At 47.4% G+C, this 71,765-nt stretch overlaps 1 long non-coding RNA gene across 1 annotated transcript; it reads right to left on the reverse strand.

The window, feature by feature from the left end:
* Positions 1-34,807: 34,807 nt before the first annotated feature.
* On the reverse strand, positions 34,808-39,990 carry LOC110339254. Its single transcript, XR_005870439.1, has 3 exons — positions 39,019-39,990; positions 36,526-36,777; positions 34,808-36,094 (listed from the first exon to the last, which is right to left on the reverse strand). It is a non-coding gene; the product is annotated as an uncharacterized LOC110339254 (long non-coding RNA).
* Positions 39,991-71,765: the final 31,775 nt, after the last annotated feature.

Genomic DNA, 71,765 nt, shown 5'->3' on the forward strand with positions numbered 1-71,765 from the left:
TCCAAAGCAATACAGAGAAACCCTGCCTCGAAAAACGAACAAACTAACAAAAAAAAGAGGGAGTCAGGGCAGGTGAGAAAAAAATGACCCAATGTGTCCTCATTTATCCTGTTGGTGTCTCCTCAATGGGGACCTCACCCTTTAACTTGTTAAGCTGAATAATTAGTAGGCTGAAAGTACCTGGGACTGTTTACAGTTCTCAGGAACTTTCTCAAGAAGCCGGGAAAACGTGATTAGCTTCAAACAAGGGAGGACCAGGAAGATTGTCCCCTAGGCTAGCACAACCTCAGAGCTGAACTGAGAACTAGCTACAGTGTCTATCCTGCTCAGTATCACCACGAAATGCCACACTGCTGAACTCCAAGATGCTCCCCACAGAGGGCTGTCTTGTTCTCTGTTGCCTGAGTCACAGGGGTGCCTTAACAACCAGAGACCCTGAACAACCTAGTGGCAGTGTGGCTTTTGAGTGGAAGGTCAACAAAGACCATGTGATTTTTAAAAAATTTTTATTTATTTTTATCTTATATGCATTGTTGCTATTGCCTGTATGTATGTATGTGAGGGTGTCAGATTTTGGAGTTAGACAGTTGTGAGCTGCCATGTGGGTGCTGGGAATTGAACCCGGGTCCTCTGAAAGAGCAACCAATGTTCTTAACCACTGAGCCATCTCTCTAACCATGTGATTTTTATCTACTGTGTCATTTAGTCAGCTGTAAAAAGCATGGCTCTCTCTCTCTCTCTCTCTCTCTCTCTCTCTCTCTTTCTCTCTCTCACTCTCTCCCCCTCTCCTTCTCTCTCCCTCTCTCTCTCTCTCTCCCTCTCCCTCTCCCTCTCTACAGGGTTTCTCTACAGGTGTAATAGTCCCGGCTGTCCTGGAATTCAATTCTGTAGACCAAGCTGGCCTTGAACCCACTGAGCTGCCTCTGTCTCTGCCTCTTCTGCCTCTGCCTATGCCGTGCTGAATTCAAAGGCATGTGCCACCATCATCCAGCAAAAGCATGGATTTTAAAAGCAGTTATTTTTAAGATGTGTCTTATAATATTTAAGACATAATATTAAGATATGTCTGTAAGCATTTTGACAGATCAGATGTGATGCACAGGGATAGATTATGGCACTTGGGAGCCAAAGAATACTGAGTGTTACAGCTTGGATAGAAAGGCATTCTGATACTCAGGAGTCACAGAATACTGAGTGTTACAGCTCGAATGGAAAGATTCTGCCACTTGGGAGCCAAGGAATACCACAAGATCAGTAAGCATAGCAGCTTACGGCCCTGCTTCAGGGAAAAGCTTCCCCAATGTATGGGCTCTGCTCTGGCAGGAGAGGGTTTTCCAGCTGGGGATGTTTTCCCAGTGTAGCAGTTTTGCTCCAGCAGAAGGTTTCTCGGGTGAAGTTGCTACAGTTCAACTCTGCTCCTGGGAGAGTGGAGAGAGGAGTTTTTGAGAGCCGTTCTGCCAGGGGAAGGTTTCCCCAGCAAAAGTGTTACAGCCCTGCTGGCTCTGCTCTGCCACAAACGAAGGTCTTCACAGTTTATTGGGAGGGAAGAATCCAGATGAGTGGCTGTCCTCTGCCACAGCCACAAGCTGAACAGACACAGGGTTTATATAGGGCTTCTTAGGGGGTGGAGTTTTCCAAGGTGGGGATTGGTCAAATTTCAATCTCCTGCTCAGGAACTGGCTAGTTTTCTGCACAGGGTTAGGGTCAGATTTGGCTCTGGTTTCAGGGCCAAAGTGCGTTTCTTTCACCGGTCCTTTTTAGTCTTTTGCTTTAGTTTTAGGGCCAGGGTGCATTTCTTTCACTGACTCTGATTCCAGGGACAAAGTGTGTTTCTTCAGCACTGGTTTCAGGGTCAGAGTACATTTCTTTGGTTCTGGTTGCAAAGCCAAAGTGTGTTTCTTTGGCTGGACCCTTTTCCCTACAATGGATTTGGAACCTGGTGGAGTAGTTTGAAGCAACCACTGGGTGCCAAATGCTGCAAGTTGACAAAGTGAAATACTAGGAGTCCGCAGACATTCTCTGCAAATGACCAGGTAGCAAATGCTTTAGACTTGGCAGGTCATACAAATCCTTGTCAAGGAAACCAACACCAGACAAAATGTAATTAAATGGGTGAGGCTGTGCTCTAATAAAATTTTATTAGTGAACTCTGGAATATGAAAGGTATATGATTTTCATGTTTCCATAAGTTTACTAGCTCAACCTGCCTTCCCAAAATGCCACAGGTGGGTGGATTCAATAGTCCACATCTAATGCTCACAGCTCTAGAGGCTACAAGTCCAAGATCCAGGTATGGAGAGGTCTGGTTTCCCTTTGGCCTTCTCTCCTTGCCTTACAGACGGCTGTTTGTCCATGTATGTCCCTGATATGGTTTTCTTTTTCTTTTTAGAGGTTTATTTATTAATTATATATACAGTATTCTGCCTGCATGTATGCCTGCAGGCTAGAAGAGGGGAACAGATCTCATTACAGAAGGTTGTGAGCCACCATGTGGTTGCTGGGAATTGAACTCAGGACCTCTGGAAGAGCATCCAGCGCTCTTAACCTCTGAGCCATCTCTCCAGCCCCCGTATCTCTTTCTTTTCTTTTTTTCTGGTTTTTCGAGACAGGGTTTCTCTGTATTGTTTTGGAGCCTGTCCTGGAACTCACTCGGTAGACCAGGCTGGTCTCGAACTCACAATGATCCGCCTCTCTCTGCCTCCCAAGTGCTGGGATTAAAGGTGTGCGCCACCAACGCCCAGCCCCGTATGTCTTTCTATACAAACTCCAATCACATTAATCAAAGTGCCGCCCTTATGATGGCATCTTTGACCATAATTATCCCTTTAAAGAGTCTTTCTACAAATACAGTTACATTTGGGCTTAAGGCTTGTATTAGTTACTTTTCTGTTGCTGGGATAAAACACCACCAACAAAAGCAGCCCACGGAAGGAAGGTTTTATTTGGCTTACTGTCTCAGAGGGTTAGAGTTCACAATTGTATAAACTGATGACATGACTACTCTATGGTAGGGCTGAGGCAAAAGTTTTTATTGAAGGAATGAGGGAGAGAACTGAAAGAGGCATCTGGAAGAGTCCGAGAGAAAGAAAAGTAACAGACTCTACGTGGTCAGCAGACTGGGCCTGGCCAGAAGAGAAACAGGAACAGAATAGAAGAGATGAAGACAAGAAGAGTACAGGAAAGAGAGAAGGAGAGGACCGAGAGAAGGTATAAGAAAGAGCCGAGGGTGAGCACAGTGGAAAGCAGGCTACAAGGAAAATGAACAGCTAGAGGAGGGAGGGGAGGCGGGGAGGTGAGAACAGCCAGGGTGCCAGCAGGGACTCTGAACCGTGAAACAGGCACCCGGCACTGAGGGAGCTGGGGGCCAGCAGGTGCGTTGGTATGCTGATAGGTACCCCCTTTTTAGCCATTTGTCCTTTCTGCCAGTGACAAGGGAGACAGTTCCTTCGGCAAAGGCAACCAGCCTCACAGGATCCCGAGGAATGCTGGCTTCAGTCTGACCGCCAGACTCTGGGGGAATGCAGTTTCCCTCCGATCTGACAATACCGCAGGGACAGCACAGCAGCAGGCAGCTGGAGCAGGAAGCTGAAGGATCACATCTTTAACCGCGAGTACAAAGCAGAGAAAGGACGTAGGAGTGGGGTGAGGCTGTGAACACTCAAAATATGCTCCCAAAGATGCACTTTCCTACAACAAGGCTGCACTGCCTCCCCTAACTGTAAAGAGAGGCTTTTCCTTGCTAGCCGCTTTGGTTTATCACCTGCCGGTTGCCTGGGCTCTGCCATGTTGTAGTCCCCAAATAACACACAAGACGCTGTATTAATTATGAAGTTGTTGGCCTTGCTTGTTTCTTACTGGCTAGCTCTGACTTAAGTAATTACCCCATAATTGTTAATCTAAGTATGTTTCTTACCGGAGAATAGTTCCGGGCTTCTTACCCCATGGAGTTACATCTTGACTCTCCTTGTGTTTCTCCTACCCAGAGTCCTCCTGGACTCCTAGTCCCACCTATCTAGATTCCCTATTGGCCAGACTGCTTTATTGACAAATGCACAGGACTTCCCCAACATCTCCTCTTTTCTGTTTAAACAAAAAGAAAGGTCTTAACTTTAGCATAGTCAAATTATATATAACAGAACAGTTATCAAGTAAGAACACAGTTACAACATTTTGTCTATTAACATTTACCAAGATTTAAAGAAAATATCATCCATCCCATCCTTGTGAGTCCAAAGTTCTATATGTAGCCTATCTTTTATCATAACTAAGGAAAACTATAACTATAACTATCTGTCTTCAACTCCATCAAAGACCACAGAAGGATAATATGTAAACACTAGGATTGACAGAGATATCTTACTGCCTGGACAGTCACCCGAAGTTCCTCTGTAACGTTGGGGCATCCATCTTTAGCCCATAGGCCACAATGTATCTGGAACACTTCTCAGCAAAGCAGGAAATTTCAAACTGTCCATCTGCATTGGCAGTCTGTCAGTCATTTCTCTGTGTCCTGCAGAATGTCTCGTAGACTCTTCCATGAAGCAGGAACCCTGTAAGACTGAGTTCAGCAGTCACTTTCCTGTGGGTCCTGCATGTCCAGATTATACAATATCAGTCAAGTAGTACAGGCAAGAGCAGTTTCTTACCCAAATGGCTAATCTTGCCATGTTGAAAGCCAACTCCATAACAAGTTTCTTCGATGCCCATCTTCCTCTCAGACGTAATTGGTGCTGCCAGGAGCAGACATTTCTCATTGTCAAGAAAAACCCTAAACCTTTTTAAATGCCATTTTCTGAAGGTCTTTGAAAGGTTTGAAGACTATCTATCACAAACATATTTCTGTATATCTAGAAAACCTAATTTACCTAACTATAAATTCTATTATCATTAACTATCTATAGTCTGTATTCAATTATGCATTACGTTTTAAAAGATCAGTATAAGCACAATACTTAATCAAGAGGAGAAATGTACACATCACAAAGTTGACCTTGAATTTGTATCAATAAATGGAAAACCATACCCATACCATAATTCCCCTTTTTACCATTAAAAAAGAGATTGGCTGTTATCATTAGCCAATGATAAACAACCCCATTTAAATGAAAACAAAGGTTTATAAACAAGATGGGAATTAGGATGTCGCTCATTCCAAACTGCTTCATGCTGGAAGAGGGCACTGTTCATACCATGGGGATCATGACAAAACTCAGAAACCTGTATAAGTCCTTATTTTCGTGGTCTGTAGAGCTGCATCATCTTAGCTGTTTCAATTGTTGAAACACCTGGTCCACTGCTTCTGGGGGTCTTGGTTCGTCAAACCACAGAAGCCTGGAAGGAATCCTCAGCTTTTCATTTTCTGTAGAAACATAAGCAAAATCTCCTTTCCCAAGTAACATGTTCTTATACTTAACTTTTGAAGTTAAGGCATTTTTAAAAGATATAAGTTGAATTAATTCAGCAGCATTTATAATCAAGTGTACTTTAGCAGCTGTTCCTTCCTGAGCAATCAAAAAACTGGAAAACACAATAGCATACAGTATCCAGACCCTCTGTGTATTTTCCATCTTTATGTGGCTTATTTATTTATTATTATTACTCTATTTCTTTTACTTTGATTTATTTATTTTTCTCTGAGACAGGGTTTCTCTTTGGAAATCCGCCTGCCTCTGCCTCTGCAGCAAATCCTACTGGCGTGCACCACCACAGCCAGGGCGTTGCTTTTTCTCTCAGTCTTACATATATTTTTAAACACACTGTAAACCTTTAGAGGTTTTTCTTCATACAAGTCTGACTTTACTGTAAATCTTTATGTTTTTCTGACCGCATGTCTTATCCGTTAAAACCGTGGCTGTTTTAAACTGCCGTTTTTTTTTCAAGATGGCGGGCGTAAGTGTGATTCCAGCTGCCGGCTTGGAGACATGGTCACTGCCACTTCCAGCTGTACATACAACTTTTAAATTGTTACCAACGCCTCTTAAAAGAACCTTGCTGTTTTTTTTTTTAATGCCGAGTCAGGGAGACTCCCGTAAGCGAGCCTCGTGAATCTCGGCTTGTCGCTAGCAAAACAGAGCACACCTGAGAAAAATGCTGCTACCAAAAATCTGTGCTTCTCTCCGTGCTTCTGTTTCTAAAATTCCTTTAAAGCTTTTGTTATTTTGCGTGGAAATTCAATCCTGCTTCTGACAACCATCCTGTTAAGAGAAGCTTTTTTTCTTTGAGAGAAGCCTTCCTGCCAGCCTGGTTCTAGAGCCGCATCAGTCCCAAATAAACACACAAGACGCTGTATTAATTATGAAGCTGTTGGCCTTGCTTGTTTCTTACTGGCTAGCTCTGACTTAAGTAATTACCCCATAACTGTTAATCTAAGTATGTTTCTTACCGGAGAATGGTTCCGGGCTTCCTACCCCATGGTGTTACATCTTGACTCTCCTTGTGTTTCTCCTTCCCAGAGTTCTCCTGGACTCCTAGTCCCACCTATCTAGATTCCCTATTGGCCAGACAGTGCTTTATTGACAAATGCACAGGACCTCCCCAACACCTAACGGTGCCATCAACTGGGAAGCAAGCGTTTAGAGACGCAAACCTATCTTACTGGGAACGTTTCTCATTTGGACCACCACAGGGTTTCAACACATGAATCTGGAGGCAGAGAGCATGACTCTGCTGTAACAAGAATTATTCTTTTATTTTAAAAAATTATTTTGTTTTGCAATCCCAGGGGTGGTTTCCTTTTCTTTTCTTTTTAATAAATTTATTTTTATTTTATGTCCGTTGGTGTTTTGCCATGGGTATTGGGTCTCCAAGAACTGGGGTTACAGATAGTTATGAGCTGTCATATGGTGCTGGGAATTCCTTTGGAAGAGTAGTCAGTGCTCTTAATAGCTGAGCTGTCTCTCTGGCTCCTCTAGTTTGCCTTTTGTTGTTATGATAAACACCGTGACCAAAAGCAAGTTGCTTCGTTGAGGGAAGCTAATGTAGGAACCTGGAGCCAGAGACTGAAGCAGAGAAGTGATTCTTTTTTTTTTAAATTATTTATTATGTGCTCAGTGTTCTGTCTGCATGTCCGCCTAAAGACAGGTCTCATTGTAGATGGTTGTGTGAGCCACCATGTGGTTGCTGGGAATTGAACTCAAGAAATCTTGAAGAGCAATCAGTGCTCTTAACTTTTGAGCCCTCTCTCCAGCCCCGAGAAGTGGGGCTTAGAGGCTTCCTTTCCATGGCCTGCTCATCTTGCTTTCTTGTGCAATCCAGGACCATTTGCCCAGGGGTGACATAGCCTACAGTGGGCTGAGCCCTCCCACATCAATCATTAATCAAGATGCCCCTCAGACTTGCTTTTAGTTGATTGTAAACATCAGTAAGTTAGGTGGTCACATAGCTGAGCAGTATGTTGTTAGCCTCCCACAGCCTAGATATAGGTGTCAGATTACTGTGGGTTATGATGACAATGGTTGCCTAAGTAAGTTACCTTTCAAGGATTGTTATGGTGGAAGTTCCACCCAAGCCCCCCCTTCCATCTCCCCCCAAACCCTGATGCATCTCAGAAAGCCTGCCAAATGATGCCCCCCTCCCCCAGAGATGTGCAAGACCACTCCCACAGGGTATTTAAACTGCCTCCCAGAAAACAGACTTGTGGTTTTCCACTCTTTCCCATCTCCTCTCTGGGGGGCTGGACAGCATCGGGAGTGTTGTATCCATTAAATGTGGGCTTTTTCTAATTTTGTTTGATTTGGTCTGATTTGGATTGCTGCATCGGTGGGGAGGCTTATGGGGTGTAGAAACTTTTCAGGGATGAGGATGCTTTCTTACTGACAGCAATGCCCATTGAGACACGAGTCTACTGGATGACAGGATGGTTAAACACTTGGCATCTCTGCATTCTCACTGACTCTGCTTGCTTTACTGTAGTTTTGGGCCAGATGCTGCCCATCTCAGCCTGCATACATTGGTAAGTATTTTGAAAACCCTCAGTTGTGGGTTTCTCCACCAATGCAATAAGCCAAATCCAGCTGAACTATTAAGACCATGTTTAATAAACAGAATAAAGCAACCCCTGGGTGACCTCGGGGGAAGCAGGAGGCTAAATCATGTGGCAGGTTCAGGGACTGGGTCTTAAATAACCTGTAGGCATGATCCAGAGCATCTCAGTGGGAGGAGTGGCTTCTTGGTGGGCTTTCTGAAGGTGCAGTCTGGAGAGAGAGAGAGAGAGAGAGAGAGAGAGAGAGAGAGAGAGAGAGAGAGAGAGAGAGAGAGAGAGAGAGAGGAGAGAAGAGAGAAGAGAGGAAAGAGGGAAAGAGGAGAGAGAAGAGTGAGAGGAGAGAGAGGGAGAGAGGAAAGAGAGAAGGAGAGAGAGAAGAGATAGAGGGAGAGAGAGGAGAGAGAGAGAGAGGGAGGGGGCGAAGCTAACCCTCTGGGCAAGGAGGTTGAAAGTTTTCTTTTGACTTGCAGTTGGCCAGTGCTGGGGTACCCAGTGAGTAGTCACTTAGAGGATGTCATGTGATCCACAGCTCTCCTGGATGACCATTACTAAAGGTCCCTTAGGTAAAACACCTTCCTTTAGTTCCGAAAACCAAATTACTGTAGTTGTGTAGTGACCAGCCTCCCCGTTTTAGCAGCCACGACAGGCTACCATGTGCTTGCATATCCTTGCTGCTCCTGGCCTGATCACTAGGAGGTCAGATGCCCTCCTCGTGGAAAGGAGCCAATCAGAAGTTAGCTGGTGGGGCTGTGCTTTACAGACAGTGCACAGCAGTGACCGGCAGAGCATAGCAACCGCCCTGGGAGAGCCTATGAGCCATAACAACCAGTTGACAAATCAACACAGGGCGGGTCACCCAAACCTGGAAGTGCACCCTACACGCTGCCCTTTAAGATCCCTGCCTGGAGGTTGCTCAGGGTCTTTTCTCCACCATGGTGGCAGGGTGAAGGAACCGAGATAATGGGTTTAGCTCGGCTTAAATAACTTCAGTAAAAGACTCTTTGCTTTTGCATCGAAATGGGCCTCTTGGTGATTTCGGGGTTCATAATTTGGGCACAATAGTTGCTTGAGTGATCACAAATCAAAATGGAGGAGCTTTACAGTAGGCTACAGCCCTGGCTGACATTCCTGACTTGTTTCTATTAGACAGGTGTGCAGGCAGGGTGTGTGCGTGTGCGTGTGCGTGTGCGTGTGTGTGTGTGTGTGTGTGTGTGTGTGTGTGTGATCCTTGTGATTTCTTTCTCAGCTAAGGGGGGACATTCTCATTAGGGTGGTCTTGGGGAGGACTCTGGTATCAGAAATTTTGAGGAAGGGGATGCTGTGAAGGAGGGGCCCCCTCATCAATGGCTTCCTACTGTGAATATCTAGCTAACATGTTCCTCTTAAAAGTTGAGACTCTAAAATAATTGGGAAAAGGATGTCTACTCAGTCTGGCTATTTCTGGCTGACATTAGTGAAATACAGGGGTTTAGGGTCTTCATTTCTGCTGACTTTCAGGCATGGAGGGTGATTAGGGTACCACAGACAGATGGAGTGAGATCATAGGACCATTTGAGTGCAGATCAATTGTAAATGAGAATGAATTAATTATTCTTTATGGCAGAATTAAGCTCCATTGTGGATATAATAATATGTCACATTTTCTGTCTGTATTCATCTGTTGATGGCCATCTAAGCTGATTCTATACTATAGCTATTAACAGTGCAGCCATAAACATGGTTGTGCAAATATTTCTGTGATATGATGACTAGCTTCCTTCAGGTATATTCCTAAGAGTGGTAGAACTGGATTGTGTAGTAGGTCTATTTTTTAACTTAAAATTTTTTGAGGTTTTTTTTTTTTTGTGGGGAGGGGAAGGGACAGGATTTCTCTGCAATAGTCCTGGCTGTCCTGGAACTCATTCTACAGACCAGGCTGGTCTTGAACTTACAGAGATCTGCCTGCCCCTGCCCCTCGAGTGCTGGGATTAAAGATGTGTGCCACCACTGACTGGCTAATTTTTTTCATATTTTTATTTTATTTTAATGCGTACGAGTGTTTTGCCTGCATGTATGTCTTTGCTGCATGTATATGCAGTGCCCACTGAGGCCAGAAGAGGGCGTAGGATCCCTGGGACTGGAGTCATAGATGGTTGTGAGCTGCCTTGTAGGGGCTGGGAACTGAATTCAGGTCCTCTGGCAGAGCAGTCAATGCTCTTAGCCTTTGGGTAGCTTTCCAACCCCCTCTTCTTACTGATTTCCACTCTTATGGCACTGATACATGTTCTCTTCAGCAGTGGGAAAGGTTCCCTTTCCTCGTCTTCACCAGCATTCAACATTTTAAAAAGCTAGCCAGGTGTAGTGGCGTAATTGGGAGGCAGATACAGGTGGATCTCTGTGAGTTCCAGGGCAGCCTGGTCTACAGAGTACAGAGAAACCTTCTTGAAAAACCCTCAATACAAACCAAAACATTCAGAAAACATTCTTTGATGATTTCACACATGCATATAAGGTATTTTGATCATATTCTCCCAGTATCCCCTTATTTACTTCTCACTCCCAACAATTCTGCCTTTCTACTTGCGTGCCTTAAAGAAAAATGAACAGCAATTTGCATTTCACCCATGGCTAATGCCGCTGGGCATCTTTGCTGCGTTTATTAGCCACTTATACATTTTATTTGGAACAGCTACTTAAACTCTTTGTTCATTTTGAATCAGACTGTCCTCTTATTATTAAGGCGTTCCTTATATACCAGCAACAGGTCAGGATACAACTTGGAAATACTTCCCAAGCTTGTCTTCACTCTCCCGGTGATACCGTGTGTTGCTGTCTGTGTGGAGCAGTTTCCTTTGTCTTTTGTCAGCTGTGCCTTTTATCAGCAACTACTGACTAACGCAAACCCATCGATACCCACTCTTATAGTTTTAAGGCTTTTCTAGTTTCAGCCCCTGTAGGTCTATAATCCCCTTGAGCCCATTTCCACGTGTAGGGTAAGGAAGCAGTCTGAGTAGGCAGCTGATCATCCCAAAACCACTGTGGAAAGAACCTCGTTTCCTCTTGGTGCTGTGTTGGTAAATTTTGTTTTGCTAGAAAGTTATGGTGTATTGAATGTAAACATTGTCATGGGACAAGATTTCCTTTTACTTTGGCATTGTGAGCAAGTGACATGAATTGTCTGGTATTACCACCAGATGGCAGCAGTGCCCCACATTTTTGCCTATGCCTTGTTTCTCTTACCCCAAAAGTGGGACTAGGTTTTGACCAAATACCAAACACCTTCACAAGCCATGCTTTGTCTTTCTCGCCCTCCCGATGAACTTGACTTTGGCTACTCCAGTATTGTCAGTCTTTTTCCTTTATTGTTTTTCAGCGAGCTTGAACCTGATTTTTCAGGTCCATGGTGAAGAGGTGAAATTCACAGGGAGAGGCCATGCTTTGGTTTGCTGGAGAGGATGTGAAATAAGATTTGATTCAGATCCTTGATAAGAGGCTCATGAAATGAAAATATGGAGAGTTTGATCCAGCTGTTCTCAACTAACAAAAGGCCTAGCAGGAATATGTGCTCACTGCTGGGGCTACACAGCTTAGGTTAGACATGGAGTCCTGTAGCTCTTTGATAATTAACTAGGGGTTACTATCTAGAAGATGCCTTCGCTGTTGATCAGGTGTACTAGCAGACAGGTAAGTATGGTTTTGAATGAGTAATGTTGTGTAGATAAATTGCTGCTTTATCGGTTAGTGAATAGCGGAGGGAAAATGAAGGCGACACGTGTGGGAGCCCCTGATCCAAGGATGGGTTTTGGGTGAGGAAGTGAACATGAGAATTGCATTGCTTGCTGGGTGAGGAACACCTCCCAGGCAGGCTCACTGTGTTTCTCTCCACGGGATCTTTGTTGCCCCCATGCCAGTCTGACACGGACTTAGGAATCCCCAGCTCTTCAGGCCGCAGCACCTCCCAACTTCTGCTTCTGTGGGCCTTTGACCTACAGGATCAGGGTGACCTATGCACTACTCCCTTCCCCAGCAAGAGCTAGTCACATTGTCCCAGGGCACCCAGGGAAGGCACAGAATACTCAACAGTGGAGACAGCAGCCTCCCCCAGCAGCCAGGCTGAAGTCTTCATCCTTCAGCACTCTGGGAACTATTACCATCTGTCCGTCAGCAGCATCAAGGAGCCAGGAGTGATGACCTGGACAGTTCAGGCTGTGGGAAGAGGTTCCCTCTTTGATGTGAGCCACAAGGTCAGGGAGGAAGCAGGAGGTGAGGGGGGCTTCTGAACACAATCTTCTCTTCCATCCTGGGCTTCTGGGGAAGACGCCAGTCTGTCTTCGTCGCCCCTTTCATCCCTTGGATCTCTGCGACAAGCTTCCTCCTCCCGGACCTTGGGATTGCAGTGGGCAGCAGTGTGGGACTCTTGGTTCTAAATCTCCAGCCTGTGCATGGTGGCTAGACCCACCTGCCTAGTTCGTTTACAGTGGACATTAAGTGGTAAACACTTCATGCAGGGAACGCTCAAGTCTTAGAACCAGAGAAGACAATTTTCCCTAGGAAGTGGAGCATCCTGGTGCATGGAGGGTTTGCAGGGGACTGGAGCATGGAGGGGCTGCAGGGGACTGGTGCATGGAGGGGCTGCAGGGCACTGGAGCATGGAGGGGCTGCAGGGGACTGGAGCATGGAGGGGCTGCAGGGGACTGGAGCATGGAGGGTTTGTAGGGGACTGGGTGCTTTCTTGCCTGGGATTCTTCTGCTTCTAACTGGCACCAACTAGGCCTGACCTCACACCAGCAGTTGCAAGGAACTCACCAACCAGAGAGAACCCCACCCTCACTGGTAGACAGAGGAGTAGGGAGCGAGGTGGAAGGACAGATGGGGAGGGGACTGCCACTGGGATTGGCCCTTTCTCTGGATAAGGTTCCAGAAATTACCAGAGGTTTCTCCTGATTGTTAAAAAATATTTCTATTTTTTGTTCATTTTTTTGTTTGTTTTTGTTTTTTGTTTTTTGAGACAGCGTTTCTCAGTGTAACAGCTCTGGCTGTCCTGGAGCTAGCTCTGTAGGCCAGGCTTGCCTCTGCCTCCCAAGTACTGGGATTCTCTCTCTCTCTCTCTGTCTCTCTCTCTCTTTCTGTGTGTGTGTGTTCAAATATATATCACATGTGTGTAGGTGCCCATGGAGGCCAGGAAGGATGTAAAAGCCCCTGGAGCTGGAGTTAACAGGCTGCCTGACCTGGGTTCTAGGTACCTAACTTGAATCTTCTAGAGAAGCAGAAAGCACTGTTAACTGCTGAGCCAACTCTCTGGTACCTCTCTGCCGCCCCCCCCCCCATTTTAAACCAAGTTTTCCCTGCCCTCCTAATTCTATGATCTAGGAAGAAAAGCCAAGAAGGGAAGAAAGTCATAGGGTCTGTGGTCACAGTGGCTCCTGGCCTTCTCCACTCACCAAGACCTGGAAATTTATAGAAATGGGATTTCAGTATTTGGTATCCTCTACCTGTTCAGAATGTCCTAAATGTATTAGCTTGCTAAAGTTCTCAATAGTCTCTGTGCAAAGAATAATTTACTATTCCCTTTCAGTTTCATTGAGGGAAGTCACAGAGCCAAAGAGGGATCAAATGATGTCTTAGAGCCACATCTGTATGCTGCAGACTAGGTCTGGACTCACTTTGGGATCCTAGCTCTCCACCTGTGCTGCCCTGATGATCCAAGTATCTTAGGAACTAACAGAGGTTTCTTGTTTCTTTCCCATCTTTCCAGATCCCAGCTTGGGACTGGATAGACAAAGCCCAGAGCAAAGATGGATGGTGTGGCTAGAGCAGGAAGGAGAATCATACCCATCACGGACAAGCCAGCTGGTTTGTGTCCATTCTGCTGCTAGCAAGCTGTGCCCCAGTCTCTCTTGACCTCAAGGTCCATGCCCTATAGATGGTAGGATGAGATAGAGGTTATGGTCTGTGTTGCTATATAGCACGATCCCTGAGCCCCTTCTATTTCCAGGACTCTGAGTTTGGTAGCTGAGATTATTTATTTAGGAAAAGGTACGATGCCCTAAGCCATTTTCCTGGAGTTCATAATTCCACCATCTCAGAGAACAGAGCTGGATTTGATATTTAGGCTCGACTAAGGATCCTGCCTCCTTGTATATTGTGTTTCCAGAGATGATCCCAGATACAAGGTCCTGGCCATTTCTGTGCAGTTCCTGAATACCCATGCCCAGCGCTGTGGGTTCACACTGTGGATGGATGACACCTGGGACTGTTACAGCAAAATGCCACATCTGGGCGATCTCACTGACTCTTCACCAAAGTTCAGGAAGGAGAAATTTGGGGGATGTGGAAAGCAAGCTGGACAAATTATCTTCTGGCTTGCAGCTAGGAAGTGAGGAGGTTGAGATGGGAGCTTGTGTACCAAGGCACGGTACTGTCACCCATCTCTAGAAGTGGTCTAAGATCGCCACCAACTTTCCTAGAGAGGACAGGAGTCTCAGGATTAGCTTCTTTAGGGTGGGGTGGGTCTTCTGTCTTTGTAGAATTATGGGGAGAATACAGAGCAGCCCTAATAGTTTGGGAGAGAAGCAGAAGAAACACATAGGAAAGGGAAGGGGCTCTGCATCCCACCCCAGTGGAGCCTAGGATTCAAGCTGGCATGCAGTATCCTTGACTTGGGACCAAATATGATGAGCACCCTGAGAATTGGAATCAGTCACCTAGGATGGAGCTGAGGAGGCAGAGACCCTGGGTGACATCCAGCTGAGGACCCCACTCTGGAAGCAGAGGACGTAATGAAGTACAGTGTCACCAATTATCCTGGAGTTCCTTGAGATGTATCTTTGGGGGCAGGGAGGTAGTTTGAGACTACTACACAAAGCCAGCGCTCTGGTTCTGCCTTTACGTTCAGAGCCTAGGGTACTGGGACTGAGAGAACCCCTACCGAAAGACTTGACATCAGTTTCTCCCCTCTTCTCCAAATGGTGGGATGGGGAGGGTTGAGGTTGCTATGTCAAACATGTCGTGTTTCCCTTCCCACCCTCCTAAGCACCTAGCATCACTCATCCCTGCACAATTTAGCTGTTATCAGTGCTTATTTGGGAGAGGGAAGAGGAGGCCACAATAAGAAGGAGAGCAGAGGGGACACCAGGGCCTTTGTTCTCCAAGCCCAGTTCCTAGAGGAGGAGGGGCAGGGGTCAGTTTGGCCTCGACATATCTGGCAGACAGCCCTATGTCTGAGCCATGGAATTAAGCTGTCCTCCCCTTTCCAATATGAATGAAGCAGGGATGGACTGTGACAAGAACTGTCAGTGCTGGTATCTTGTCCCAGGAGTCACTGAAAAGGCCATGCATTCAGATCAGCAGGCCTGGGAGGAGGGGTGGGTAGGAACACAGGCACCTTTGTGCACCGGTTCAGCAAGGGGTCCCATCTCTGTCCTGCCTGCCCCATGTGGATGCTGTGAGACTCCAGGTCTGGGGCCACACTTGACTGCACATTGAGTATACCCCCATCACTCATCGGAGCCAGAGTCTGAGCTTCTATGGAAAGCTTGTTCACCCTGAAGAAGATTTTAGGGTCTACTTGCCATTGAGGGCTGCCAACAAAGATGACAAAGATGGCTCACTGGGTAAAACTGCTTGGTACCAAGCCTCAGGACCTGACCCTCCTCAAATAAATACATCATACATACATACATGCATACATACATACATACATACATACATACATACAGATCGCAATAAATGTCTGAACATTGGGAAGGACACTTGCTGCCTTTTCATGCTGAGCCCCAGCTGGAGAGGAATCTGGGTCCTGCCTCTCTGTCCTTCTGGACCGCATAACTGGCAGCCTTGATCACACAGGACCCACCTGGAACTTCCCTTCCCTCCTGCCTGCCTGCCCGGCACATTCTGGGCACATGGAGCTCTAGGTTCCATTCCCGGTTCTTTTCTAAACCATTTGGCCAGGTAGTCACCCCAGTGTGGTCAAGGTGAGGGCCAGGCAGCGGCAGGCAGTTCTCTCCCCAGAGTGCAGACATCGGCAAAGGTTTCTGTTCATGCTCCCCTAATGACCTCGTTATTTTCAGAAAAGCTCCCCCATCACCAGTTCTGCAGTGTTGTCTCTCTCTTCTGCCTGTTCTGAAATCCCAGCAGGCTCCAGGCCAGGCTCTGGGGTACTAGAAAAAGGTTGGGGGGACACTTCTCAAATTTTTCAGTCCCTATAACAGGGTGAAGTCCCAACAAACTTCACACTTCCCTGGTGCCTGGAACTCAGGGTCCTGGAAGTATCTGAAGAATTCAGGGGGATCCCTTGGGTGCTGCACAATCTCCACCCCCCTGCAATAATTATCTGACTAGAGAAAGACAAAAGGAATGGGTGATACAGTTCCTGTACCCAGGGACTTGCAGTCCTGTTCTGCCTACATACCAGAAGAGGGCACCAGATTGAATTGTAGAGGGTTGTGAGCCACCATGTGGTTGCTGGGAATTGAACTCAGGACTTCTGGAAGAGCTGTCAGTACTCTTAACCTCTGAACCATCTCCCCAACCCTCCATTTGGAAAGGAAATGTAGAAGTTAGTGAGGTGTGGCTTATTGTCCTATTGGCTAATTCTCCATCTGGTCACCCAGGGTCCAGGCTCCATTTGGGGTGTGTTGGGAGACCTGTGAGCCCCAGCAAGTGAGTCTGCTTCAGATATGTCTTAGGAAGGACTCTAGGATGCTGAGACCTCAGAGGAAGAGCAGGCCAGTGTGGGAGGGGAGAAGTCAGAGTTTTCTAGGTAGAAGGGAAGTATTCCCCAGGAGAAGATGCTGCACAGGTCTGCAACCAGTTTGGTATTACCTCAGTGTGCAGTGTGGGCAGGAATGAATTCTAGAGAGGAAGCCAAGTGACTTCCGGGGGACACAAGAGGCCTGCAGTGGAAAAGCTCAGGTCGGCTCCTTTCGGCTGTAAGGTTCCCACTCATCCCAGCTGGGTCCCATGTAGTCCTGGAAAGAGCTTAGGAGAGTCTGTTTGGCTGGCAGCTCTTCAGGCCCTTCTTATAGTTTTCAGTGGAGCCTGGTTTAAGGCATCCTGCTGATAGTCCTCTGCCCCACAAGGTTGGTGTTTTATTGCCCCCCTCCCAGACCTGTGGTTCAGTCAGCCTGTGTCAAGGGTATTTGTCTGTATTCAGAACCTCAGGAAAAAGGGAAGAAGGCTTGGAGCTGTTCCTGGGATTCCTGCTGGGAATGTTAGAAAGGAGGACGCTTCTCTATTCTGATGCTGGTCCATAGGAGTCAAGTCTGATCATCACAGCAGGATGAGCTCCTGGTGGCGTCAAAGGCATTTGTCTCTTTTAGTTCCCCTCACTCCCCTACCTGTTTCTACCTCTCTGCTTCACTGCAGTCCTCCCTTCTTCCCTTCTCCCCTTCTCCCTCTTCTCGTCTTTGTCCTTCCCAAGCCCCCCCCCGACTTCTCCTTCCTGCTTCTGCCGTTCCAGCATCCTCTTCCTGCCGAGTGCCCGATCCTTTCCCTTTACAGCTTTCTCTCCTTCATCTCTCCTTCTGTCTTGGGCAGCCACATCCAGCTGTGTTCCCTTTCCTTTCTCTTTAAATGGTTTATTTTATTTTTCACTCTCTGTGCGTTGATGTTTTGCTTGGGCATCGGCACTTTGCTTGCCTGTGCGTCTGTGTGAGGATGTCCAGTTCCCTGGAGGAGTTACAGACAGCTGAGAGCTGACTGCGGGCACTGGGAATTGAACCCGGGTCCTTTGGAGGAGCGGCTGGTGCTCTGAACGGCTGAGCCATCTCACCAGCCCCTCAGCTGTGTTCTTAACGTTAGCTTCCTCCCTTCCTTTTGGCAGCAGGTCCAGCCCCATCCCCTCCTAAGCTTTCCTGCGTGAAGGAGATTCCATCTTAGGAGAGGCCCCCCTGTAACCTACATGGCTGCCCAAGAGGTTGTCCCCGGTGGACAGAACCTGTATGGGTGGTGTGGTGCAGCTGAGCTTCCGTCAGGAACTCCGGGAGACTTGTTTGCTCCACTGGCCCCAGCCTTAAGAACAGCCTTTGCAGAAACGATGTGGGAATGGCACTGTCTTCTTCAGTATGCCGCAGCTACACTCTTTGAGGTTGGGTGCACTTTAGCTCCTGATCCAGCCTGTCTTCCCCCAAACAAACAGACTCCAAGGACTGACTGAACCCTGGCCTCTGGTTCAGCTGCCCCTTCGCTGGGGCCTCCTGCATGCAAGTGCTCAGGGCCCCTCTCCAGTTTGGCATCAGCCCTATCCTGAGTCCCAAGAGGCAGAGCTGAGGTGGTGTTCTTCAGCTGTGGGTATGGGAGGCTTGGGAGGAGAGGGAATTAAAAAAAAATTATGTGTTTTTAACTTCATGTATCTTGATCTCATTCTTCACTTTCCATCCCTTCGCATCAACCTTTCTCCCCTGTATAACCCTGCCCTCGAAAAAACAAACATTAAGAGGAAAAAAATGAAGAAAATAAAATGAGCAAAATTTACAAGAAAAGTGGAGGAGAAGAAATGTAAGATCTCATCATGGAAGCTGCAGCGTGACTCAGCTTGGTCCATATGTCTCTACTTACAAGCGTCCATTGCAAAGAGTCATTGATCTGGTTCTAGGACCCTGGTCTCCACTGCGCTTCCCAGGTGGGTCCCCACTAGGACTCTTCCTGGACACCCCGCTGGTGCCCTGTGTTGTGGAGATCCTACAGTTTTGGGTCTGCAGGTCAGGTCCCTTCACGAGCTCCAGCAGATCATAGATGGGATGGGCCAAGTCAGAACACTGGACCCAGGCAGGTGTAGGGATGGCAAGGGGCATTTCTGGACCCAAGGGTCAGGTGAGTGATCCTGCAGGTGTGGCTGGTATGGAGTCCTTGGTCAGCTCATGAATTGGTACGAAGACTAAACAGGGTGGGAGGGTGACCCGTTTGCGTCATCAATCCACCTCTGGAGCATCCCCTGCACACTAACTGCAACTTGGAGTTCTTCCGTAGGCTCTGGAGGGGACTGTGAGCAGCTAGCTGACCTCTCTCAGCTTTCCCCTGGTTCAGGTCCATCCACTCACCTGTCACTCACAGGAGACACCAGGTATACCTTCCCCAAGTCCACACTGGCATGCCAGACCTTGTCCTGCCCGAGACCTCACTAATGGCTTCTTTATACCAACCCTGACCTGGGTAACATCCCCCTTTCTGGTCTCAGCTCAGGCCTCTCGGGTCTTTTTGTGTCATCCATCTGCCATAGGGGCCTCCATGCAGTCCCAGAACTGAAGCCCACTCTGGCGATACTCTGTTCCCATTAAATGCTTGGAATTCAGGGGAATAGTACTCGCCCACTAGTCACAGTGTGGTGTGTGACATGCTAAACTGGGTCTTGTGAGCTATTTTTGTTTTGTTTTCGAGGCAGGGTTTCTCTTTGTAGCTTTGGAGGCTGTCCTGGAACTTTCTCTGTAGACCAGAACTCATAGAGATCTGCCTGAGTCTGTCTCTCGAGTGCTGGGATGAAAGGCATGAGTCCAGCAAGCTATTTCTTATGATCATCCTAGTACTTTGCCTTCATAGACAGAAAGGGTCAAGGAGGTGGGAAGTCCGCACAGGGCACACGTTAGGTCATCAGGGCCCAGCCTGCTTCAGGGTGTGTGTGTGTGTGTGTGTGTGTGTGTGTGTGTGTGTGTGTGTGTGTGTGTGTGTGTGTCTTGCTCTACAAGACTGTACTTGAAGGAGTCTTTGCTGCTTTCCAAGGCCAAGTTGTGTTATGGCTATCACAGTGCCACTTGCATGCATTCATAAATGCTTGATTTTAGCAAACAGCTGTTTAACGCAGTCTCTACGCCAGATGTTGAGACAGTTTGGAGGTGGGGGTGAACTTGCGAAAGGAAATGTGGGCAGGTGTCTCCATGAGTTCTTCTGTCTGCCTCTGGGCCCCAGAATATCCAGTCCAGTTCCATGTTGCTGCCCAACCAAGCTGAGGAAGGAGGGGCCTGGGTGTGGCCTATAGGGTGAGGGTGGGTGGGGTGAAGGGAGACCGGGTTTGATGAGGTGGCTGCCACTAGTAAATGAAACAGAAGGTGGTACACTTGTGTGAACTTTGACCCCTGCTGTCAGTCTTGCCTTTCATTAAGAGCGGTGCCTCCCTCAGAAGAGACCCACCACAGCCTGGGTCAGGATGCCAGGGCTGGAGCCGAGAGAGTGTGGGGAGGAGGTATGGGCTAGCAGTTAGTGGCTCTCCTGCTCCTCTCTTATCCCTCTCAGGACTTTTGATAGATAAATGGCTGCTTTGGATTTGAGAGGAGGATCTTCAGACCACAGACCTGGAGACTTCTAAAAAAATTTCCAGACCTCTTGTCAATAGTTTGGGGATTGAGTCTTGGAAGTTTACATTTATTTTTTCTTTTAGTTGTGTGACGTGTAATGTATATGTGGGTGGACTGTATGGACAGAAGCATCTACTCGTGTGCCTGTGGAGACCAGGGCTTGTCATCTGCTGTCTTCCTCTGTTGCTCTCCACTTTGTGTGTCACGGGATTTCTGACTGAACCTTGAGCTTACCAGTTGGCCAGCGAAGCCCTGAGATCATCTTGTCTCTGAGCTCTCCTAAGCACAGAAATGCCAAGCTTTTCATATGTGTGCAGGGGATCTGACCTTAGGTCTCCGTGCTTGTGCACCAAGCACTTGCCCTGCCCAGCCAGAAATTTGTTAGTCTTAAACTCCCATAAGCCTGGTCGTGACGGTGCACGCCTTTAATCCCAGCCCACGGGGGAGGGGGGGCAGAGGCAGGCGGGTCTCTGTGAGTTTGGGAGGACAGCCTGGTCTACAAGAGCTAGCTCCAGGACAGCCTCCAAAGCCACAGAGAACCCTGCCTCGGAAAAACAAAACAAAACAAAACAAAACAAAACAAAACAAAAAAGCTCCCGGTCTTGGGTCTTGAAGAGAGACCAACTGGCCCCATGCTAACTAGTGAACCGGGGGCCACAAAACGCCAGGACTTTCCTGCTGAGTGTTCTGGTGCCTGACTTTACATCAGATCCTCCAAATAACCCTGTGTGATAACAGCATTATCAAAATTACAAATTGAGTTGGAGAGCAAACAACTTGCCAAGAGGAAACAGAACCGAGATCGGGAAACAGCTCCACACGACTCTGGAAGTTCTCCTGCCAAACAGTGTCATAGCTACCCTACACACCCAAAACACACACACACACACACACACACACACACACACACACACACACACACACACACACACACACACAACACCTTATATAATAGCCATTAGCATCCAGGGATCCAGTGTTTGTGAACCAAGAAGTCATTGTCTGATTCTATTTTAACTGTGGTCCTGGGGCCAGCCATGGACACTATGATTAAAGACATCTCTGGTTGGAGCAGAGGAAAGGCTTTGCTGAAGGGTTCTGCACATGGGACAGACAGGCAGCTCTGAGAATAGAAAGTGATGCCTCTTCCCTGTGCCTGGCAGGTTCTTGCCTGGCCCTCAATGGGGGCTTTAAGTGAGCTCTGTCCCTTAGTCTTACTGCCGTGGAGAAGGTGGCTTCAGGGTACCCACACCTAGAGGTCCAAGCTCTGCAGAGTTGGAGATTTTGTGCAATAAGCCGGCACCTTTAGCTTAACCATGCCAGGGCTTCCTCCATCCAAAAAATTACTTACTGAGGATTCTTAGCTGGACATGATGGTATGCCTTTTAATCTACAACTTGGGAGGCAGAGGCAAGAGGATTATCACAACAAGTTCAAGGCTAACTGGGTCCCGCATATCAAGTTTCAGGCTAGCAAGACCCTGTTTTGAAAATGTAAGAAAAAACAAACTCAGGCAAGGCCACCCACTTTTATCCAGGCACTAGAAATATAAAATAGATTTTTTTCTTTTATTTTCCTTTTTTGGGGGTATGTGTGTTTGAGATAAGGTTTTACTCTGTAGCCCAAACTGGCGAGCTTGGGTTGATCCTCCTGCCTCAAGCTCCCGGTGTTGGGATCACAGGCATGAGCTACTATGCCTGGCTTACATTATAAAGTGATATAGATGTGGTTTGTGATCTTTAGGAGAAGAGAGGCCTTTTAGAGGGTGGAGGAAGAGTTGAGAATCTGGGCAGGACTTCTCAGCCTGGGCTATTGGCTTTCGGAGAAGGCTAAGTGTTGCCAGGACTATTGAGAAATGTTACCGTGTCTTTAAGTAGAATCACATTGCTTAGTGGGAGGCCGAGGACCCTACTCCTTGAGGATCTTTGATGAGGTGGGAGGTGAGGCCTGGAGAGAAGCACAGATGCTTCCAACAGAATGAAGCCTGTGACTGAGGAAGGTGAGCCGGTTGAGCTAGGCACAGCTGACCACTGCCCGCTCCCCGGCAGCCATGGCTAGCCCCTTTGGTTGAGGAGACAATTATGTGAACCTTACACACCATGGTGCTTCTTTGTGAGAATGGGGGTTGAACTCCTCAGCCATGCTAGGATAGCAGCCTTTGAAAGCAAGACTGTCAGTAGCTGACCCAAACTGTGTCCCTACTTTTGGGTCATTCCAACTCCAACGTTGGAGCCCAGGGCCTTGGAGCTAGCTGTCTACACTTCCCTTTAAAGCCAGAAAGTGGACAGCTGTCCATTTCCTGCAGGCACATCTGGGAGAAGGCTGAGGGAGAAGGCCCAGTGCCACAGAGCGGAAGGGGCTGGAAGAGCAAGGGCCTGGCTGGTGGCTAATCCAACTCCACATCCACACAGCTGAGTGGAGATTAAACCAACAGACAGGGAATGAAATCTGGCCTGGAAGCCTGTCCTGCCCACACTATACCAGGAGGGAAATTCAAAAGGACTTCATCAGGGATGCAGCTCCCCCCAGTCCCCGCTGTTCTTCAGAGTTCCTCCAGGACCAGGACAGCTTGAGGGCGGGAATTCTGTATTTGTGGTTTGCCTCTCTGAAAAATATGAGGAAGGCTGGAGTCTTAAAAAGGAAACAAATAAATAAACAGAAAACAAAACTACACAGATGCCCTTATATGCTGCTTGAGGAGTTCAGGACCCCAAACTAAGAATTTGCTCACCGAGGAAAGTAAGCCTGCCCCTGCCCCCATACCTGTCTCTTTCTTCTTCCTCTGAAAAACACCTTGCAGATTTTAGGATATCCACAGAATTATGCAACCATCACCTTTAACCCTTCCAATTTCTTCAGGGTTTTTCTTTATGCCTAAAGATCAGCCTGTTTTAGATATTTTATACAAAAAGAATCTCTTGCTTTCATTTAGTGTGATGTTTTCCAGGTCAATCCATGTTGTAGCTTCCATAACTATGTCATTTCCTTTGAATGTTCCCCTATCAAATGGATATGTCCAACTCTTTTACGCATTCATCTGGGATGGACAAATGGACAGACATTGGAATCTATTTTGGGGTTTTTGAGTAGTTCTGCTTTGAGCCCTGGTGCATAGGTTTTTGTGTGGCCCAAGGCTTTCCAGGTATTGGGGCTAGGAGTGAATGGTTACGTGGTAAGTTGGTTTTGCCTTTGGAAAACAGCCTAGTTTGTCCAGAGAAGCTGAGTCATTGTATATGCCTGCAAGCAGGTTTCCGCCAGCTCTAATGTTACACACATCCTCAGCAACACCAACACCTCCTCATCTTCCTCTTAATATTATTATTATTTTGTTTTAGACACTTTAGATACTTGCAGTGTGAAATACTATTTCACTGTGGATTTAATTTGAGTTTTCGTGGTTGCCAGTGATACTGAGAATGTATCCGTGTGCTGACTGGCCATGTGTTCATCCTCTGGAGAAATGTCCACATGATCCCTACTTATTTCTAATTTATCTTTTTATTATTGGGTTATAAGAGTTCTTCATAAGGAAGGTCCGTGGATACATGAATCTTAAACACTGTCTCCCATTATGTTGATTATATTTTCCAGAACTTTCTTGCTGGTATTCTTTAATGCACAAACACATACTACTACTACTGTAAAACCTCGGCATCAAAGTGCCGGGCACCGGACCGAATCCTCTGCCCAAGGACGGGGCCAGACCACTGGATGCAAATGCAAGAGGCGATTTATTGGGTACACAGGCGCCTGCGGATGCTACTGCAACTCGGGTGCAGAGCATACCGGGCTTGTAGGGAGTACACTATTTATGGAGTTTTAATGATTACATAAGTATCAGCATAGCAACAGGTATTTCATTGGCTACTGAAGCATGGGCTGAGATCATCTGGGGGGGCAGGGGTAGTTGCCAAGGACTAGATTTCCTACATGAAAGACCCCGGCATGCTTCAACAATTAGGATCCGGGTCCTATGATTGCTACAGTGATCAGACACAATTGGGGGCCAGGGTAATTGCCAAGGACTAGGTTTTCTAGTATTGTCATATGAAAGTTCCCAGCACGCTTCAGCAATTAGTATCCGGGTCTCATGATTGCTATAGTGATTAGAGACATCCTGTTTTGAGGGTGAGACACCTGTCTGGGTTTTTCCATTTAGGCAATGGCCTGGCCTTGCTTTTCTTTTCCTAGGGGTTCCTGGGTAGGGGTCTTTCATTACTATTGCTTGTTTTGTTTTATTTTTCAGGCAGGGTATTACTATGTCGCCCTCAAACTCAAAATCTTCCTGCTTCAGGCTTTAAAGTGCTTGGACTACAGCATGTTCTGCCACAGACAACCAAAAGTTTAAATGTCTGTGATGACCAATTTATCTGTATTTCCTTTTGTCGCCAGCACTTTCAGTGTTTAAGGAAACGTTTAGTTCAAGATCACAAAGGGACTGTGGGTGTAGTCAGAGACACGTGCCCTGGCTTCCCTCCTATCAATGAGATAAAACCCCATAAGAATTCCTGTTTACTCCTAACTGTTTCATTGAAGAGTCTTGTAGGTTTAGCTATTTCATTTAGGACTTTGATCATCTTGTGCTGATTTTTGTATATGGCACGAAATAGGGGACAGCGTTGTATGTGTATCCAGTTATTCCAGCGCCATCTGTTGGAAAACACCCTTTCTCTTTACACCTTTCTCTCTTCCTGCCCATACCCTCACCCAAGCCATGTAACTTTGGTTAAGTTTACTCTGTCTCCATTTTCATTGTAAATATAAGGCAGATATATTTGCCGCTGCTGTCTGACATGACATGATGTGAGGTGTGCTCCAGATGATGGAGGGGACTTCAGGAAAACATGTAAGTGCTCCTTGTTTTCATATGCTGGGCCATTTCACCTTTTGCTTGGTACAGTCTCTGTTATTCTTCCCCTCAGCATTTGATATGCACATCCTTGGAGGTATTAGTCCTTCCATTGGAACTTCCTTTTATATTTTGAACTGCATGAGAGTATGCCGCGTCTGCTGTGCAGCCTGTGTCTGAGAACGTGCGGAGGGTGTCAGGGATTGACAACACAGAGACTTGTTCAACGATGTAAAGAAAACTTTAAGCAGGCCCCAAAAAGGCTCAAGAAAAACTTCCCAAGAAAGGCTCCCTCCAGAAAAGCTTCTGCTCTCCCCTCTCCACTGGCTGGTTCTGCTCTAACACCAAAAACTGATCTGGGTGTGTCAGAAGAGGCGGTTAGTCTTTGAACAAGGTCGAGGTCAGGGTGGTTCCTGTGGGCCAGCCCTTTCCAGGAACTTATTGCCCCGGGCATTGTATTGTTTTTAGTAAACATGTTTTTAGTAAACATTGTCTTACAGCTGCCTACTCCCGGGCGATGGGGAAGTGGGTCTCTGTCAGGCTGAGGCCTAGAGATTTAATCTAGGAGACATTAAATATTTTTTTTTATCATTTTTTATTTTAATTTTAAATAGCTTGTTTTACATGTCAATCCCAGTTCCCTCTCCCTCCCATCCTCCCGCACTCCCCTTCCCCCCCTCCCTCCCACCCTATTGCCAAATCCTTCCACATAGGGGATATCTAGAGTCTGTCATTATACTCTTGGTAGGGTCCAGGCACTCCCCTAAGAGTCCAGGCTGAGACAGCATCTCTCTTTGTGCTATAGGCACATGAAGACAGTTTGTATACCAGGGATAGACACTGATCCACAGCTCAGGGCCCCATAGGTTGCCCAGGCCTTCTCACTGACACTCACATTTGGGGTGTCCAGATCAGTCCCATGCTGGCCTCCCCACTGTCGGTCTGGGGTAAATATTTTTAATAAAACAGAGATTCCCCTTTAGGAGGGGGAAACTCAGAATATTTAGTTTCTGACTTTTTAATCTCTCATTGGCAGCAACCGCTCCCAATGTATTACTGGTGCTATAAAAATTGATGAACAGGGAACTGGAATGACTAACTGGCATGAAAATGGGGGGGGGTCCTCACCAGCACCCATACTTCCCTTACCTGAGTGTTCAGCAATGGTTGGATCATATTTATCATGGTGAGCATTCCTAGTATCCGGAGTAGTATTGGGGTCGACAAGCCTGATGCACTGTTTGGGGACCCAAATGGGCTTCTCACTTCCTGGAGGAAAAACACAAACAGCCCCTCGGACCCTAGCTAGTAGGGGAGTGGGTGGCTGCCATTTTCTTGTAATCAAATCCTTCCATCTGACCCATCCCAAAGACTGGGAGGGTTTGTTCCAATGTCTCTCCATAGCAGACAAATTATTACGGTCTATGGTCAACAAATTTAAAATGTAAAGTATAGTGGATAACTGAATATTGGAGGAGGTAACATACTCCCCCTTTTTTATTCTTCTTAAAATACTGTTTGAGAGTGGCATGGGTGCGCTCCACAATAGCCTGTCCCGTGGGGTTGTGAGGAATACCAAAAGCATGGACAATGTGATGTTCCCTGCAAAAGGCAGCAAAGCGATTGCTGGCATAGGCAGGGCCATTGTCCGTTTTTAGGGTATCGGGAACGCCCATGTAGGCAAAGGCCTGCAGGCAATGAGAAATAACATATTTAATCTTCTCTCCTGAGTGGAGAGAGGCAAAAATCAGTTTAGAATACGTATCCACCGAGACATGCATGTATTTTAATTTCCCTGCCTGCGGCAGGTGAGTGACATCCATTTGCCAGAGATGGTTGGCCCTGAGGCCCCGGGGATTTACCCCCTCATTGGGAGAATTATGATAAGGGGCACAGTCAGGGCACTGAGAGGTAATCTGTGTCGCTATGGATAAGGGGCATCCAGTGTGAAATTTAATGGAGCGGGCATTTAGATGATACCGCTCATGGAGCTGGTGGGCAAGCTGCTCCTGAGTGAATAAGACCCTAGGGCGGGTCAAGGAGTCAGCAAATTGATTGCCCTGGGCAAGGGGTCCTGGAAGGTTAGTATGTGCACGAACAAATCCCACATAAGCAGGGTAGATGCACTGCCAAATAAGATGTTAGAGCTGAACTAATAAAGAACGAACCTGGGAGGTTGGAAGAACATATAGAGAAGTTTCTAAAGGTCTAACAATGTTGGCAACATAAACACTATCTGTATATAAATTAAAGGGCTCTCCCTCAAACATTTGGAAAGCCATCAAGCAAGCAAACAACTCGGCGGCTTGTACTGACATCTGCCCTATGGGTACCCTCTTCTGCACCTGAGAAGAAACCACCACCACGAAACCCTTGGAGGAGCCGTCTGTAAAGACTGAGCGAGCTCCAACTAGAGGGTTCTCCTTTAAAATTTTGGGAAAAATCACAGTGTGTTGTTTAAAAAAAGACAACAAGGGGCTATTGGGATAATGGTTATCAAACTGGACGCCTGTAGATGTAATAAACAGGGTCCACCCATCATGGAAGATCTGTAGATGTTCCACCTCCTCCTTACCATAAGGAAGGATAATTTTATCAGGACTCTTTCCAAAGGTTTGAATGCTAAACTTGTGCGCCTTCCACAACAATTGTAAAATCAGATCATAGTAAGGGGCCACTATCTTCTTAGGGGAGGCTGATAAATGTATCCAATAAATAGGACCAGTCTGCCAAAACACGGCAGTGGGCGAAAAGCTAGATGAAAGTACAACCAGAACAAGGGACTGCCCATAATCTATACGCTGAAGGTGGGCTTGTTCTATACTTTTAAACAACAATTGTAGGGCTTCCCTGGCCTCTGGGGTAATCTGTCTAGGGGACGTTGGAGCAGGATCCCCAGGAAGAATATCATAAAGGGCTTTAAGAGCCCCTGTTTTAATAGAAAGAGAAGGGCGAAACCACTGCACCTCTCCCAAAAATCTCTGCCAATCATGAAGCATTTTTAAATTTGAACAATCCATCTGGAGTCTTTGTGGCCGGAGGCCAGTTTGTTGAATTTGATGACCCAAATAAGTATAAGGGGGTCTCTTTGGGATCTTTTCAGGAGTCAAAATAAATCCGTGGGCTCCTGTAGCTCTGCAAAGGCTATGTAACATTGTCTTTCTTTGGCCGCGGCCAAAAGAATATCATCCATGTAGTGGATAATGTAAAGATCAGGGAACTTACGTCTGAGGGGATCTAAACAGGCAGCTACATAAATCTGGCATATAGTTGGACTGTTAGCCATCCCTTGGGGGAGCACCACCCATTGGAAGCGAAGGGCAGGCTCCCTAAAGTTAATTGCAGGAAGGCTAAACACAAACCGAGGACCATCTTGAGAATGCAAGGGAATAGAAAAGAAGCAATCCTTCAAATCAATGACAATCAAATGCCAGTCTTTAGGAATGGCCACAGGCACGGGCAATCCAGGCTGGAGAGCCCCCATAGGCTGCATGGTCGCATTCACGACCCTCAAGTCTTGTAGTAACCTCCATTTCCCTGAAGATTTTTTTAATTACAAATATTGGGGTATTCCAAGGGGACGTAGAAGGGACCAAATGACCCACCTCCAATTGTTCTTGAACTAGCTGGTGAGCCGCCCTTAGTTTCTCCGTTGGTAAGGGCCACTCTTCCACCCATACCGGATCATCCAATAGCCATGTGATGGGTATGGGGGCTGGTGGCGCAACAGTGACCCTCATCAAAAATGACCAAAACCCTTCCTATCCCCCGGAGCCCTGGTCTCCAAAGGGAGGGATGCCACAGGGCAAACCTCTCCCTGTTCTAGTTTACCTAGTTCCCTCCCTGGACTCCAGCCCCTCCCTTGCGTCATCTGGGGGGCCCTGCTTTTGGACTTGGGTGCCTGGGTGGTGAGGACAACTCCCATTTCTTGCATGAGGTCCTGTCCCCAGAGGTTAATAGGGAGGCCAGACAAAACATATGGCTGAAAAAGCCCTGTGTGGCCCTCAGAGTCTTGCCACTTTAGGATTCTGAGGCTTTTTTTGGGGCACAGCCTGTCCTATTCCCTGGAGGGTCACTGTCCCTTCCTCTTTCGGCCAGGTGGGGGGCCAGAATTTATCTGAGAGGACAGAAATGTCCGCTCCAGAATCTAAGACGCCCCTAAAGGACTTGCCTTCTATCCTTAGTGTAAGCTGGGGGCGGTTCTCCATAGTGGCTACCCAAAATGCTGCCGGGCCGGTACTTCCAAAACCTTGGTTGCCCCTTTTCTCTTTAATTTTTCGAGCCTCACAAGGAGTTGTAGGGAGGAGGAGTAACTGAGCAATCCATTCTCCTGCTGGGATGGCAACAACCACACTGCCCACTGATGTCATTATTTTAATCTCTCCCTCACTATCCTGGTCTATAACACCGGGGTGTACCTGGATGCCTGGAGGAATAGTACTGGACCGTCCCAAGAGTAGTCCTACTGTGCCTAGGGGCAATGGCCCATGCACCCCAGTAGGGAGGGCCTGGATCCCCATTTCCGGTGTTAGGATTGCCTGGGCAGAGGGACCGAGGTCCAATCCTGCACTCCCTGAGGTGGCTCTAAGGAGGTCTGAGATATGAAGGGGTTGCTCTGGGGGGAGAAAATGAATCCTGCCACTGCCCGGAGCAGGGGTCATTGCCCCGTACACATTGGTTTTGGGGCCCTGGGGCGGGGCCCTCCTCCAGTTTCCCTGATTATTATTAGCAGGAAGGAAATTTCCCTCCTGGTCAGTTTTAGAGTATCAGTCATTGGCCCAATGATATCCCCTTCGGCAACGGGAGCATAAACCAGGTCTCTTGAGACCCGTAGTACTATTTTGAGGGCACTCTCTACAGAAGTGTCTCTCCCTACGCAGCTGAAACATGTTTTTCTCCCTCCCAGAGTAGGTCTTTCTTTCCCCACTTGGGGCCGAATAGCAGCAGCTAACACTTGGCCCTGGATGAAGTTCCCATCAATGTCCCTACAGATCCGGATATAATCATTTAGACTTTTATTACGATAGGGGCGAAGGGCTTCCTTACAATATTTATTTGCATTTTCAAAAGCCATCTGCTTGATGACTGGCGTCGCAGGCCCAATGCCCCCAAATATTCTTTCTGCTACCTGACTGAGATGGTCTAGAAGTCTTGAAAAGGTTCGGAGGGTCCTTGAAGGACTTTGGACAGATGATCCCCTCCTTCCTTAGAAGACAATGCTTTCTAAGCCCCTTGGGCCGCTGCTGCCACTTGGGCATAGACTGCGATGTCATATTGCATTTGTTGCTGAATGGTGGCCTATTGACCACTCCCGGTAAGCATCTCCACATTTCTCTGGGGCTGTCCAGCCTGTGCATTTCTTTGGGCTGTCTGGCTGCATCTTTCCTGAAACTCATCCCTCCAAATCAAATAATCTCCCCCTGATAGAGTAGCTTGGCAAAGCTGCTCCCAATCACTAGGTGTCAAGTTAAGAGACACAAAAGATTCCATTAAGGAAAGTGTAAAGGGAGCCTGCACTCCATAATTTAAAGTTTTCTCTTTAAGTTGTTTTATATCTTTAAAATTTAAAGGGTTATGACAGCGAAGGACCTGCCCAGAATTGTTCGGGTCTGGAGCTTCTATTACCAGGGCCACCACCGGGCAGCATTGGACCCCTCCTTTGGGTCTTCCATCGAGGTCCAAGGAGGACTGGGTTATATCATAGGAGGAGTCTCTTTTTTCAGAGTATGGAGAAGGGTTTCTCTCCCTGTCCTGTCTTTTCTTAATTTGAGTCTTTTTTAGTTCTTTTTTAAGGGCTGCAATCTCAGCAAGTAACCGTTCCTTCTCAGACTCTGACAAGTCTGAGTCTGAGCTACTTCCATTTTCTAGGTCTGACAGATGATGATATAACCGATTCTGACTGGAGTCCTTCTTTTTGGGTCGCGCCCGGAGATCTCTACCCGTTTTTTTTTGTTGTTGTTGCTAAGAGACTTCTCCTCATCCTCACTAACAATGGAGCCTCTAGTTTCAGTCAGGGTCTCTTCAGATGGTTCATCATCACCCTCTGCCCCTGAACTCAAGGAGGCTTGAGTCTCAGTCTCTTGTAACTCTAAAAATGCCTCGTTTGTATCCTGAACTACCTGGTGGTGACGAACCTTATCTGTCAAAAGTGCACCCCTCACTAATCTCCATAAGGAGAATGTGGTAGGGGGCAAGGACTCAGATCCCTCTTTTTGTAAAAGTCTATGAAGATCACGGTGAACCTCCTCCCAATCTGGGATATTTAAACTTCCCCCCAGTAATGAACCATGGGCTCACTCGTTCAATCGATTTTAGAAAGCCTTCTAGGGTTTTAGACTTGACTGCAGTCTCATGTCCTTTAAGTAACTTTTTAAATTGATACTGTAATGATTCAAGCTTCCTGGAACTATTCCCCATCGTTTCTTTACCCCGTCCACATACCTCGCTTTCACGATCTCGGTGGGACCTCCAATTGCCGCATCTGCTGCACAGCCTGTGTCTGAGAACGTGCGGAGGGTGTCAGGGATTGACAACACAGAGACTTGTTCAACGATGTAAAGAAAACTTTAAGCAGGCCCCAAAAAGGCTCAAGAAAAACTTCCCAAGAAAGGCTTCCCTCCAGAAAAGCTTCTGCTCTCCCCTCTCCCCTGGCTGGTTCTGCTCTGACACCAAAAACTGATCTGGGTGTGTCAGAAGAGGCGGTTAGTCTTTGAACAAGGTCGAGGTCAGGGTAGTTCCCGGGGGCAAGCCCTTTCCAGGAACTTATTGCCCCGGGCATTGTATTGTTTTTAGTAAACATGTTTTTAGTAAACATTGTCATACAGCTGCCTACTCCCAGGCCGATGGGGAAGTGGGTCTCTGCTCAAGGTCTGGTGTCCCCACAGGAGTAGACAGCTGTTTGCTTTTGTTCCTTTTTTTAAATTAAAAAAAATTATATACATTGGTGTTTTGCCATGGGTGTCAGTCAGGTCCCCTGAAACTGGGGTTACAAACAGTTGTGAACTGCCATCTGAGTACTGAGAATTGAACCCTGGTCCTATGAAAGAACAGTCAGTGCTCCTAACTGCTCAGTCATCTCTCCAGCATGTTTTTTTAAAAGATTTATTTATTTCAGAGATCCACAACCAAGAAACCAGGCCCAGCTCCAGGAATCCAGTTAAAGAGAGGAAGGAGGGAATATATGAGCAAGGGAAGTCAAGATCATGATGGAGAAATATACAAGGTCATAGAAACCCATGAGCTCTAGACCAACAACGATAGACTCCCGGAGAGCAATCTAGGTCTTCCATTTGTGGGAGACAGTTGTGAAACTTGGATTATCTGAGGGGCCCCTGACAGTAGAGTCATGATATAAATCTGATACATGAATCAGCTTGTTGGAGCCCGTTCCCTATGGTGGGATGTCATGCTCAGTTTAATGCATGGGAGAGGGGCTTGGCCCTGCCTCAACATATTGTGTCAGACTTTGTTGACTCCTCATGACAGCCCTTACCTGTGAGGAGGAGTGGACTGGGGGTAGGATGTGGGGTTTGAAGGGGGTAGTAGGAGGGGTGGGTGGGAGAACTGTGGTTGAAATGTAAAATGAAATTTAAAAGAATAAATAAATTATAGAAAAAAGATTTGTTATGTACACAGTGTCCTGCCTGCATGTATGCCTGCATGCCACAAGAGGGCACTAGGTCTCATTGTAGATGGTTATGAGGGACCCATGGTTGCTGGGAATTGAACTCAGGACCTCAGAAAGAGCAACTAGTGCTCTTAACCACTGAGCCATCTCTCCAGCCCCTGCTTTTGTTTCTAAGTATTGGGAGCCCTCTAGGCTCAAGAGCTCCTTTGGTGAATGAGAGGTTTGCAATTGACACTGAGGTTTCTTTTCCTAGATAACTCTAGCTTGTGTCAAGTTGAAAAGGAAGTGGGGAGGGGGAAGGAGGAAGAGATCGAGGGAGGGACAGAGGGAGGGAGGGAGGGAGAGGAAAGCAAAGCAGATGTTACTTTGGGTCTCAACTCCAGCATCCACACCCAACTCAGCCTGGCCGAGGACTCTTGTCCCCATGGTGCTTGCCTGTGCCATTCTTCGGCGGCTCAGTGGGTCCTTTCTCTTTCCTCTCTTGCAGTAGACAGCCTGTAGGGCAGCCCCTCAATGGTCCCCATCTGCTGGTATTCACATTTTCACACTTGCACTCTTGAGTTTGGGTGGGGTCCCAGAATAGATTAAAGGGGCTGGAATGTCATTTCTTTGCCTATCTGAGATTGTGGCTCACGTCTTGCTAGCTGACTTAGTTTTTGCCCTTCCATGAAGCAAGTGAGCATTCTGGGGAGTCACACAAGCCATGATGAAGGCTGTCTCAGACTGGCAGTCCCCAGGGATTGAATCCTGCCAACAATTCTTCCTCACTTCAGCCTCAGATGAGACCCTAACCCTGGCCCCAAACTGCCTGTATCCTTGTGAGAAGCCTGGATCAAAGGGCCTAACAATGCTGTGCCTAACCCGGATCAAGATAGGCTGGGGCACGATGACCACATGTTGCTTGAGCCACGTGCATGACAGTAGGTAGGCAGTTTTCACATTAGTCCATGTGGTTTGTGCAGGTCCAGGAACAGCTCCTGTTCTGAAAGCCTGATCCCAGACTTGGTGATATTCAGACATGAAGAGGCAGGGAACAATGGGAAGTGGTTAGGTATTTAAGAGGGTGTGATGGCTAGTTCCTACGTCAACTTGACCCAATCTAGAGTCATTTTGGAAGAGGAAACCTCAATTGAGAAAATGCCCCGCCAGATTGGTGAGTAGGCAGGCCAATAGTGCATTTTGTTAATTTTATTGGTGAGGGAGGTCCTATCCTGTTATGGGGGGTGTTATCCCTGAGCAGGTGGTCCTGGAGCACATAAGAAAGCAGGTTGAGCAAGTTTTAAGGGCAAGCTGTTAAGCAGCACCCCTCCACGATCCTCATTAGCCCCTGCCTCTTGGCTTCCTGCCCTGTTTGAGTTCCTGCCCTGACTTCCCTGGATGATGAACTGTGATGTGGAAGGGAAATCAACCCTTTCCTCTCCAGGCTGCTTTTGGCCATGGTGTTTTATCACAGCAATAGAAATTCTAAGACAGCTAGATTAAGTTTTTTTCTCTCTCTCTCTCTCTCTCTCTCTCTCTCTCTCTCTCTCTCTCTCTCTCTCTCTCCCTCCTTCACCCTCTATCCTCCCTTGTATGGACCCCATCCCTTTCACTGTGTTATAGCATCTTCCATGAAGCCTTGTCAGACTCAACCAGACACCACCACTATGTTCTTAGACTGTGAAGAAAATGGACTTCTTTCTTTTAGAAATTACTCAGCCTCTTATTTTTTTTGGTCTTGTTTTTTGGAGATAGCTCTGGCTATCCTGGAACTTGCTTTGTAGACCAGGGTGTCCTCAAACTCACAGAGATCTGCCTGCTTCTGCCACCCAAATGCTGGGATTAAAGGTGCGTGCCACCACCGCAAAGCCTGATGTTTTGTTATATGTCAGAAAACAGACTAAGACCTTCTTAATTCCATGACACTTTATCTATTGAAAGGGACCTGTTTCCTAGACAATGAAATGTTTCTAGATATTGTGGCTTTAATGGCAGTAAATTGTTATCTGCCGTAGTGTACATCCTTGGGAAATAAGGAAATCAGTAGAAACTAAACTATTTTTTTAAAAAAGATTTATTTACTTATGTATTTTATCTATTTTTGTTTGCATGTATATCTACATCTCAGAAAAGGGCATCGGATCCTACAGACAATTGTGAGCTGCCATGTAGATGCTGGGAATTGAACTCCAGAACTCTGCAAGATCCACCAGTACTCTTAACCCTTGAGTCATTACTCCAGGCCCATTGACCCTGGAGGAATTCTATTCATTTTTGTTCTGTCCAGAACATGTCTATAGAGGGCTGATGAAAGCCCCAGGAAAGGATCTTACAGTGATCCTGTTTAACTAGTGGCACCCCAATTCCATGTGTTGATACTAGGGATTGGAGTGATGTTGTGAGTCCATAGGCAAGGCAGTCCCACCATGCAGATCTCAAGTCCAGACTCATGTAAGACCCAAGCCATGTTGACATGCTCATTTAAAACAAGAATCATGCCTTCCTGTTTGATTTAAAAATGAACCTCTCTTTTGCACTCTTGTACATTTGTAATTCTGCTCTATGTGGGGCATTCTGTTACAACACAATAAAAACAGACTATGGAGTGCCTCAAAAAAGAAAGAACAAGAATGTGTATATCCTGGCCTAAGTGGCATCTGTGAGAAGTGTCTTATAGCTGAACTACTGAGCCATCCAGAGAAATGTGACTGCTTGGTAAGCCCTAGCATGGGAAGACAGGATCTGCCAATCCGGTAGGGTTTATGGTAATAGGCAAGAGAAAAAAATAGGGCTGGTGAGATGGGCCAGTGGGTAAAGGCACTTGCTGAACTAACCTGCTTCCCTGAGTTTGGTTTCCCAAACCCACATCTAGGTAGGAAGCGAACCCACCCCTTCAAAACTCTTTTCTGACCCCCAAATGTGCACCATTGCACATCAGCCTACCCACAATCATGCATACAAACAAAATATCAATTAAACATTTTAAAATAGGGAAATAATAATATTCTACATTTCACTGCATCTTATTGCACAGTGGAAACCATTTCATATTCTTTGACATGCAAGCCTGTAGTGAGTAATAACTCAGTCAATGTTTGCTGATTCACCCGATATAATCACTTCTAAGATTGGGTTAATGAAGGATAGCAGACTCCATCAACGGTGACTGCCACCTACATTTAAGGTTTGGCAGAAAGAATGGATGCAGTGTTGTCCCTGTGGAGAAAGTTTGTGCTGAGAACTCAGAAGGAGGAATTCAGGCAAGAGAATCCAGGCAGAATAGGCCTCAACTTGCCATCAAACTGGCAAGCGGACTGCCTCTCACCTCGACTGCATCCAGAGGCAAACATCTTAGTGACATCTTGCTGCCTCCTGGGGTGCCCAAGAGTCTAAGGAAAAGGAAGATCACAGTCATCATGCAAGGCAAAGGACGTCTCAGTCATCATACAGGAGCCTGCTCATAGGTAAATTCTATTTCCTCCCTTGGAAATCATAATTAGATGCAAAAAAAAAAAACCAACCCAAAACCAACCATCCCATCTAGGCCATAAACCCAATAATCTCATTGCATGGATTAAAAGACAAACCAAATCATTCAAACAAATGAAAACCTTGAGATTCATGGGTGAGGACGTAGCATGAGTGGTAGACTATTTGTGAGGCCCTGGGATTGATCTCCAACACCAGGGAAAAATAAAAATAAAGAGTATCAACAAAGTAACAACAACAAAAACAAGTTGCAGAAATTTGAATAGACTCATCCACAGTCACATAGTCAGTTGGTTGCAAGATAAACTAGAACAAAGTACCCTCTCCTTACCACTCCCATACTCTGCCCTTGACAGACAATTTGTAATCACAGGACAGTTTATAGCTGTGGATGCCATATCAGCAGGGGACTTCCCACATTCTGGGGGTGAAGCCCAGCTGAGAACAAACATGGGAGTGCCTGGGATACTGGCCCATCTTCCTGCCTTCCCTCGAGGCTCTACGAGTTGGGAGTTCATCAACAGCACGAGGCATCTTGTTCTGATTCTCTTGTCAGGGCGGTCCTGGCAGATCTCTCCATTTCCTGGAAAGGAATAAGCTTTTAATCTCTGAGCTCAAATTCACTTTGGATGGGAGGTAAGAGAACTGAATCCCTCCAAAGTAGATCTGTCTTCTTCCTTCTTTCTTATGTGTCCAGCAGTGGAAAACTAGGGGTTCTGTCCCTGTAGCCTTGAGCAGCCTTGAGCTGAGATCCAGGGGGCAGCAAGAACCCAGGCAGAGCCAGATTCCTTCCCTCAGCCCTGTCATCACAGCCTTGGACTCCCAATGAAGAGCTTGGAGCTCTTTGTGTACCACTGCCTGGATCTTGAAAATGTTTTTTGCTCACTCCCTGCTCCCCATGTTGGGTCTCATATCAACTCACCTCTTCTAAGAAGCTCTGTTGACTCTCTGCTGGGTTTTGAATGTGCCCTCCCAAGTCTACGTGTCCAGAATATTAATCCCCAAATTCCTATGTTAATATATCTGGAGGTGGAGCCTTTGGAAAGTAATTACATTAGGTCATAAGGGTATAGCCTCCACAATGGCATTAGAGATTTGTAAAACAAAACAAACATAAAACCAAAGAGAAGCCTCTGGTGGCATTCTAGCCCTGTCTTCCATGTAAGAAAGCCCTGATTAGAAGCAGCTGAAGCTGACCCTATGTTTTTTTACTTCCCAGAGTCCAAAACCACAACACACACACACACACACACACACACACACACACACACACACACACACACACACACACACACATGCGATGTGTATGGTTTTGTTTTGCATGCTTGTCTGTGTACCACACGCATGCCTGATGTCTCCACTGAGGCCAGAAAAGGATATCAGCTCTCCTGGGACTACAGTTATAGTCAGTTGTAAGCCACTATGTTGGTGCTGGAAGTCAAACCTGGGTCCACTGGGAGAGCAGCCAGCTCTCTTAACTGTCGGGTCATCTCTCCAGCTGCCCATCTCTCCAGCTGCTCTAGATAGGTTTCTTTTTTTTTTTTTAAACAAATTTGCAAATCTTTATAAATCATCCAGGTAGAGACATTGTGCTATAGCAACAGGAAGTTGATTAGACATTCCTCTGGTTCTGGATTAGTTGTTTTTCCTAGGTGCACCTATAACACTAGCCCATTCCTAGCCCTACCAACTGGGCTGTGATCGCTTGCTTACTTAATGTGTAGCCTTCTTGCCACTCCCCTGGCTGACAATGAGACATCCTTGTAAGAAAACAGAAATGGGATCTCAGCTCTCAGGTCAGGTAGATAACTACAGCACCCACCAACACTCTGAAGACAGTTTCTTCTCTCTCTCTCTCTCTCTCTCTCTCTCTCTCTCTCTCTCTCTCTCTCTCTCTCTCTCTCTCTCTCCTTTCTTTTCTCAGTGCTGGGGAATTGAACCCAGGACCTTCTGCACATTGAGCAAGTACTGCTTTCTAGGTTGGGCACTTCCTGTCTAAGGCCTTGCCTGAATGGTCCTGCTGGGACTCTGAGGCATCTTTGTCTGCCAAAGCAAGTGGGTGTTGGAAGGGTTTTAAAGATGTCACCCTGGGCATTTAGCTAGGCAGGTAAAGGCCCTTTTTGTCAAGCCTGGTGACTTGAGTTTGAACCCTAGAGTTGACACAGTAGAAGACAGCCAACTCCTTCAAGTTATCACCTCCCCACCACACATACACAGTGGCACCCGTGTCTCGTGGCACACCTATACTTACATAATACGTGGGTGCGCACGCGCACACACACACATTCACAAATAAATAAGTAGATGTAATAAACAATTGTAAAGATGTCATCCAACTCTCAATGACTTTGAAAGTGAGGGCTGGCCTTGGGAAAACGAGGGACTGACACTGCACGGAGAATAAATGGGTCCTGTGGTCAGCAGACCAACTTTGTTCCTAGGGCAGGGTTCCTCCCCACAGTACCAAAACCAAGGACCAAGCATCCAGGATTCTCCTGCCATCACGCTGAAGCAGTCTCAACTACCCCAACCAGGGGGGCAGGGGACAAAAGAAGCCAATTGTCACTTTGTTCTTCATAGAATGTGAAGTGCCCGGCTGTGTCCTTTTATTTCTGCCCCTTTCGGGGCCAATGAATATTGTCTGCTTGTCTTGTACTGGATGCTGTATAGTGTCCACCTCATTTACGGACACATGTTTATCAGACACCGAGCAAGGTCACCTTGTCAGTAAGGAAGCTAAAGCTTATGTGGCTTTGTCAGTGGGAAAACTTGGACGAGATTCTGGCCTCGGATCTCAGCCTGCTCCCATGATCCTTTTGCTTACCTCAATGCCAGCCCCAGAAAGACGGGTCCTACCTCCTCAGGCCTTCAGGCTGATGGCTACGGAATTTCCGCTTGAACCCGGATGAGATATGGGGGGTGGCAAAAGATCCAACAGGCATGAGGCCGACTCCAGGGGCTGGCAGTTTTCTTCCCGTGCCACGTGAAATTTTTCCAAATATGGGGAGCCATCTGTTGATGATGTGAGAATTGGGCAACTTCCACCCTCATCATTAGCTTGGCAGCAATGGAAAGTGAGTCCAGAAAGAGCCCTTGTGTATCGTAGAGGAAATTCAAGCCGTATGTTTCTCATTCATATACTCTTAAGTCATCAAAATGTTGGTTTTAAAAAGGCTTTTGATGTCCAACTTGTTTTCTGCTTTTTTTTATGGGGGAGGGAGGGAGAAGTCACGATTCTTTGGCTGTAAATTATCCAGTTTGGGAAAGTTGGGGATGGTTCCATCACCTCAGATCCCAGAAGTCTAGAGGGAACTCCAGGTAGGGGTCTGCCTTAGGAACAGAGGCAGAGACATTTGCTCTCTTTCAACAGAATGTAGCTTGAGCGCCTCATTAGTGCTGAGCATGGTAGCAGGTACCAGGGACCCACAGTAGCCTCTGAATCTGAATCCAAAGAAGCAACCCCACATGAAGAAACTTCACCTAAGAGTAGTTAATAGGCTCAGAGTCACCTATGCCACAGGTACAGTCATGTGGGATGCTTTGCTCTGCCGTGTATTCTTAACCTTTCCTGCCTAGAGGAAGAAAATGAGGACGAGGAGGAGGAGGCATGAAAGGAGAAGTTGCCTAGCAGGGAGAAAGGGAAGAAATCTGCACAGAGGAAAGAACGCCTGAGAAGGTTCAAAGAAGGGATGAAGGCACAGAACATGGCTTATTTCGTTTTCTATTGCTGTGACAGGATACCCAAAGCTGGGCAATTTAGAAAGAAAAGAGATTTATTTAGTTCACAGTTTTGGAAGCTGTGGTGGTTGAATGAGAATGGTTCCTAAAAGCTCATATGTTTGAACGTTTGGTTCCCAGTTGGCATAACTGTTTTAGATACACGTGGAGGTGTGGCCTAATTGGAGGGGATGTGGTCTTGTCAGAAAAGGTGTGGTCTTGTTGGAAGAGGTGTGTCACTGGGGTGGACTTTCAAGTTTCAAAAGTCCAAGCCATCCCTGTTAGTATGCTCTCTTCCTCTTTGCCTTGTTGGTGTTGACTCAACATGTAAGTTCTCAGCTACTGCTCCAGCACCGTGTCTGCCTGCCTGCCTGCCACCATGCTTCCCATCACAGCCATGGATTAACCCTCTGAAACTGTAAACAAGCCCTGACAAACTCTTTCCTTCCTTCCTTCCTTCCTTCCTTCCTTCCTTCCTTCCTTCCTTCCTTCCTTTCTTCCTTCCTTCCTTCCTTCCTCCTTTCCTTCCTTCCTCCTCCTCCTCTTCCTCCTCCTCCTCCTTTTGATAGGGTTTCTCTGTGTAGCTGGCTGGCTGTCCTGGAACTCACTCTGTAGACCAAACTGACCTCAAACTCACAGAGATCTACCTGCCTTTGCCTCCCAAGTGCCTTGTCATGGTGTCTCGTCACTGAAATAGAAACATAATTAATAAAGAACCTAAGTACAAGATTAATCCTATGTGCTTGGCTTCTAGTGAGCATCATTTCACTGTATTACAATATGACAGGTGTCATCATGGTGAAAACAATAAAATCTCTCCTCTCTCTCTCTCTCTCTCTCTCTCTCTCTCATCTCACTGTGTATCTAAGGCTGGCATAGGGCTCAAGATCCTAGCCTCCAGAATGCTAGGATTACAGGTATATGCCAGCACTCCCAGCTACAGTCTTGTCTCTTAAAGATTCTGCCTACAATCTCCTAGCATCCCCACCCAAATACATGAGTTTCAAGTGAATGGACTTTTAGAGGAAGGTTTCAAACCACATCCAAATCATGGCAAAAAGTCAGTGTGGTAGAGGATAAAAGGGAAGCCAGAGGTGAGGCTTTAGAGACTGGTGAGGGCCAGACTGCCAGGGCCTTGGCCCCAAGGTAGAGGGGTCATCTTAACCCAAGAGGAGAAGGGCACATAGTTTAGTAACTCTTTGGGTTAATCTGTTATAGAGCTAGAGTCGAGAACCACAGACTAAGGTGGTGGTAGGCAAAATGGTGGGAAGACTTTAGGTTTTATTTTATAGGTTTTTGGTGTCATTGATTGCAGGGTGGGCAGGGAGAGGAGAGATGTTTAGGATGCATGAGCCAAAAGTGAGGGATGTCAGTGGAGAAGCCCAGGGGAGGCCTTCAGCCACAGGCTGCCAGGAGGGAGTGCTGTGTAGGCGCTTCTGTTGTATTTCCATCTGATATGTGAGCTCAGCTGGGACCTGAAGGTTTTCCAGGACCTTAAAATCCAGGCTTTTCTTCTTATTACCCAAACAGCTTAATCAGTGTGTTTGCAACACCACCCTGATAGAAATGAAACACAGAGTTGCCAAGAGGACTGAGTGCCTGGATCTACTGGAGAATGTTTAGATATTTTACTGAAGTGAGTTGGGACTTCCAGGATGGACAGGCACTCTCAGATGAAGAGGGACAGACATCTAAATCATGTGTGGAGAACATGTTGAGTCTAGATAATGGTGAAATGTTCAGACTGGCAGCGACTGAGATGCCTGGTGGTGGCAATACGGCTAGAGGGAGTGGGGAGCAGGGATAGCTGATGAGAGCTGAGGAAGTCAAGCCAAGGACCCAGATCTTAAGGATAGCACTTCTCAAGCCTGCAATTCTCCTTTCACAGCATCAGGGCGTTGCCTTCTCACACCAAAGGCCCGTTGGAAATTTTCTCTAGTCTCCTGTCCTTACGGACCACCGTATCTAGGCTGTCCTAGACTTTGCTATGCTTGAAGCTTTTATGTATTGCTTTGAGACAGGGTCTTGTGTAGCCACAACTAGTTTCAACTTGCTAGGTAGCCAGTGACAGCTTCTCTATTTTCTGGTTTTTGTTTGTTTATTATTTTGAGACAGGGTCCGTGAAGTCTAGGCTGGCCTTAAATTCACTACGTAGTCCAGGATGACCTTGAATTTCTGATCCTCTACCTTCACCTCCCAGTATTAGCTTATGTGGTTTATGTACTTGGTAGCAAACCCAGAGCTTTGTGCATCCTGGATAAGCATTCTAGCAGCTCAACTATGTTCCCAGTCTTTCGCGAAGCATTTTAAAGGAGACCTTACAGCCTTACTGGGTCACTCTCAACTGGCTCAAAAGGCATACTTCTAATTTTTTTTTATCCTCAGTTGCAGCCTATTTTTGTGGATTCTTCAAGGATTGGAAGCAGTCATCGTCTGCTGCAATGTTCTTAGGCAATCACCAATGGAAAGCATGCCATGGACTCCCAGGATGTGAAGTCTGTAGCCAAGAAGAAAAAGTATTAAAGACACATTCTTTGACCACAACTTGTTCATATATGAGTGTAAGGAAAGGACGGAAGAAGACCCATGCAGGATCTATTTATAATCCTAGCACAGGAAAGGCAGAGGGAGATGGATCCAAGTTCAAGGGCAGCTTTCTCTCTGGTCTGGGAAGTTCCTTGCCTCTCAGAGAGCACTTACCCCAGGACTTTAGCACTTACTGGTTTCCATGTTTTCCTCTCTGATGACAGATTAAGTTCTTCAAATAAAACCACAAGGGAAAGGGTCCTTTTCCTCTCTGTGTGAATTCCGGACCCCTGCCTCATGATCTACCTCATAACGGGTGTTATGTTAACGAATTTGATGCACAAAAGTAAGACAATGAGTTTCCTTTAGACGTTCAAAAGACACAGGGATACCTGTGGGTCAGAAGGTCCAGAAAGTTTGTCAAGGCACTGGAGTACTTACTAGATGCTTAGTTTCTTGGAGTGGGAAATAGGAACCAAAATAATGAAGTTGGAAAGCGGTAAGTTGGGGAGGAGAAAGGACTCTCATAATCAATCCTGGTTAATGGTTAGCAGGTGGCAGCCCACAGCCCCTGCTCTCCAACACGAAGCACAATGGGTTCTCCGGGACACAGAGACCATGGGATTTTAAAATTTGAGACCAGGTGCTGGGGCATGGGGATGCTGGTTCATTCTGACACTGGAGTACCAGATGACTGTTTTTGTTTTTTTTTTTTTCTGGAGGCTCCCTGTGCCCCCTTCTGGGTCAGTCCTTTCCCTCTCACTCAAATTAAAACAGCTAATTTTAGACACTTCCTGATTACTCCTAGCTGGCTCTCATTAGCAGATTGAAAACGGGTTGCAGCCTCAGCTGGAGAAGAAACAACTTTCATTGGTCCTGGTCTGTTTTCCATCTCCACGTTGCTGTTGATGTTGGCTGCCTTGGAACAAAGCAAAATGAACTCCTTCCAAAGAGAGTGGACCACAGGCTCTTGGCTGGGAGCCTGAAGCAGTGGTGAGGGGTGAAGGAGCACATGTCCGAGAGAACATGACCACCACTGGTGGGCAGGCACGTGTTTTGTTCATATTCCATCTCAAAAGTGCATAGGCATTTATTTTTCATTTATATATTCATTCAGTGTTTCAACTTAGCATATACCAGGCTCTGAACTGACCCCCTACTCCACTTACCATATTGCAGGGTCTAAGTACACAAAAGTGTTCCATGAACGCTTGCTGCTAACCAAGGTCTCACAGTCAGTGAGTACCATAGACTAGCAGATGACCACCATCTCATGTAATTCATGTTGAGGTTCAAAGGAGAATGCACGACAGATTAGCAACACCAGCACGGTATCACAGCAACTGACTTCCATTGTGTCCTTACCTCCCAGATTCTACCTAAGGGTCTTGCATCTGCTAACTCACTCAAGAACCCAATGAACACAGAAGAGGGCCATGAGACTCAGTAGGGAGAGGGCAGCAGGGAACAGAGAGATTAAGATAAGAGAAGTTCTTTTAGGCAGTTGGAATGCAAGATGTACTGCTTAGTCTTTTTTGTCAGCTTGCCACAACCAAGAGTCACTTGTGAAGAAGGAGCCTCAACTGAGGGTTGCCCGGATCAGACTGGCATGTGGACAAGTCTGTGAGAAACTGTCTTAATTGACTATTGATGGGCAAGGGCTCAGTCCACTTTGGTGCCATCTCAGGGCAGGGGGTCCTGGGCTGTATAAGAAAACTAGCCAAGCAGAAGTTGAAGGGTAAGCCAGCATGATCTCTGTTTTAAGTTCCTCCCTTTGGTTTCTGCCTTGGCTTGCTTCAGTGATGGATTTGGGGCCTGGAAGTGAAAGCCAAGAAAGCCTTTTCCTCCCCAAGGTGCTTTTGGTATGTGTTTATCACAGTAACAGACTGAAAACTAGAACAATGTGCAAAGATGTGGAGGTGTCAAGTACAGAATTTGGGCATTGATACAACTCTCCCCCCATTTTTTTTCTCTTGCCATGGAGAAAAAGGTTCATGTAAATATTTGTCGTTGGCCATGTCTCTTGATTAGAAGGTAAGTTTCCAACATCTCCTGGGCATCTTAAATGCTTTGAAAATGATCTCCAACAATGCCCTGGTAGATTTGCATCTTTAGTCAACAGAACAACTGTGAGGAACCTATTAAGGCTCTTCCTCTAACTACCACACTCTCTTTCTTGCTGCTTTTCCTGTTCCCACAATGGATCTCAGCAATGTTGGTCTCATTTTTAGTCTGCTCTAGATTCTCCAGGCATTGCTCTTCTCCCTCTTCTAACAGCTTGTTTCCTAGTTGGTAGATCATTCACGTCTTTCTCCACTCTCCTCTTTCAGTTCCAGTAATCATGTGACTGTTCCCAAGAAGGATATGTAGTCAACAAATACAAGATAAATCACCACCATCCTCAGCAGGAACAGCGTCCATCATCATTATCACCATCATCATCCTCAACAGTGGGTGCATCATCACCATCATCATCACCATCAGTATCACCATCATCGCTATAATCAACATTACCTTCTCTGTAGCAGGAGCAGCACCCATCTGCGTATGACTAGACACCGCAGAGCTCAGCACTCCCTTGTTCCCTTCTGTTGGACAATTTGGTGTCAGAGTCAGGACTAATTAAATGTATTAATGGAAGACCTAAATGATAGCATGGGAGCATATAGGAGAAAAGAAAATGCTGGCCTAATTTGGGTTATGATGGGCTACTTCTGGAACAAAAGAGACATTAAAGACTCTGAAAAAGACATTAAGGTCCTCTCTAGTAACTTTCCCATCCCTAGTCAGATAACAAAGGAACCATGGCACTCCTGGTTTTCACTACTACTTTTCAATGACTTGAGGCATCAAGATCAAGGCAACATGGCCCTTTCTCTTTTATACATCTTTTTTTCTTTTCTGTATACCTTTTCTCCTAAATCAGGAGCATAGAAGTTGGATAACAGGCATCTATCCGGAGGGGAAAGAACAGTGCCTCTCAAGGAAACCTCCCTAGGCCTTGTATTTTGGGGGCTATAGAATGATCTCCATTAGAGCACTTGAGGCCTAGAGCCCTTCTTTTTTAATGGGAACAAGAGACTTGTAAATATCAATGCCAGACTCCCTTGGAAGCTCCTGGCTCAGTTTTCTCCTCTGGGCTCCCTGCCATAGGAGTGTCTCCCAAACAGCTCTCCCTCCTAGCAGCCTCCTCCACAGGATGACCTCTGGTTGTGTTGGGCACCCTGGGCCTGGCTTTCCTGCAATGTCATCCTGCTTGGATTAGTATCTCTGGGACTCAAGACCTTCTGAAATGAGTTCAGAGGTGCTAACCCAACATGTTGTGGAAAGTCTAATAGGAAGGTGTTGGGACACTCCCAGGCAGTCTTTATTTTGGACTGTGAGCTTCCATGAGTTGAAAAACCAGATGTTCAGTTGTCATCTCCCGGTGTCACCTTTCTTGAAGTGGATGCTGTCACACCTAGGTTCCTCTATTGCTTGTGGGGCCTTTCTCACAGTCCCATGAGTTCCAATCAGTTTTCTAGGAGGCTTTCTTTCTCTGGCTCTAAATGAGGGGGCTCCTGACCCCTCTTCTCATATCTTCCCGTTCTAGTCAACCTTCTCCTGTGTCTAGAGTTCATGGACAGAGACCTACAGGTGAGGTCTATACTGGGCTGAAGAAATCTACCCCACACTATCAGGAAAATCCGTCAAGAGAGTTTTGGCCATTTTAATTAGGAAGGGCAGCTGGCCTCTTGCTTTAGTCTCCTACTCCACCCCCAGCCTGACTTACAAGCTGACTCCTTGAAGAGAGAAGCGAGGGAAAGGGGAGGGGTGAGGAAGAAGGAACTACTAGCTTCTAGTGGGCCCCTTGCGCTGAATCTTCTTTCTTCCTCCAGGCTTGTAGGAGAAGGTTTCTGATGGTGCAGTATGACTCGTGGGAGTTGAATGAGGAGCAGTCTCTTTCCCCTGTGTTTTGGAAGGTGACTCTTGGAGCTGAGACTGGGGGCCAGACAGCCCCATTCTCCACCTTTGACGTGAAGTAATGGAGTGGGAATAGTTGGGAGGCTGCTGAGAGCCCTGGGGGCTGATCACACTCAGGTTGTCTCACAGGGCTCCTGGACAAGACTGTCTTCCTCCTGGTCTTCCCACAGGGACAGGACGATACTGCTTTGGACGGCCCTGAAAAGAGCTGTGTGATAGCACTTCACATTGAGACCCGAGGGGTCTTAGCAGGGTTTGGTGGCTCAGATAGACCTAGAGTTTGAACTTAAGCATAGCAATGCCTGGAAAGGATGCTGCTCTCAGTGAGCCCAGGCTGATGTGACAAAGCTGCAGACTGGAGGAAGTCAGTGCGACAAGGACAAGCAGCTCCGAGCAACCCCCACAGTCAGATTTTGAAGATTTCTCTCAAAAGCCAACTCAGAGGAAGCCAGAGTTGGTGGGTGTGTCTCCACGTTGTATGAATGATCTGAAGACCCTCTGGGGGTGCCCTTCTCTGTTTTCTCCCTGTCTGCCTGATGCTGTCTCCAGATGTATCTGTACCGTTTGGGCCTCACTGTCTTGAGGACCTAATTATTGGGCCCTCCAAGAAATTTTAATTGAGTATTTGTATTAAAAGTAGGAGCCAGAGCCTAGGGCCCTGATTAGGTGTGAGGAGCCGCCCTCGCTATCGCTATTGCCGTTAGAAGATGGCGCTGACATCCACTGTCAGTTGGAGTTAACTGTCGCTGTCAGTTAGAGTTAACTGTCGCTGTCAGTTGGAGTTAACTGTCGCTGTCAGTTGGAGTTAACCGTTTAAACTGTGCCTCTCCCGTGACGTCATCTGGGGTGATGTGCAAACCACCAATCCCGGCTCTACACATCTCACTCGGAGCTCCTAGGCTTATATAAGGGGCTGGGTTTCTTAGCTTGGGGTCTCCCTCTAAGAAGCTGATCATCTATCTCTCAAGATGCATTAAAGCTTTACTGCAGAAGGATCCGAGTGTTCTGCGTCGTTCTTGCTGGCGAGACGGTAGCGCGGGACATCTGGTGCCGAAACCCGGGAACTCTTCAACATCGCCGGCGCCGCGGGAGACCCCTCGGAAGACGGGGCGGATTCAGAACTGCAGGGACGTAGGTTCAGAGAGGTATGCTTTATCCTGAACAACCCTTTTCTCGACTTTGGCCTTAGTTTGTCATCACCGTGGGACGGGTCAGTGGAGGCTTTGGTGCTAGTCCTGTTTGTCCTTCTCCTTCATCGTGGCTGGTGCTGACAGAACGGCGCTGTCCATCTGGCGCTGTCCATCTGGCGCTGTCCATCTGGCGCTGTCAGTCTGGTGCTGTCAGTCTGGTGCTGTCAGTCTGGTGCTGTCAGTCTGGTAACGGAGTTGAGCGCGTTTTTAGATAAGCTGTCAGCGCGATGGGGTCGTCACAGTCAGTGGTTACAGCCTTACAGACTGTGCTAAAACAAAGAGATCTTAAAATTGCACCACGAACACTTCAAAATTTTGTGAAGGAGGTAGATAGAGTGGCACCATGGTATGCTTGTTCCGGGTCCCTCACTGTGGCCTCATGGAACAAGCTAGGTAAAGAACTAGACAGGAAGCATGCAGAAGGAGATCTCTGCTTAGGTACCAAAGCCATTTGGAAGCTAGTTAAAAACTGCTTGGAGGATGAGGCCTGTCACCCTGCTATAATAGAAAGTCAGGGAACCTTAGAGGAAGTTCAGGATAGCATGTCAGAAACTGAACGGAGTGAGAGAATGGGAGCTCGCAAAAGAAAAGACATGTCTAAGAAAAAAGGCCCTCCCAGGAAGTTAAGAAAGGGGAGAGAAAGAAGGGAGTTATCATTCACCCCTTAACAAATCTAAGAAAAAGAAAAAGCCAGAATCTAGTCTATACCCTGCAGTAGAGCTAGAAGCCTTGGAGCTAGATAATTCTGATTCTGACACTCTGGATTCTAGCGAAGAAGGTGGTCTAGAGGAGGAGGTGGCACGGTATGAGGAAAAAAGATATCACCCTGATAGACACCGGCCACTGAAAACAAAAATGAATGTGAGGCCACCGCCTATAAATCCGGCGGGCTCACGCCCCTCAGCGCCTCCGCCATATGAGCTTCGGCTGAATACTGGTACTGACTCCTTTTTACCTTTAGAGGAACGGAGAAAAATACAAATGGCTTTTCCAGTATTCGAGAATGTGGAAGGCGGAAGAGTACATACCCCCGTAGATTACAATCAAATTAAAGAATTGGCCGAATCCGTTCGTAATTATGGGGTCAATGCTAACTTTACCACATTACAGGTGGAAAGGCTTGCTAATTTTGCCATGACTCCCACTGACTGGCAAACGACAGTGAAAGCAGTGCTTCCCAACATGGGACAATACATGGAATGGAAGGCGCTCTGGTATGATGCAGCCCAGGCACAAGCTAGAGTTAATGCCACGGCTGAAGATGAGAATCAGAGGCAGTGGACATTTGAAATGCTGACAGGTCAGGGTCAACATGCCCTTAATCAAACCAACTACATCTGGGGCGTCTATGGTCAGGTGTCGGCCGCCGCTATTAAAGCATGGAAGGCCCTCACAAAAGGGGAGAGTCCAGTGGACACCTTACAAAGATTGTCCAAGGACCCCAAGAGCCATTTTCAGACTTTGTGGCCAGAATGACAGAGGCCGCCAGTCGCATCTTTGGTGATTCAGAACAAGCTATGCCCCTGATTGAGCAACTTGTCTATGAACAAGCAACCCAGGAATGTCGAGCGGCTATCGCCCTCGCAAAAGCAAAGGTTTACAAGATTGGCTCAGAGTGTGCAGGGAGCTGGGGGACCCCTAACCAATGCAGGACTAGCTGCCGCCATTTTACAAACGCACAGGTATAGAGATTTATCTAATCGAAAAGCTTGTTTTAATTGTGGGAGAATGGGGCACCTTAAGAAAGATTGTCAAGCCCCTGAAAGAACAAGAGAATCGAAGCTTTGCTATCGTTGTGGTAAAGGTTATCATAGGGCTAGCGAATGCAGGTCAGTCCGGGATGTAAAAGGGAGGCTTCTGCCCCCTATTGAAGAATCCAAGGTACCCCAATCAAAAAACGGGTCACGGGGCCCATGGTCCCAGGGCCCTCAGAAATATGGGAACCAATTTCAGAAAAGCAATCAAGAGGAAGTAGAGGTTTCCGAGGAACCTCCGGAATGGACTTGCGTGCCGCCTCCGACTTCTTACTCATGCCCCAAATGAATGTTCAACCGGTCCCAGTCCATTCCCCTGGACCTTTGCCCCCTGCCACCATTGGGCTTATTCTGGGCCGTGGCTCCTTAACTTTACAGGGACTCATTATATATCCTGGGATTGTTGACCCATATCATAAAGAGGAGATTCAAGTTCTCTGTTCTAGCCCTCGGGGTGTATTTTCTATAAAGCAGGGAGATAGAATTGCACAACTGGTGTTGCTGCCCTCCCTCGGGGATGGAGAAACCTACACTTTACAAAAAAGGGCTATGGGATCTTCTGGAAGTGATTCAGCCTATCTGGCTATACCCCTAAATGAGAGACCTACAATAAAATTGTTAATTAATGGAAAAGAATTTGAAGGGATAATGGATTCGGGAGCAGACAAAAGCATTATTTCACTCCATTGGTGGCCGAAGTCTTGGCCCACTGTTGTTTCATCTCATTCTCTACAAGGTCTTGGATACCAGTCCTCTCCTGCCATCAGTGCCTCAGCCTTAACCTGGCGGGATGCTGAAGGCAAACAGGGATGTTTTACCCCCTATGTGTTGCCACTCCCTGTAAATTTATGGGGACGAGATGTGTTACAAGCCATGGGCATGACCCTAACTAATGAATACTCCCCCAGGCATCAGCCATTATGGCAAAGATGGGGTATACAAATGGTAGAGGCTTGGGTAGGCAAGAACAAGGCAGAATAAAACCCATTACACAACACGGAAATCGGGGTAGAAAAGGACTGGGTTTTATTTAGGGGCCGTTGAGGCTTCACGACCCATACCATGGAAAACAGAGGAGCCGTTATGGGTCTCTCAATGGCCTCTATCCTCTGAAAAATTAGAGGCTGTCACAAGATTAGTGCAAGAACAGGAACGGCTGGGGCATCTAGAGCCTTCTACCTCCCCATGGAATACACCAATTTTTGTTATTAAGAAGAAATCTGGGAAGTGGAGATTACTCCACGACCTGCGGGCCATTAACAATCAGATGCATCTTTTTGGCCCTGTTCAAAGAGGCCTTCCTTTGCTTTCTGCACTTCCTCAAGATTGGAAGCTTATTATTATAGATATTAAGGATTGTTTCTTCTCTATTCCACTTTACCCACGGGATAGACCAAGGTTTGCCTTCACTATCCCTTCTCTTAATCATATGGAACCAGACAAGAGATTTCAGTGGAAGGTACTGCCGCAAGGCATGGCCAATAGCCCAACAATATGTCAGCTATATGTGCAGGAGGCTTTGGAGCCAATTAGGAAGCAATTTACATCTTTAATCGTTATCCATTATATGGACGATATTCTTATTTGTCACAAAGAGTTAGATGTTTTACAAAAGGCTTTTCCCATGCTGGTGGCTGAATTAAAACAGTGGGGATTAGAGATTGCCTCAGAAAAGGTTCAAATTGCAGATACAGGCCTCTTTTTGGGCTCAAAGATTACTCCCAAAAATATAGTTCCTCAGAAAATAGAAATTCGCAAAGACCACTTACAAACATTAAATGATTTTCAGAAACTTCTGGGAGATATAAATTGGTTGAGGCCCTTTTTAAAAATTCCATCTGCTGATCTAAAACCCCTCTTCGATCTCCTGGAGGGTGAGCCTCATATCTCCTCACCCAGAAAATTTACCCCTGCCGCCCACCGAGCCTTACAGATGGTGGAAGAGGCCTTACAGGAAGCACAATTACAACGAATTGAGGAGTCACTACCTTTTAATCTGTGTGTTTTTAAGACAGCTCAATTGCCAACTGCAGTCCTGTGGCAACATGGACCATTACTTTGGATTCATCCAAATGCTTCCCCTGCTAAGATTATTGACTGGTACCCTGATGCTGTTGCACAGCTCGCGCTTCGCGGAATAAAAGCAGCTGTTACACATTTTGGCAGGGATCCTGATTCCTTGATTGTGCCTTATACTGCTGCACAAGTTCAGACCTTGGCAGCCACATCTAGTGATTGGGCAGTTTTAGTTACTTCCTTTTCAGGACAAATTGATAATCATTTTCCAAAGCATCCAATTTTACAGTTTGCCCTAAACCAGGCTATAGTGTTTCCACAAGTGACAGCTAAAGACCCACTCCCAGATGGGACTGTGGTGTACACTGATGGATCAAAAAACTGGTATGGGAGCTTATGTGGTCAAGGATAGGGTTATATCTAAACAATATAATGAAACTTCACCTCAAGTTGTAGAATGTCTGATAGTACTGGAGGTTCTTGAGGCTTTTCCAGGACCCCTCAATATTGTATCAGATTCCTCTTATGTGGTTAATGCAGTTAATCTCCTTGAGATAGCTGGAATAATAAGATCCTCCAGCAGAGTTGCTAACATCTTTCAGAAGATACAAGCTGCCTTGTTAAATAGGAGATTTCCTGTTTTCATTACCCATGTCCGAGCACATTCTGGACTCCCAGGTCCCATGTCCTTAGGGAATGACTTAGCGGACAAGGCTACAAAGCTGGTGGCCGCTGCCTTGTCTACCCATGCACAAGCAGCAAAAGAATTCCATAAGCGCTTTCATGTGACGGCTGAGACCTTGCGCCGTCGTTTTGCTCTATCCAGGAAAGAGGCTAGGGAAATTGTTACTCAATGCCAGAATTGCTGCGAATTCTTACCTACTCCCCACATGGGAATAAACCCACGTGGCATTAGACCATTGCAGATGTGGCAGATGGATGTTACTCATATTCCCTCTTTTGGAAGGCTTCAATATGTTCATGTTTCTGTTGACACCTGTTCTGGCGTAATGTTTGCCACACCCCTAACAGGGGAAAAGGCCTCATATGTGATTCAACATTGCCTTGAGGCCTGGAGTGCTTGGGGAAAACCCAGAATTTTAAAAACAGACAATGGACCAGCATATACCTCTCAAAAATTCCGACAGTTTTGTCGGCAAATGGATGTTACCCATCTAACTGGCCTACCTTATAACCCTCAAGGACAGGGCATTGTGGAACGTGCCCATCGTACACTCAAATCATATCTGATTAAACAAAAGGGGAGTATTGAGGATGTTCTACCCTCGGTACCAAGAGTTGCTGTATCCATGGCACTTTTTACCCTTAATTTCTTGAACTGTGATGCCCAAGGCCACACTGCGGCTGATCGCCACAGTTTAGAGCCTGATAGGCCAAAAGAAATGGTAAAATGGAAAGATGTCTTGACTGATCTCTGGAAAGGCCCGGATCCTATTCTTATAAGATCCAGGGGAGCTGTGTGTGTTTTTCCACAGGAGGAAGAAAACCCCCTGTGGATCCCTGAAAGACTCACTCGAAGAGCTCCTTCACAACTCCAGAATAAGAAGGATGGAGGCCAAGTGGGTGATGAAGACTCTCCTACTCGGGATGATGGTTCCTAGTATGATGGGAGAGTTACGGTGGGCCATCATGTCTACCTTCCCCTACCGATGCCAGTGATGCAGAATGCCCAGGTGTTCCCTAGATTTTTCACAAATAATAGAGAGTTGGGGCTTGCCTTTTTGCCTTTAGATCCTCAGATACAGAGTTTTCAGGATGAGAGAACCTTGTCATTAGTAGGAAGCTTGTGCTTTACTGTGATTTCTTCATTAAAGGATAATTTTATTCATATGGATCCAGAAAGATCTAATGCTAATCCTTTTGAATTAATGGAAGCTGTACTGATCTTTCTCCTATGATAGTGAGAAGGGACAGATTACTTTTGATTGGAAAGGGGCATTAGGCAACAGTCTGAGTGAGGGACAGAGCTCTGGATCATCTGATTGGTCCTCCTCCAATGTTAAGTATACCCCTTTTAAGAGAACTAATTATTCAGCTGCCCTTTATTTGGGTTGTGAGTAATGATACCTTAGGTAAGAATCAGAAAGAAATAAATTGTTCTGCTTAGAATTGTTTTTATGCATTATGCTGGGATGCTATTAAGCACCCTTTTGCTTTGGTAATGCGCATGCCTCGATTTATTCCAGCTCCTGTTGAGGCGCCAAGTAATTTGAGTTTGTTTAGGGAAAAGCGAGATTTTTGGGATCTCTGCTATTATTGTGGGCCTGATAGCCACCGCCGCGGTTACTGCTTCGGTTACCGCCTCGGCCCTTGCACTTTCTGCCACTGTGCAGACAACTCAAACCATTAATGAACTATAGGCCACTGTGACCATGGTCCTAGATAAACAGGCCACTGCCAATTCTCAGATACAAGGAGGCCTGATGTTGGTAAACCAACAGATTAATTTGGTTCAGGAACAATTGGATATATTGTGGCAGATGGCCAAATTGGGATGTGAACAAAGTTGCCTGGCCTTTGTGTCACTTAGTACAATATGAGAATTTTACAAGAGCAGCTAACCTGTCAAAAGCTCTGTCTCAACATTTATTACAGAATTGGACTTTGAGTTTGAGCAGACACTCCGTGAGTTGAGAATGGCGATCCTGCAAGTGAATTCGACGCATCTGGATCTTTCTCTGATGGAAGACCTCTCCCCTGGATTTCATCTGCATTTTCTTATTTTAAGGAATGGGTGGGGGTAGGATCATTTAGCCTAGTTCTCTGCTGTGGAATAGTGTTGATGCTTTGGATGGTGTGTACGCTCAGAGCCCAAACAAAAGGAGAAAGTGGTGGTGGCACAAGCACTTGCTGCCTTAGAACACGGAGCATCCCCTGACATTTGGTTAACCATGTTAAAGCAATAGGTCGCTGGCCTCCCAGCTCTTGCACCCCACGAGGCTAGTCTCATTGCACGGGATAGAGTGGGTAGGCTTCAGCAGCCCAAGGAGTTGCAAGGCTAAGCACTGCACAGGAGAGGTCTGCGGTATAACGACTTTCTCCTGGGAGATAAGTCATCTTGCATGAAGGTTCTATGTCATGATCTCCTTCCCCCAGAAAAAGACATCGGACTGGTCAGGACTTCCTCTGGGGATAAGACCCTGGAGAGGAGCTTTGTACATGTTCCGAATTTGCACATGGGGATTTGACCTCTATCTCCACTCCAAAGTTGTGGGTGTCCTATTGCTTCAAAAATAAATGAATAGGGGGAGATGTGAGGAGCCGCCCTCGCTATCGCTATTGCCGTTAGAAGATGGCGCTGACATCCACTGTCAGTTGGAGTTAACTGTCGCTGTCAGTTAGAGTTAACTGTCGCTGTCAGTTGGAGTTAACTGTCGCTGTCAGTTGGAGTTAACCGTTTAAACTGTGCCTCTCCCGTGACGTCATCTGGGGTGATGTGCAAACCACCAATCCCGGCTCTACACATCTCACTCGGAGCTCCTAGGCTTATATAAGGGGCTGGGTTTCTTAGCTTGGGGTCTCCCTCTAAGAAGCTGATCATCTATCTCTCAAGATGCATTAAAGCTTTACTGCAGAAGGATCCGAGTGTTCTGCGTCGTTCTTGCTGGCGAGACGGTAGCGCGGGACAATTAGGGAATGGTGTGTGTGTGTGTGTGTGTGTGTGTGTGTGTGTGTGTGTGTGAACAAGAGAGGGCTCGTGTTTGTTTTTCAGTAGGGATTAGAAACCTCCAATTGTGCAGGGAGCAGAGATCCTTGGGAGGTGGGGGAGATAATGAGCTCATGGTTTGTTTTCCCACCAGGCTGCCTTCCATGCTTCAGTTTCCTTGCAGGGAAAAGGTTAGGACAAAAGGGCTTAGAGACCTGCCCAGCCATAGCCCACTGAGGCTCTTGCCTAGGTTTCAGCAGTGGGAGGCAATCTGCAGATCTAGGCAATCACACCTAGAGGGAGACATGGTTGTGCTGTGTGTGTGTATGTGTGTAAGTATGTATGTGTGTGTATAGTGTTTGTGTGTGTGCATGCATGCCTCTGTACCTGTATGTGTGCAGTGTGTGCAGTTTATACAGCGTGTATGTATAAATGTGCGTATGTGTGTGTATGCGCATGTGTGTTCGTGTGTGTGTGTGTGTGTGTGTGTGTGTGTGTGTGTGTGTGTGTGTGCAGATCAGGCCATGGGAGCCTGTTCTTAAGGACCTACTGTGTGTGTATCAGACCCATTCAAACTGCTTCACATGAGTTACAGTACCTGAAAGAATTGAGTACTTTTAAACTTTCATTTTTCAAATTCATGGCTTTTTAAAAATTAATTGGTATTACACTTACAGAGGTATATGTTTGTAGGGGTGAGCCCACAATACTGTCCACACCCCTTGGGCTCATCCCTACAATATGTATATAACATATATGTATACACATATATATTCCTAAATGTAACCTGTTCGGTTTGTTTAATGTTACAAGAAGGGTCATATGGGAGTGTTTAGAGAGAGGAAAGGGAAGGGGAAAAAGATGTAATTACATTATAACCTAAAAAATAAAAAATAGTTTAAAATAAAGTTATAATTTTTGAGTGTGTGTGTGTGTGTGTGTGTGTGTGTGTGTGTGTGTGCCTTGGCAGTAATGTGGAGGTCAGAGGACAACTCTTCAGAGTCACTTCTCTCCTGTCAGCATATGGGACCCAGGGTTGAACTCAGGTTGATAGGCCATGTGCTAGCTCCTCTGTCAACTGAGCCACCTCAAGACCCAAGAATTGAGTTCTTTGTCCCAGCTGTATGAAGACACACTGACATACAGGGGTGTTAAGTGACTTGTTCACACAGATAGTCAGTTATCAGCCTCCATTTCTTAGCACTTACTTCTGGCCAGTGCATCCCTGAGGGGTCTGCCACTGCCACCCTCCTGGGAGCTTTGGGAGGGATAAGGGATAGGATCACATGTTGTCACATTTTTCTTAGGGTTGCCAACTCACAAATAACAACATGGAGACTTGTTATTGATTAGGAAAGCTTGACCTTAGCTTAGGCTTGTTCCTAACTCACTCTTATGACTTAATTAACCTGTATTATTTAATCTACCTTATCTCCCTACTGCCCATCCTGCTTCCTCTGTGTCTGTCTGGTGACTCCGCCTATCTCCTTGTGTGTCTTCTCTATCCAAATTGCTGGCTTCTCTGCGGCTAGTTTCAGTCAGCTAGTTGCTAGTCCAGCCCTCTGACTCAAGGTAAACTTTATTGACAGCCTGGAGTGTCACAGTTTGGTCAAAATATCCCACAACAATCACATCCTCTGATCCCACAGACCAGAGGAGATAAGCTTAGTTCTCCTGTGTTTGAGAGTCACCTTCCTCTCTTGGGTCACGGTGGAACCTGATGGTAGCAAGGTGAGGAGGGAGAGGCATCCCTCAGCACTTCACACAGCAGGGCCCGAGTCTGGCCCATCCTACATGACCACGGTTGAAATTTGCCTTTTGGTCTTGGGGTAGGTCATAGCCTGCGGTCTACTGAGGTCCCGCCACGACTGGCTGGGTCTGGCTTCCTGTTCTCTAACCCTCTCCCATGGGCCACTCTCCTCTGTGCTCCTTCCCAAACAGGGGCTCTGTTTCAGTCCATCTACCACAGGAGGGGTCCCCTGGAAGCAGAACTAGAAGAGGTGGCCTCCATGCGAAAAGGGTAGGGCAGGAATGCATCTAGCTTCACTATGTCTCTTTTGGTCCCCGAGACCCTAGAGAACCCCAGCTGCAAGTGGCTCATCTCTGGTCTGGCCATTCTCAAACCCTTTGTCCCTCTATGTTTATAATTGAGTATGATGAGGGATGGTAGAGAGAGGTGACCCTTCAGTCCAAAGGCATGGGGACACCCAGTAAGGTACTGAGTGACAGACTCAGGAGGTCAGGGCCTGCTTGTTCTCACTCTCTGTATAGACACTCTCTTTCCAGCTCCCACAGGAGCCCAGCTTGAACCACTGCTGAGGCCATGAAGGCAGGGAGGATGCTGGGCGGGTTCCCTTGTGCAAACGGTAGTAGGAAATGCAGCTGGTTGTGTATAAACTAAAGCCTGTTACCATTCTGGAAGCTTCTGACTCAGGAGCCCACACGCTGGGAGTAGAGAACACTGTGGGGAGAGGAGTCATGTGTAAGCTGTTACCCCTGGGCCCCGAGCGTTCTGCCCTCTGGCCACCCTCCCTCCACCCTCCAAGCCTACCCTGCTGACCTCCCTTCACCCTTGCTGGAGCCCAGACACAGCCAGCTGCAGCCACATGGGCCTCTCATTATGTCCTCCGGGGTTCTGCACAAACACAGCAGGTTTGGGGGCAGGGAGGGGGAGGCAGCAGGCTAGGGTTTGGCTCTTCTCAGGGTGATGTGAATACACATTCAGGAGACCAGAGGCCCCTGGCAGATGTGCCCCTGGGCTGTTCTCCACAGGTCGAGCCTCGGCAGGCATAGACCTTTGCCACCTGAGCCCTGAAGCAGCTCTGTGCTCCGAGGGCCTGGAGAAGATGGGACAGCCTTGGGGAGAAGTGGGGATCAGGGCCACTACAGTGGGATGTGGTGTTCATCCCATCTCAGTGTTGAGTAGCTATGTAAACAGCACGCAGATTGGCCGGTTATTGTGTCTTAGTCAATAGCCCAACATTTTTCATCTTTGACCTGAAGCTTTGGTCTGCCTGGATCCCAGCAGGTCATCAGGTGGGAGGGGGAGGCCAGTAGCTTACACAGAGGGTAGGGATGGGGGTCATCACTTTCCTCACTCGGGAGCCGTCACAAAGAAGAGGCAGTCACGGGGGAGTGGCGGCAGATAGACCACGGGGGTCCCTTCCAGTGGACCCAGACATTTGCTCTGTGTGGTGGGGGCAGCAGAGGGAGGCTGTGCTGGGCCTGATGGATAGGCCCTGGCAGTAGCTTCAGTTGCCCTGCTGGAATCCTGGACCTAGCTCTGTGCGGGGAGGTCAGACAAGGGCCAAAGAGCTCCTGGGAGCGTGGGCGGGGCTTGTGATGGGAGCAGGGTGTCTGGATTTTTCCTGCTGAGGGGGGAGGGGAAAGGAGAACAGACTCCAGGTAGGAGGCAGACATGGCCATCCAGGTTGTTCTTTCTCCTAAAGTGTCCTGCTGCTGTAGCGCGGGGTGCAAGTGGAGGGAGGGTGGGGACAGGATGTGATGGGTGTGAAGGTGAAGCACGTACTGCCCTGTCTTGTCACCATCCTACCCTAAACACAGTCAAGCACACTTAGCCACCCATCCCTCACTTACATACCCTGGCGCTCACCTACCACACTTGTTCGTGTACACACGCTAGTTCGACACACACCACACTCAAACACACCCATACACTCCCGTATACGTATTCACACTCAAGTACATTCAGACACATACGCCTTCCTTCAAAGGTACAAAACGGGGCGGGGGCAGGAGGGAGAGGTGTGTGGGAAACACACCTCCTCGTTCACGCCCTCCTGGTCACAGTATTGGGACCTAGCTTTCTGCCTTCGGAGGCCGCTCACTCATCTCAGGGAGCGTTCAGTCCTGGGCAGCATCTGCATGTGACCCACCTGGAGTAGAGTGTGTGGTAGATGACAAAGCTGTCACTGTCCTCTCCATTTCCAGTCAGTGCCTCGACCCACGTTTCGGTTCCGTGTGCACCATTTCCCAGAAGCCCCTTGAAAAGCTTGCTCCACCAAGGTATTTAAACTACAGAGGAAGGAGGCTGAGGCACTGGGGTAGGGGCCAGCTGACAGCCTGTCAGATGGGCTGCCTCCTCACTTCATAAATTCCCCTGCCCTTCCCCTGGATACCTGGAGTTTGACCTCGGTGCAGGGAGCAAAATTCTTTCTTTGTCTCCTAATAAACAGCCTGGGCCATTGCTAGCTTCCAGCTGATCTGTCTCCCTGCAGCCCCACCCCCACTCTCCCGAGAGACACTTTCTTCTGGGGAAGTCTCATTAACCCTAGGCTTGGGGCCAAGGCAGGGCTCTGCACGTCACCTCTGCCCTTATTAGAGCAATCATCTCTGTCTGGCATGATGGCCAAGCTTCTCCTTGGAAGCTTGTCTGTGCACAGGCCCTCCCCTTCCCCCACACAGGCTGTGGCATGGGGCGTTTTGTAGGTCTTTACAAGGCCTCCTAATGGCAGCTACTGATGGGTCAGATCCAGGATGGCGACTTTCTCTGTCCTGTCTCCCAGAAGGGAGCTCCCGTCCTCTGTGCACATCTGTCCTAAGATATTTCTGGAGTAGAGAGTTCTGTTCCCTGGGGTAGCTCTTTCCCTCTCTCAAACTCAGTGCAAATTCTGAGCTGTTAGGGGAAACCTCTGAAGAAACTTGGAATGCTCTACACTGGCAGATTTCTCAGTCATGAGTAGGAGACTGGGTTTTGTTCTCTTCTCCGTGCAGATCCCCCACTCCTCTGTAAACTTTACTCTGCAAAGCTCATGCATTCTGCTTCTTTCTAGAACCGCTTATGTGATGGTTAAGAGTCAGTGATGTGCAGGCAGATAGGCATAGGTTCAAATCCTGGTGTTGCCTCCTACTAGCTGAGTGATAGGGAAAGTGTTGTAGAATATTATTTTAAGGTGTGTTGCTTTTGTTTATGCTGCATTTGTTTAACTCTGTAAAGCTGTGATTCTTGGCCTGGTTAAAACACCCAGTTGGTCTAATATAGAGCTGAAGGCCAATAGTAAGGCGGGAGAAAGGATAGGTGGGGCTGGCAGGCAGGGAGAACACACAGACGGAGAGCTCAGGAGAAAGAAAGGAACAAGATAGAACAAGGAGAGGAGGGTGTCAGGGGCCAGTCATCCAACCAGCCACAGAGTAAAGACGAAAGTAATATATACAGAAGAAAAGGAAAAAGGCCAGATACAAAAGGTAATCCGGATGATTTAAGTTAAGAAAAGCTGGCAAGAAACAAGGCAAGTTAAGGCTGGGCATTCATAAGTAATAGTAAGACTCAGCATGTGTGTTTACTTGGGAGCTGGGTGGCAGGCCCCCAAAGAACAAAACAAAAGAATAAATAGTAAAAAACCAATGACAACATTTGGGTGTTCCAATGTGGAGCTAGCGTAAAAGGAAACCCAACAACAGTAAAGTGTCCGAGTCTCTGTTTGCATACCTGGAAAATGGGGATGATGATAGTGACACTGGCCATAAAGTTAGTACAAACATTGCAAGAGGGGGTGCACGAAACAGTGTTAGCTGTTACTAACCTGAAGACAAGCATCACATGTATATAGAGTCTGAAAAAAGATTTCTCCTTTTCTAGATGGGTCAAGAACTATGTACTTGTCCCCTTTACTCCCATACAAGGAAGTTACAAACAGCCAAGAAAAGTTGGTTTCCCTCCGGGAAAGGTATTACTCTTTAAGAAGACAATGCAGGAGACTAGGGCTTTAGCTTAGCCGGTAGCATGCATGCTGGAAGCCCTGCGTTAGAATCCTCCAGCCCTGCATAATGGGTTGTGGTGGCACAACCTTATAATTCTAGTCCTCAGGAGGAAGAAGCAAGAAGAGCAGAAGTTCAAGGTCATCTTTGAAAGAAAATGAGTATGTGAGATAGGAGGAGAGTACAGCCAGGGGCTTCTGGAGGAGTCCCGACTGAATGGGGCCTTGGGGATGGGGGTGGTGAGAGAGGAAGAGAAGAGAGAAGAGGGCCAAGAGAACCAAGCCAAGGGAACTAAGCTAAGGAGGACCAAGAGAGCAAGGTTGAAATGGCAGGGTTTTCTAAGACTGAGGAGCTGGGGGAAGGGAAGCAAAGCCCCTGGGCTGGAGAGGTTTAGGGATGGGGCATGGTGAGAAGAGCTGAGAGGAGCCACAGATCCCGAGTGAGCTTGGCGGCCAACATGAGCTTTGGTGATGAGCACCACAGTTAGTCCTGAGTTTCTTTGGGGCTGGACAATCCTCATCTACGCAGTAAATTTGCCCTTGTCTCAAAAAACAAGCAAAGCAAAACAAGTAGAAAGTCTTAGTAAAGACATGCAAGAGCCTGATAATAATGGAAAACAGGAAGAGGCCAGTTGTAGGAATGGATACAGAGATGAGAAGAAGGCTTTTCAGATATCTTTTTGATTTTTGATATATGTCTACACCATACCAAGCTAGTTTTAAGCCAGGCATGGTAGTCCGTATCTATAACTCTAGCACTCAGGAGCCTAAGGCAAGAGAATTGTAATACAGAGGCCAGTCTGGACTACACAGTGAGATCTTGTCTAAGAAAATACAATTATGGAGCTGGAAAGATGGAAAAATGGTTAAGATCACTGGCTGGTCTCCCAGAGGACTGGGGTTCAATTCCTAGTACCCACATGGCTGTTCAGAACAGGCCGCAACTCTTATTCTAGGGGATCCAATGTCTTCTGGTCTCTGTGGACACTTGTTGAATGTGGTACACATACATACAATGAAGGATAAACATATAAAATGAAAATACAATAAAATGATTTTTTAAAATTAGTTTTCTTTGGGCTTTGACCAGAAGGGGTCAAAGTACAGCGTCGTCAGTCATCCTGAATTGGGACTAATCTGACAGCTGTCACATCTGTCACATTGCCCAAGTCCAATACCAGCCAGAGCAATGTCAGTGTCATGTGGACACCTGGGCTATCCCAGTGCTGAGGTTGGTGCCACATCTTCTCTGGCTCCAAGATCAGTTCTGGGTCTGACTCAAAAAAGAGGTTGTCGGTGACGTCGCCAAGGCAACAAGTGGTACTGAAAATTCAGAGTGGGCAGATCCCCAAAACTTCTGCCTCCGCCCTCGTTATGGAGGGCAAAAAGAGACAGAAAACCATCACACACCATGAGAATATCACTTGGTGAGATTGTCGACGTGGCTTGACAGACACAACAGGCAATTTTTAGCCAGAGAACTTTCTGGAACCATTAAAGAGATACTGTGGACCGCAGCCTGTGACTGCCATGTCGGCAGCTCCACTCTCGTGACGTCACAGATGACCTCAGCAGCGGCAGGGTGGAACACCCCGATGATCCTGTACAGAGGAAAATGTTCCAATCCAGTGTCATCATGTCACAAACAAGACTAACAGAGACATTTAAAGCTAGGAAAGTAACGAAGCAGATATACAGGGATCTAAAGTCTGCCAAGGTTAACGGTAGACCTCACGGTGCTCGAGGCAGGTAGACGAGGCCTACGCAGGTTCATGGTACCTGAAATGCTGACCTCATAACTTCCCCTCTGTTGCGGTTCATAGGAGCAATGTTCCCCACAGGAATATTTGTGTTTGAACACTTGGTCCCCCAGATGATGGTGCCGTCGTGGAACCTCACAAGGAAGGTCTTAGGGTGGGCCCTGGGGATTTATATCGCTCAGCACCACTTCCTGTCCTCCTCCTGCCTGTACTGCTGATGCATTGTGGCCAGTCACTGCCTCTCCTGCCCAGTTTCTTCCCCTCTCTGATGGACCATATGACAAGAAGAAACGCCTCTTCCCCCCCCGAGCTGCTGCCTGTCTAGTGTCTGATCATAGCTACAGGAAAGTAGCTGTACTCCATTTATGCTCTTCTCCAGTTTTCATTTAGTCTTCCTTTTTCTCCTCTCCAAATTTGTCTTGGTGTGAAGCTGGTGACGGGGGAACAGGTGGCAAGATCACCTGGGCTCGAGGAATTGAGACAGACGAAGAAGATCACCTCCTGTTCTCAGGGGAAGCTCATGCTTATGCTGCCTGAGAAGGGCCTCCTTTTAATCCCATCAGTGTCTCCCCTGGCCTCCCAAACTCTGTTACTGGGACTCACTGGAGTAAGAACTTTCTGTGCAACGTATCATGTTTACACTCAGTGTGTATCTGATCCACTCCCACGTGACCCTGAGTTGTACTTTCTCCAAGGAGCAGGTCACTTCTCTCATAGGATGTCACGGGCATGGTGACAGCATTACGGTATCACCAAGGGTGGAACCAGAGCCATCGTATTGCTCTGCATTTCTTCTCTAGACACGGGACAGACACTCTAGTTTCATGGGGCAGTGGGGACACGGGATAGACGTGGTAGTCACTGATGGGGTGTGGCATTTACCTCATGGTGCATGCTCACTGATCCCCTCTCCCCTGTGCTCTGCTCTTATCTGTTCCATGATCCGCAGATGCAGTACACGCACCTTCAGATTTATATGGTGCTATTTACTGGCCCTCTGCCAATTAGTGACACTTTGAAATTCCCTTATATGACGCACTGCTGCTCTGACAATAAACAAGTCATTAGCCCGGTCAGAGGGCAGCTTCCAGCTGGTTTTGATTCATTGTTTCTGAATCTGGCTCAAGAGGCTCCTTATGATGCGAGGCTCCAGCCCAACCTCCAAAGCTGGAGACAGATGGGGCCTCTACGCACCTAGGTGCTGTGTCCCCGCATCTGCTATCCAGAGGAAGCACAGATTACCACCCGGTCATCCCTCTTTCTTAAGACAGGGTCACAGGACCAAGGCCTTAGCAGAGCAGTAAGAGCAGGGACTGAGGCCAGGTAGAGGGAGGGGCAAACAGGAGAGGCAAAGGTGACAGAGAGAGGACAAGGGAGAGCAAGAAATTTCACTGGGTGGTTTGGAATGGGAAAAGATGGCAGACGCCTGAGTCAGAGAGTCTGACTGGTTATATCCAGTTTATGTCCTTGAGTAGCAACTCCAAAGGCTATTTGACTTGGAAGAGATCTTGGGCATCTCATGGGCCAACCCTGCTTCCGTTTTACAGATGCCTATCTGATGCCGGAGAAAAGTGAAGTGTCTTTTCCAAGTTCGCCCAGCTGACCTGAGATCAGGCTAGAGGCAGGCGTAGCTCCCAGTCCAAATGTTTCCTAGGACCTGCACCAACCTTCTTGGATCTTAAGAGACCATGATGTGGAAAAGATAGAGGAAGCTACTCCTCCCATGCCTCCCCTTCCCTCCATCTACAACTTCTCACAGTTGCTGGATTGTGAGATCCTAAGAGTATTCAAGGGTTACTGTGAGTGTCCGTGGATGCCTGGTGTTTGAGCAGATAAAGGGGCCAATGACACAGTACTCGGCGAAGCACTATGGGAGAAATAAAAAACGGTTTAGACAGGCCTTTTGATCTGTGTTCACAAGCTCATGAACTAGAGTGTAAAGCACAATGAAGTTACCGGCAGACAGGCTCAGAACTGGAGGACTGAGGTAAACTCCACAGCTGAAGCCATGGCGACCGCACCCTGGGAGTGTTAGATTGACTGGAATCTAGATCCTGGGGACTATGGGGAGGGATCATGATCTCCAACCCATAAAAAGCAGGTGGCTAGTGTTAAGGTGTTTGCAAAAACTGAGACCCCCACAAGGAATGCGCCTCCAAGAAACCAGGACTAGGGAATAACACTCACAATCATAAAGTGGTGTCCTTGCTAGGACTCTGAATAGAAAATAAAGTCTTCTGTGAGAAATAGAGGCTCCACGCTTGAAACATATGTGACTGTTGTGTCTGTTCCAGGCTGAGAAATCAACGTAAAAATAGATGCCAGACCAGTAAAACTCAGTATTAAGAGACGGAAATGTAAAACTATTCAGGAGGAATGTACCCTAGAACAACAGCAATTTCATAGCAAAAACTAATCCCCTTTGAAGTTGCTCTAACAAAGAAACTGTAAACCACAAGGCTAGGGAACGTCATCAAGCATATCAGACCAGTTTAGTATTCTAATGACATAAAATAACAATCCTAAAGGAACTAAAATGACTGAAATCATTTAAAAGATCAGAAAAGAAACACAGAAGAGTGTGTAGAAAGATAGCATGTAAATTTGCAAAAATAAACAAGCAAAGGTTTATTAGAACTTTGCAGAAATGAAAATGATAACTGCTGAAATAAATTTTGCCCAGTGGATGTTTAAGAGAGCTAGGTTGAACTTTCTGGGAAAAGCTAACAGCATAAAAGTTCATTGGGCGTATCAGACAGACAGGATTAGATAAAGTTGAGCAGAGAGTTAGTAAACTGAAAGATAGAGCAGAAGAAATTACATCAGTGGCAGCATGGAAAGATAAAGAGAGAACATGTGTAAGAGAAGCTAAGAGGATTTTAGATAGATGGAGAGGATCCAAGTTACATTCACAAATAAGTGCAGAAGGAAAATAATGTTGAGAATAGCAGAACAGTCATTTTTTAATTTTCCAGGACTGATGGAAAACATTTGTCCTCAGATTAAACAAACAAACAAACAAACAAAAGTTTTGAGGTGAGTATTTAAGAATACATCTGGGATATAATATGGGTTTAAAGAGACACAGCTAGTATTTTAAGGGATCAAAGCAAAAGGAGAGATTAATTTTGTCCTGGAAAGTTCATAGGAAACAGACTTGAAAGTCAAGTAACATTTTTAAGAGTTAGAGAGTATGGTAAACCAGATGGAAGGCCTAAGAAATATAAGGTGCCAGTCCGAGCTGGCTTTAACACAATTTGTTTTGAATTAAGTTACCTCAACTCTAGATGCCTGTGTGTTAATAAATGTTTGGGAGACCCTCTCCTGGCCTGAATCTTTACTCATGCTGTCTTTTTGCTCTTCCTATTTGGACCCTCTGCCCTGCTCATGACTGCAAGGCACAAGTCAGCTAGCCAATGCTGAGTTCACTCATAAATCCATTCATAATCACTCCTCGGGGCCACACCCTCCTGGGAGCCGAGCTGACACTGGACTACCCCATCTTGCTTTTCTCTACTATGTCCCTTTAGGGCAAAGGAACCCCGTTCTGCAGTGACTATCAGGGGCCCATCTTACAGCATTTGTGTCTTGTTAGCAGTGTCAGTGGCTTCAGAAGGACAGAGAAACCCGGCACAATAATTGGCTCATGAAAGCTGCAAGTCGCTGGAGGGGGCAGGAGGGTCTAGGGAGCAGGAGGCTTAATGGGAAGCAAATGCTTTAGAGGGGTCTGTACAGCCCCTCCCCCAGCTCACGCCATTAGCATTCTTCAGACACCTGTAGGCACTTGGCTGGCCGTGGGATAAGCTAGCTCCTCCCTGATGTAGAACCAAAAGCTAAAGTTTGGTTCTAATTAAAGGGGCAGGGAGCAGGGGTGGGTGTGAGACAGGAACAGTCTCTTGAATCTTTTAAGAGCGCATTATTCTTTTGGCGGGGCACGGTTGTCAAAATCTACTTCGCCTTGTGCTTGTGGCATTGGGAAAAGAGCACTGGCCTTAGAGTCTCCTTCCCCTAGTTCTGTGACTCTGGAAAAAAGTACCAAGGAGCTGAGGGGATGGCTCAGTGGATAAGAGAGCTTGCTGGGTGAGCACAAGGACCTGAGTTCGGATCTCCAACATCTACAAACTGGACATGGCCTCTGTGCATGTGACCCCAGTGCTGGGGTTGGGGCAGGGGCAGAGATGGGGGGATCACTGGGGCTTGCTGGCCACTAATTTAGCTGAAGAACAGCAAGTTCCAGGGTTAGTGAGAGATCCTGTCTCAAAGCACCAGGTCAAAGACTGATAGAGGTAGCCATTTAATATCCTCTGGCCTGCAAACACACACACACACACACACACACACACACACACACACACACACACACACAGTAAAAGAAAAGAAAAAGCAAAGTGCCGAATTTTCCTCTTCTTTCTAATCTGTAAAAACAAGGAGGGCATGATTCTGACTGACCAGGGTTCCTGTGAGTACTATGCCAGGTACATGGTAGAGCAGAGCATTTAAGTGCTTATTATGTGGGGGAAGAAAGCTACTGACTGGAGCTACTGCAACTTGCACAGGGAGTCACTCACCTTTGTGACCCCAGAGGAGTCTATTGTAGAGTGTGACACACAAAGTGAACTGTTGGTAGATGAGCCCCTAGCCATTGAGCTTTACTGCCTCTCATGCCGGCAGAGAATATGATCAGTCCAGAGGCTGGGATGTCAACAAAGAAGACGAGCGAAGAGCCAGAATGAAATGGACACAGCCATGAGCCGTTGACCACACAGCCATGAGCCGTTGACCACACAGCCATGAGCCGTTGACCAGCCAGTGAAGAGACAGTGATGAGTAAGGCCCTCTGAAGAACTTCAGGTCCAGCATTGGGACGCCCCAGGTCCCTCTCGGAAGCTGCAGTCTGCACAGACTCAGAGATCCAGCCTTATCGAGGGAGAGTTCTTCCTCTATTTCCAAGACCTCATTTGTACAGGTGTCACCCACAGCAGTGGGCCCTGCTTGCTTGAGGCTGTAGTGGCCTCCATGGCTGTTCCCTCAACTGTGAAGGGCTTTCTGGCTGCAGTCCTTGTCCACCTGCTCTCCAGCTGCTGCTGGTGGAGTCCTGGCGGACTCTGGCATCTTCCACACATCTTTGCTCTGTCTTCACTGTGTAAAACATCTGCAGAACCATCTACTGGCCATTTGTTTTCTGTTTGTCTTGGGGGTGACACAATCTCCATTCTTCACTTTAATGACTCTTTCTCTTCATTATTATTGCCTCAGCCACTCTGTTTATTTGCTTTTTCTGAACCCCAGACACTTTCCCCCTCTGCTTTCCTGGGCCAGCCAGGGCCTGTGCCAGTACCCTCTGCCTCCCTCCCCCAGCAAGGGGGCCAGTCCAAGACCCTGTACTCCCTGCTGAGAGCCTCACTCAAACCAGATGTGGCTTTTTCCTTCCCTTCCTCCTCCCCCCACCCAGTTGCCCAGGGCTACAGGGGGTGAGGGAGAGGAGATGCCCTCCACCCACTTCCTGTTCTTCCCCCCTGCCTCCCTGCCCAGCCCCGTGCTACCCTCACCAAGAAGTGAGGGACAGCAATGCAAAGAAGAGCATCTATTTAGTGCCAGCAGTGGGGTGATGCTGGATGGAAGACATACTCCCAAAAGCCCGGTGGGCAAGGGTGGGGTCCTTGATCTACAGCAGGGCCAGGGCTACCTTGGAAGAACTTGACATGGTCCATGCATGACCCATTATACGAGGCAGCTCAAACTCTGACCCTGCTGGGTCAAGCCACCTGTGCCTCCATATTGCCCTACTAGTAACATCTTAAGCTGTGCCTTGACACTGTCGCCACTGCCCAGGAAAAGTGCATTCTCTCTTTGTGGTAGAGGGGTCTTAGGCTTCCCCTCACTCAGCTGACAGTAGGCCAAGTAAAGAATTGAGTGCAAATCTGGTTTGATGGGAAGGATAACGGATTAGCTGTAAAGTCAGGAACCGACTTTCTCCCCGGCATCTTTTGACCTATAGTCTGACATCTGGGAACTAACATCTTCCCAAATAGAGACTGGGTTTTGTCTATGTTAGCCAGCCTGGAACACACCATGGTTCTAGGACTAGCTATATCGATGGCCACAACAGGTCATTGAAATTTGGTCTCAGGGATGATCAGTCATTGTGAGAGCTAATGCCACTCCTGGCCCTAGGCGAATATTTCATGCAAAGGATGGGGAATGTGGGATAAACCAAGGAGCAGCCAACCTTAGAGACATTCAGGAGTGACAATGGGCCCCAGCTCTGTGACATGCCCACAGAGTTTCCACCTTGCTAGGCTTTGGGGCTTGAGCTCTTTATGGTGGTGGGGCTGGGAAGTGGGTAGAAACAGCCTTAGATAAAGGAATTCACAGTTGTGAGCCTGAAGTTACCAGGACTTCTTTCAGACACTTGACAGGAGCGTGTGCAAGTTCTAGTAGCTTCCTGGGTGACCTGCAGCTTTGAACAGAGCACACAGGCAGATGGTCAGTGACTGCCGCAGCACTCTGGGAATGAGTAGGACGGTCATTCTCGGCCATCAGGTGGCCTAGCTCCCAGGTGGCACTCAGGTCGTGTGTTACTCCAGAAATCCTGCTCTAGTTGAGGATCTGGGGGGAGAATTTGAGGCCACATACTTCAGGTCAACAGAGGACTGTACTACAGGACATCAGGGGATTAACCCTGTTGAAAGTCCTAGAGTACGGTGCCTGTACAAGGAGCAGAAGGAAGTGATGCAGGAGAACAGGACAGCCCTTCCCGGGTGTGGTGCTCTCAGGCCCGGCTAGGCTCTGCCTCCCATCTGTCTCCAGTTACCATTCTTCATCTTGTCACTGTGTTTCTGTTTCCTGTGAGGAGTATTAATGTCTGGGGGAAGCAGGGCAGGGCAGTTGGGTAGGGTGAGGTGGATGCAAACTGTTGGGCTTCCTTTAAACAGTTCTCAGGACAATTAGGTAGCTTGACCTCTGAAGGGTGAAAGACACATGGCTTTGGAGTGGGGTCTTGGTCACTGGCCAGGGGACCTTTAATTGTCTCCAGGTGCCTTAGGAGGGAGGTAGAATCTCTCCCTGGAATGACCATGGAATAGCAGCTCAAAACCCTTTGGAGCCCCCTAGATCAAGAGTTGCCATAGAGAGATGGAGATAGTGAAGATGAGCTCAGTAACTGGAAGCATTGGCCCTGTCTTAGCATGGACTTCATTTGCTTGGGCCACTGATGTAGTCTAAACATAGGGATAACAGCCACTTGCTGGTTAATTAGCTTCTTTGCCCAGGAGTCTCTTCTGAGGACCTGTTAGAGTGGCCCTGGTCAGAGGGAGGGAGGAGAAGTGACACCGTCTCCTCACAACCATGCTGAGGAGAGCAGACAGCAGAGAACATGCAGCCAGAATGTGCAAAGCGGAGAGCCCTTAACTGAAGGAGCATTAGGTTACTGCCTGAGCCAGGGGACCCTATTGCCTGATGCCAGCTTCACCCTCCTCCATCCATCTGATCAGGCCTGGTGGGCCCTCTGTGGAGGAAGCCAGAGCCCTGCTCCTGGCTAAGGGAAGAGGAACTGCTCAGGATTCAGGAGAGCTGAGGAGTCTAGTAGGCTTAGAGTGTCAGGCTGAGCCCTCTTGATCAGTGGCGACATTACACGACTCACCCCAGGAGTGTTTGCACACTGGGTTCCAGTGTTACACGAAAGTAGCCAGCTCTGGAGAGCCTGGATGCTCACCCTGCATAGTTACAGGAAGAAAGAGCACAGTCAGAGAGGAAGGAGGGAAGGAAGGGTGGGAGGGCAGGAAGGAAGGAAGGAAGGAAGTGTGGGAGGGGAGGAAGGAAGGAAGGAAGGAAGGGTGGGAGGGGAGGAAGGAAGGAGGGAAGGAAGGGTGGGAGGGGAGGAAGGAAGGAAGGAGGGAAGGAGGGAAGGAAATGGAGGGAGGGAAGAGCAGAACCCTTTCTGCTGGTCAGGCCTTGGCTCTGGACTGTCAGGTGAGCCAGCAAGCTAGTGAAAGGAGCCCGGGGCTGGGAGGGAAGCTGCCAGAGGAGGGCTAAGCCCCTTGAAAGCTGCTATTGTTTGAGGTCTCTGCTCAGAGAAACCCCGAGTAAAAACAGCTTGTTAGTGAGGCCCAGGCTGGAGACAAGCTGCTCTCAGAGAGCCAGTGAACCGTGCGAAATGACTTAAACTAACATCCCTGACTGCACTGGGCTGGGACCCAGGAGTCAGGGCCTTGTGCTCATCAGAAATTCATAGAAGGTGCCCTGCGGCTCAGCTTTCTCTGGCCTCCTTGTTCATTGAGCGTTTTTTCTTTCCAGTCCTGCGGCTCTGAAAGGGAGACAGGAGCTGCCTGATGGGGAAGATCAAGTGGCCTTTGAAAACCCCTCTCAGAGTTTATTAAACCCTGGGGCTAGGGCAGGCCAACCTGGAGGCCCAGCCAGGCCCGGCTCCACGCCCCCTGGACTTCCCAGAGGGGACCTGGCCTGTTCTCTTGCCCTAAACTTGGCAGGCCTGTACTGGGGGATGAGGGGATTGAAGTAGGATACCATCATCTTTTTCCAGGAGGGTGGGATAGAGACTGGCCACTTCCACAGATGACCAGGGCCCTCTCTTCCCTGTGCCACTCAAGAGGTCTCCATTTCCTGCAGGGACTCTCTTTATTAGCTCTCTCAAGTGTTTGCTCAAGGCAGAGAAGGGAGTGGAAGGGAGGCCACCAAGGGTCTCTAAGCTAGATTGCAGCTCAGTGACCAAGTAAGGGCAGGAATGAAGCTGAGCAGGACAAGTCTTGGGTTTCTATTCTCTGGAAGGCCTTGGGAGATGGAAGGCTCAAGAACGCATGCTCGGTGTTCCCTCTGAACTCTTGCCAGCACCCCCCCCACCCTCTGAGGATAGGTCTGCACTGACACTATGCCCCCCACCAACAGAAGGCTAACACACAGCCATTCAGCATAGGGGTAGGCTCATAACCACTGAGGCTTGAAGGCAATGTAGTTATATTCTCAATCTTCTGCAGATATCTACTAGGACATTCTGTGTGTCCAGGCACCATCCTATACACTGGACAGGCAGTGGTCAGTCAAGCAGTGCACCCATGTTATTACTGACAGGGTGTGGAGACCTGTAGGTATGGCCACTCTGTGGTCAACCCACGGTGGCTCCAAACCCTGAGGAGCCTCCTACTTGCCAGTCCATCAGGGCCCGGGGAGAAGTGGCAGAGCCCTGGCACAGGACTTTTCTCTGCTATGTCAGCCGCTTCCACTGAGACTCTGGGGACAATTTCTGTT

Source organism: Mesocricetus auratus, unplaced genomic scaffold (genome assembly GCF_017639785.1).
Source record: "Mesocricetus auratus isolate SY011 unplaced genomic scaffold, BCM_Maur_2.0 Super-Scaffold_100022, whole genome shotgun sequence".
NCBI lineage: Eukaryota > Metazoa > Chordata > Mammalia > Rodentia > Cricetidae > Mesocricetus > Mesocricetus auratus.